At 43.3% G+C, this 72,089-nt stretch overlaps 1 protein-coding gene across 3 annotated transcripts; it reads left to right on the top strand.

The window, feature by feature from the left end:
* Positions 1-18,446: 18,446 nt before the first annotated feature.
* Positions 18,447-71,629, top strand: PELI1 (pellino E3 ubiquitin protein ligase 1). 3 transcript variants are annotated; one of them, XM_088667089.1, is made up of 8 exons: positions 18,490-18,931; positions 23,605-23,643; positions 51,216-51,360; positions 55,077-55,206; positions 64,910-65,011; positions 68,260-68,457; positions 68,576-68,764; positions 70,131-71,629. In XM_088667089.1, the coding sequence occupies exons 3-8, from the start codon at positions 51,290-51,292 to the stop codon at positions 70,695-70,697; spliced, it is 1,257 nt and encodes a 418-aa protein (XP_088523215.1). In that variant the 5' UTR covers positions 18,490-18,931; positions 23,605-23,643; positions 51,216-51,289; the 3' UTR covers positions 70,698-71,629. The 3 variants fall into 3 exon arrangements, with proteins under 3 accessions (XP_034958432.3, XP_088523215.1, XP_088523213.1); XM_035102541.3 differs by lacking the exon at positions 23,605-23,643 and having other exon boundaries at positions 18,447-18,931; XM_088667087.1 differs by lacking the exons at positions 18,490-18,931; positions 23,605-23,643 and adding an exon at positions 46,302-46,695.
* Positions 71,630-72,089: the final 460 nt, after the last annotated feature.

Genomic DNA, 72,089 nt, shown 5'->3' with positions numbered 1-72,089 from the left:
AAGAGCTGGGGGGAAACCAACCCTCAGAGCTCCTCCATTCCTGTCCTTTCAGTGGCAGGGAGGGGATGTGGGGGGAGGAGGGAGGGGGGAGGCCAAACCCAACTTATAATGGACCCCTTTGATTCTTAACACCCACGGGTACCACTGGTGGCAGAAGTGGACTGGTGGGTGGAGGGAAAATGAAGGGACAGTGTTATAATGTATGTTTTGTTTGTCTTGTTTGTATAAAACTAATAAAAATTATTATATAAAAAAGAAACAATTACAGTGTGAAAAACTTTATGGAATAATTCAAACATAAATACTCTAACATTGTCATAAAGCCTGCGGACAAAGGAGGTGGAATTGTCATTGAAAACAGACATCAATATGCAGCAGAAGCCATGAAACTGTTCATGGTTTTACAGTATATGAAAATTTCTAGAGTCCCCACAGACTCTATAGTTACAATTTTAAAGACAGTCCTACAGCAAGCTTATTGTATTGGTATTATTGATAAACACAGTTTTGAGTTCCTTTCACCTCCGTTTCCTCACATTCCAGTTTTTTATTGCCTTCCTAAGATCCACAATTAAAGTTCCTATCTGGAATCACTGTTCAGCAGAGCTCAGAGTTGGACATCAGAATTGGACACTACCAATCACAACGCTTCATAGCTTGTTCTCCGCCGGCTAAAGTCTGGCACCATGATTCATTCAGGACTTTCAGAGACTTTAGTTTGTTAATCTTTATGTTTTGAATTATTCCATAAAGTTTTTCACACTGTAATTGTTTCTGGCCATCGTGTTGTTGTTTTATATTGCTGAGTCATATTTCGCAATGCAGGGGTTTGTGTGTTCACTCGTCGTAGTGTTTTGGGACAGGAGCTTGGCAAAAGCTGAAGTTCCCTAACTCTTTTCAAAGACAGTCCCATGTACCTTTATCCAGCCTGGACCCAACCAATGTATATGTGTAGTGGAAAGATCTGCCTTCCCTGGGAGAGACTGCAGTTGGTGCACCATGTCCAAGCTGACATAGGCACTACCTGGCTATCTGGAAGCAAAGACAGTACCAGAAGCACTTCCCATATCAGCTTTCCTACTGAGTAAAAACACTTAGGACTTTCCTGTGTTTATCCAACCCATTGTTATTCTCTGGAACTGGTTCAGGACTTCCAGCGCCTCCCTGGAAACAGAGGGAAAGGAAAGAGAGAGGTGGGCAGTGACAAATAACCTCCCCCAGTGGTTTCATGTTAAACAACATAGGGATAAGAGGAATCTGTGTGGCATTCGTAACTCAAGAGTAGCCACTCAGAACCAGCTACCTTCCAGCAAGGACTGATATAGCTTGAACATCTACCCCACCCAGGACAAGTGACCCAGAAGGATTTAACAGTTTGTGGAATCAAAAGCCAGTGGACTGAAAGGGTCCACTGAACCAATATGAACATGCTCTCCCTTTTATAGTTCCTGGTGTACTGCCCACCAGAATGATGAAGAATGGCTCAGTCCTCAATCTGGGTTAGAAATCAGAGTGAAAAGGGTCTTGAATATCTGGAGTTCAGGCACTACCTTATGCCTTGCCACGCACCCACCCCATTACCTTATGATATTTTGATGCACCTGCCTCATACTGGCTTTCATTGCATCCAATATAAGCAAAATAGCAGGGAATGTTGCTAAACAGGTAACAGCAGAATATTCTGTACCGCTTTCTAAAATCATTGTTCGCTTTCTGCCACCGTAATGATCTTTTTGACTTCAGGCATCTACAAATATGGTTCCGAAGGTTAGTTCGTTAAAGTTTGTTAATTAGCATGTGGTAAATCTAACAGGTTCCAGAGGAAATAATTAAATCTACATTCAGATGGATTGCAATAATTTACACATCCACCTACTTGTATTTAGTATATGAATGCAGTGTTACTTGGAGGCAGTACAAAGTAAAGGGGTTGGGGAATAATTTTTAGTGGGGTTTTTAGTTGAATTGTTAATGGAACCAGTGAACCTCCTATGGGGTTTGGAATACATTGGCAGAGATAGGAAGTCTACCTAGTAATTACTATAATTAAAGGGCTTAGTCTTTGCTAATTGAAGCTAGTTATAACTTACATCAGCCACCACTTAGATTTTAAATATCAGCTGGTATGACAACAATGATTACACTTCCCTTAAAGTGTTTGCCTTTAACTTCTGGATTCATATTTTAATGTGGCTGGTCAGCATCCAATGATATCGTTGCATATCTTCAGTGCCAGCACCCAGGCAGTCTGTGATAAAACATAGCAGCAGTGGCAGGTGTTTGTAGATTATTATTTTAGTACCAGGTGTCAAATGCTTCATGGACAATTGACAGAAAAAGCAGTGGTCAAGCATTGGATTTATTAAAACAACTCTGGTACAAGCCTGGGTATAGACTGGGAAGTCTACCAGAATCTTTGACAGGTTCCTGTCCAAGTAAACAATGGGGAGAGACTGAGCAAACAAAAAAACTGTTCCAGATTCTGGCACACCTAAACAGGCCCGGCTCTAGGTAGACCCCCGGTGGCGCAGGGCACTATGGCGCGGCCCGCCAGAAAGGCGGCGTGAGCTGCGCCCGCCCGCTGGCCGGCCGGTCCGCCGCGCAGCTGCGCCTGTGGGAGCCGGGGCGGGAGGGCGCCAGAGAGATCACGCTGTGCCTGCCCGCCCACCCGCCGCTGCGCCCACCCGCCCACCGCGCTGGGAAACGGGGCGGGAGGGCGCCGGAGAGATCTGGCGCACCACAGCGGCAGGGGCGTTTAAGACGGCCCTGCACCTAAAACTACTACGAAGTTAGGACATCTGGAGTCAACTTCTAAACATGACAACAGGCATATTCTAGTGCTTATTTATTGGGGAACACAGGGCTTCATAAATATGATTCAATCTATATATATATAAATGTAAACTGGCCATGTCCGTTAGTATCCACTTTTCAACAAAACCGCTTGACCGATTGCGTTCAAATTTTGACACAATGCCGCATGCGAATATGAGAGTGACCCCATACCATTTTCAAAGACATATGTCACACCTATGCCAGGTAAAAACCCCAAAACACCGTGTTTCAAAACATACCACTCAGACAAAAATGCATGCTGGGAAAAGAACCAGGTTGCAAACCAGTGCCCTCTAGCAGCGGCTACGCTGGTACTGCACCTATAAAACCTTCCCTCTCAACAGCACCTCAGCTCCCGTTTACATACTAGGCCGAAGCCTTTACAGACTAGGCCGAATGGAGGTACTGAGTTACCTGGGTGGGGGGAGGAGGGGACCATGCAGAGTAGATCTGTGACCATGAACTGAAAAGGTATTGCCAAAATGCTATTCAATTTAAGGTATAAATCCTTGGTGAACAGGTAAGCATGCTGTACATTCTTTGGCGATCACTTGTAGCCGAGTAAGATTGTCTTCCATAAACACGGTTTTAACAATGGGTCCGTAAGTGGCTGTGGAGGTCAATTCTGGATCCACACGTCCTTCCACAGTGGGGACATTGGTTTCCAGGTGGGAGTTGATCACGGTGTGGATTTGCCAAGTGTGCCTTCCTCTTAGCATGTTTCTCCCTTGCGTCCTGAAATTGAGTTTCTTCAAAGCCCATGACACCTTTGATAAAGGCTGTTATCCAACTGGAGCGCTCGCAGGCCAGTGTTTCCCAGTTGTCAGTGTTTATACTACATTTTTTTTAGATTTGCATTGAGACAGTCTTTAAAACTCTTTTGTTGACCACCGGCATTACGCTTTCCATTTTTAAGTTCGGAATAGAGTAGTTGCTTTGGAAGACGATCATCAGGCATCCGCACAACATGACCAGACCAACAAAGTTGATGTTGAATAATAATTGCTTCAAAACTGGGGATCTTTGCTTGTTCCAGTACACTGATATTAGTTCGCTGTACATATATACCTAAACACATATCTGCATATTGTTCAAGGACATGGAATTAGCATGTGTCCATATAATGATGTCTGTAGCATCTCATTAAAAAGAAAGAAAGAAAGACATTTGCAACTCATGGCTGTTTTAATGGCTTCAGCAGTTTCAAAGATATGCTGGGAAATAATACATGTTTCCTCTAGAAAACAACACAGGCCACTACTTGTCATTTTATTCTGCATATATGACTCAGAAAATCTAGTTAGACACTGATGCCAGAACAGAATGTACCTGTCATGAAACAGAAATTGACTCTTGCTTAAATATCAAAGATGATTGCAGAACAGTGTTTCTCCAGTGTATCAGTTCTCTAAGTTCCCTTTAATGTCTCTTTAATGTGTATGTTTGTCTCGGGGCAGGGGGGGGACTTCTTAAACAAAATGTCATTGCAATCCTCCTGCTTTCTATCACATTTCTTATTTAGCTGTTTGCTTAAAGGTACAGTATAACCTTCTTAAGATTTAGAGCAGATAAAGGTAAAGGGACCCCTGACCACTAGGTCCAGTCGTGACCGACTCTGGGATTGTGATGCTCATCTCGCATTATTGGCTGAGGGAGCCGGAATACAGCTTCCAGGTCATGTGGCCAGCATGACAAAGCTGCTTCTGGCGAACAAAAGCAGCACACGGAAATGCCGTATACCTTCCCGCTTGGAGCGGTACCTATTTATGTACTTGCACTTTGAGGTGCTTTCAAACTTCTAGGTTGGCAGGAGCTGGGACCGAGCAACAGGAGCTCACCCCATCGCGGGAATTCGAACCGCCAACCTTCTGATCGGCAAGCCCTAGGCTCTGTGGTTTAACCCACAGTGACACCCGCATCCCTATTATTATGTCTTAGGGCAGATATCAACATATAAATGGCTCTGAACGCGTATTTTTTAGGGGTGTGCACAGAACACAAGATATTATGTTCAGAAGTCAGTTTGCCAGATGGGAAAACAGCCCATCTCTAATTCAAATCAGGGTCCACATCTGAACACACTTCAGAAAAAGAGGCTTCATTTGCCCCATCACTCACTATTGCGAAATTTAAAAACTACTTTAATTTGTTTTCTTTTTGGCAGAACATGAAAATTGTTGCCTCTCTAAGGCTGTGTACACACGTAGCCTTTGATATACACAGGCACTGTTTTCTCACGATTATTTTAGTACATGGCAGTTTGCAATTGTACACACCTTCAAGCGTTAACATAACCCAAAGAGATAGATACTATCAGTGTTGTCCATACACACAGGGTCTTTTCAAACAATCGTCTTCTCCAATGCCAGAACACACCATGAACCATGATAACACCCTGGTCCTCTTATAATGGCAATGTTGCCCACTGTTGGTATCTGAAGAAGTGTGCATGCACACGAAAGCTCATACCAAAATAAAAACTTAGTTGGTCTTTAAGGTGCTACTGAAGGAATTTTTTTATTTTACTTCGACCCAGACCAACACGGCTACCTACCTGTAACCAGAACAATGTTGCCCACCTGAGAGGTGCTGGAACTGAGTCTTCTCTACTCCCTTCCATTTGATGAGTATTTCCACTTCCTTTTTTTAAAATAAATAAATCATTCTGCAGTCTTTTGAAAGAAAGCAGCTTGTGTGTTGATTTGCAGATCCACTTGCAGTGTGCCCTACCCTCGTGGGCAAAGACATGAGGTATAACAGATGGAATAAGCAGACATGACAACTTTGTGGGATTAAGATTTTGCCTCAGCTTTATTGATTACAGATCTAGATAAGCTTTGGCCTAGACATTGGGTGTGCATCCCTTATCACCTTCCCAGAGGAAGGTTGAGGTTAGGACAGGGTCATGGCTGGGTTATGGGCCAGTCACCAGCGCGGGTGGCGCTGTGGTTTAAACCACAGAGCCTAGGGCTTGCCGATCTGAAGGTTGGCAGTTCTAATCCCCGCAACAGGGTGAGCTCCTGTTGTTCAGTCCCAGCTCCTGCCCACCTTGCAGTTCGAAAGTATGTCAAGTGCAAGTAGATAAATAGGTACCGCTCCGGTGGGAAGGTAAACGGCGTTTCTGTGCGCTGCTCTGGTTCACCAGAAGCAGCTTAGTCATGCTGGCCACATGACCTGGAAGCTGTCTGCGGACAAACGCCATCTCCCTCGGCCTATAGAGCAAGATGAGTGCTGCAACCCCAGAGTTGTCTGCGACTGGACCTAATGGTCAGGGGTCCCTTTACCTTTACCTCAAGATGCAGATCAACTTGGAGGGATATGTTTTAATGTTGAATGTGTGAATGTATGTCTAGGGACAATAGTTAAAACAAGCACCATTAACTGTACTGCTGAATAAGTGTTTAATGGTTACTACAGTATATGTATTTGTTTAAAAAAAACAACAAAAAGTGTTTGTTTGTTTTTTGTAAAAAGACACAGATCAACTAAGCTGACCCTCCCCATGCCGCAACTGGGAGTTCTATGGCCCTTCTGTTCCTTGCTTGGCTTCAAAACAGAAACTTCCATTCAAATCCCTTTACTGTGGTACCCTGGGAACCCACCTACATGAGGTTGAGGTGGTGCCCCAAATCACCCCAGACCCAGAATTGGACTCAGGATTTCACTCAATGCCTTATCTGCCAAAGGGTGTGGTGATTGCTAGGAGGAAGGCAAACAAAAAACAAAACAAAACAAAAAACAATGGGCACAACAACAACAACAACAACAACAACAACGTTTTAAATAATGTTTTATTTGTACCCTGCCCATCTGTCTGGGTTGATCCAGCCACTATGGGTGGCTTCCAACGTATACAAAAACTTAATGAAACATTAAACATTTTAAACGTTCCTATACAGGGTTCCCTTCATATGTTGTATAATTATTTAATAATCATCATTTTATTATTATTTGTTTGCATACAAATTACTTCTCAGCCCTAAATACAGCGACTATTTTTAAACCACAGCAAAGTCATTATACAAGTCAACTAAACAGCAACATGTGGGCTGGGCAGGCTGATTGCTCTTCTGCCGGCTGTGCTTACGGTCCCCAGCCACAACCAGCTTTTATTCTCCAGTGGCCAATAGGAGTGAAAAGCCTTGCTTCCTTAGGTCCACCACCCAAGCTCTGGTCCCCTCCAAGGCCTTCACTGGGCCAAAATTCAAATCACACTTTTGGCAGGCAATTCCAGGTGCCATCACGGCCAGCCACAGAGAAGCCCAATGGCCGACTGCAAGGAGATTTATTTGCCCCCACCCCCCAGGGTACAGGAGGGCGAGAGGCCTCAATCAGCACCCACCCAAACTGGGTAAGTGCCACATATATATGTATCTCAATACAAGTCCTGTTTTGCTTATTTTATTCATAGGCAAGGCAAGGCAAGGGGAGTGGCACAATCCTGCAGCACCAGCAAGTGTGTCCCAATAGGAAATGACCTGAGAAAGTGCTCTCTGTGCAGCAAGTGCTGGAGAAGGGCATTCGTGGCACAAAATGGGTTATAATTGTTCCCAGGGGCAGATCCCAGGGGCTAAACTTCAGGACCCCTAATCCTGGAAGCGCCCCAGAAGTGACTTTGTCCACATTAAAAAGTGCATCATGCATGTATATAACATTTGCCTAATTTCCCCTAATTTTCATCCCTCCGCAACTCAAAAACTAGTATAAGCTAAGGCATAGGAAATTTTTATTCACACCAGTGACTTTGACATGTGAGCGAATCTAGTACAGCAATTTCAATCAAAATCTGTTTTTTTTTTAAAAAATATTTTTATTAATTTTCCAATTAAAACCAATTATATCACATTCAATATTTCAAATTATACACATATATATATCAATCAAACCGAATGTTATGCCAAATCATCTAAATAATTTATTTTTGGGTTCCCATGCTTCAAGAAATTGGGAATTCCTCGCAACTGTCCACTGCCGTCTTATTTCTAAAGTTCAAATCGTCCTCCAAGCTCATAATATTCCAAATCTTCCCCTTACAGTCACCTAGATGTTTTCCACTTTCATCCGATTGTTCCAGCTGCTGAGATAAATGTCAAACGAAGTTTCACAGATGTTCTTTCTCCTGTGTGAGTTAATCAGTCCAGCCTCCCCATAAATCTTCTTAGTGGAGCTCCCTGTTGCGACGGAGTAGCAGCGCCATCTTAAAAGGCTCAAATCACTTTCATTTTCTCTCATAGCCATGAAGATTTACGATTTATTTATCTTTATAGAATTTACAGCTTTTTCAGGCAGGAGACCCAAACATCCAACCATGAACTCTTGGTAAATTAATGGATCTCCTTGCCCTATAGCTGAACTTAGCTTCAGGTCGCTGCTCCAATTTAAAGTGCGTCACAGCTCATAAATCCTCCGAACGCGTCCAGAACTCCTTCCGTCTGACTAGGGGGGGGCTTTTCTCAGCGGCAACTTCACATCTTTAAGAAATATGCTCAGTAACAACAGCTATAAAGTTCAACTCACACAGTCTTTTGCTTCTCTTTCACTCCAAACAAGCCAGGACATCGCGTCCGGGAAGATACGAGGCAACAATATGAAGAAAAAATAAAAACTTGCTTCCCTTATCGCTCCGTCCCCATCAATCCTTCTTCCAGATGCCGTACATTCTTTGACTCCTCTCGCTCAGCAGCATAAAATTCTCAGCAGTAAACAGCGCTTCTTCCCCTCCTTCTGAAGTATGTCCATAGATTTAAGCCTAATTATCTTCTTTAACCATGGAAATCCCCGCCATGCAGATTAGCGTCCGGGAGTCCTGGCCGTCGTAAGTGCTCAGCCCAAGCTCCCCCCACTCCAAAAACAGTCGGAGTGGGTCTGGGGGCATCGCGGGCCAGCGGCCCCTCTCCGTAACCCCCGGAGAGGGTAGGGGGTTGCCATTTACTCCCCTAGCAACCGCCAAATTCCTTACGAAGGTCAGAGAGATGGAAAACAGGTCCGCCATTCCTGCAGGCGGAAACCGGAACCTTATTTCAATCAAAATCTGAAGTGTAGTAGCTATTAAAAAAATAAAATAAAATAATGTGGTGTTTTTTTGTGGAACAATCTCATTGAAGAAGATAACAGTGGTTAGGTAAAGGTAAAGGGACCCCAACCATTAGGTCCAGTAGCGGACGACTCTAGAGTTGTGGTGCTCATCTTGCTTTACTGGCCGAGGGAGCTGGCGTAAAGCCAGCATGACTAAGCCGCTTCTGGCGAACCAGAGCAGCACACGGAAACTTAATTGCTGGTTGCGAAGAGGCTTCCATATCTGTTCAAGCTTCAGGGCTCCAAAAATGTAGGTCCACCACTGATTGTTTCAGCAGAACGTGCTTTGGATTGACAAACAGAGTAGGACAGGGATGATATGGGGTGAAGTTGTATGTACAGCATCCCAAAAATGGCACCTGCTTCCTGCATTGAATGCCAGTGTGTACTCACTCGAAGCTGCTTCTGTTTCTTGAGAATAGAAGCTCGACAGCGAAAGGAACTTCTTAGGCTGTGTGCCGTGCACACTCCCATTCATTCTGCATCCAGTGCGCTCCCACCACCCGTTTGGGAAGTGGCATACACACAACTTTAGTCACAATCCATATTAATCCTATATCCTTATGAAACTCTACATTTTGATGCTTTCCCCCTGTTCAGCAGCTGCTTCCTGAAATGAAGGCAGATGGTAAAGCAATCCCAGGCTACACTCTGCTGTTTTCTTCCACTACTGGCACAGCCAGCTTCCTCAGTGGGAGGGGGAGCAGGGAAGGTGTTTTGAGTTTGGTGGCAAAAGAGCTAAAATGGTCAGTGCTATGGCTACCTATACCATTGCTTCCAACTGTACCCCAGGGGGTCCCATACATTCCTTTGTACGTATTGTGGGTTTTTCTGCATTGTGACTTGCTGTTGTTTTTATTGATGATAGTTTAGTAATTATTTATTGTAATTGTTAAAAGTTAATTTCTGTCGTCGAGCTCCTGGCAGAAGTCAGGACAGACGTTGTTTCAGGGCACATTGTACTTGTCCTGCTTCACCTCAAACAAGTCCAGGATTCTTGGGACTTGGAGATAGTTTACAATCTGAAATGGCATAAGTCAGGGGTAAGCAAACTTTTTCAGCAGGGGGCCGGTCCACTGTCTCTCAGACCTTATGGGAGGCTGGACTATATTTTGGAAAAAAAGAGGAATGAATTCCTATGCCCCACAAATAGCCCAGAGATGCATTTTAAAGTAAAGAGCACATTCTACTCATGTAAAAACATGCTGATTCCTGGACCATACGCGGGCCGGATTTAGAAGGCGATTGGGACGCATCCGCACCCGGGCCGTAGCTTGGGGAGCCTGGCATAAGTAGTGCTGCTCTGGAAACCAGCTTGAAGTGAAATTAAATTCACAACTATTCCTGTCAAAAATGGAAGCACAGGTGCAAAGTGGACTATCACAGTCAAGGCAATAGCTTCTTACCGATGCAATATTAAAAGACTTAAAGAAAAAAATCTACCATGGCGAACCAAGGACAAATACAGAATCCAAAAACTCCTAACCTTTAGCTGAGATGTTGCCATTGCTTTCACTTTCGACCGAACTTCACTTGGATACCAGTAACTATCTGATTCCTCACTGACTTTTCAGCAGTTATGGAATGCAATGATAAATCAATTTAACAGATGCTTTGAGTGCAATGAATTAGGTAATGATGTACAATGGTATAAACATCCACTACATTATATAAATATATTAGCAATTTTCATTGGAAAGTTCTTCCTCAGAGGCACAGCAAGTCCCGCTAGTGCTGGGGCGGGTGCGCAGGGGCATGCCATGGGGGGGGGGGACCACCAGAGTGACTGCTTCCCTCCAGGGCACCCTCCACCTTGAATGTGGCTTGGGGGGGGGGTGCAGCAGCTCAGGCGCACTGCATGCCCAGCTCCATCCATGCTGCTTTTGCGAGCAGCGCGCTGGGCTCTCAGGGTACAGGCATGCCTCCCCCAAAGGTAAGTGCAGCTACTGTTCTTCCTGGTGTTTAGTCAGAATGTCCTTTCTTGTAACTTGAATCCATTGCTTTGGGTCCTACAATCCGGAGCAGAAGAAAACAAGCTTGCTTCAAACAAAGGCTGGACCTAGACACATCAAAGAAGTGTTTCTGTTAAACGCTTTGCAAACTTGTAAGAGAAATCGGGTTAGCAAAAATGGAACTCCACATACCATCTGGTGTCACAGTGTTAGAATGCATAAACAACACATATAAAGCGCTTTATATTTGTCAATGTAGCTGAGTCCTAAGATGTTTCTTTGTGTCGGTGGTGCAGTGGACCGAGATGAGCGCGCAACCCCAGAGTCGGTCACGACTGGACCTAATGGTCAGGGGTCCCTTTACCTTTACCTTTATGCATTTGCTCACCTTCATCCCTCCTCTCCTTCTGTTGGGTATCTATCTCACAGTCAAAGCAGAGACCTTGGGAGCAAGACCTTTTAATTCTTGTTTATATTATTCCATAAAGCACCCATATACATTAACGGTGCTGCCTAAACAGTAAATAATAACAACAAACTACAACATGGCTACTCTCTTGGATTTCATCTATGTGCAAACCCCCCACTCCTTCAATAACTCACAAACATCTTATTCACGTTTTGTTCACATGCCCTGACATGAGCAATGAGAAAGAAGTATTAGCAGGAACTTTGTCATGCAACAACCTTAAGACAGAATTTGTGACTCACAGGAAATGAAGAAACAGGCTGTTAAAAGGGCTTCTCACCATGTTTGAAAAAAGCCGAGACCAAACAAATACAGGATCACAAAAAATACAGAGCTATGCCAGCTGCATTCATCTCTCATTCCCACACCCAGACTGTATTTCCTAGTAGATTCAACTGTAAAACTGGAAGCTAAGAGTAACCAAAGTGATTAAGAAGCATCATGGATAATTTTTGGCCTTTCTGAAAGGCCATTCAAACATGCCTGTCTTGCATACAACCTTCGGGCAAAACAGTGTCTAAATACATTTTTAAGGGCAAATGCATTCTTAAGAAGACAAAATAAAGGGAAAAAAACATCTGAATGAGCACAATAAGTGGATGGACATCCTTTTGCACTCATCCAGAAAGTGTCCCCCTAATTAGAAATGCAAAATAACAATTTAAGTTCAGGTTGAAGGGCATAATGGGAGGGACGTGGCAGCTCGGGTGCCCTGCAGGTCCAACCAAGTCATACCCAGAAGAGGCCACTGGCATCAATGGGCAGGACATACTTGCCTTGCTCTTTCAAGACATGGTCCACACTTTAAAGCTCCAGGTGCAAGTGTCCCCCCTCTCCCTTTTTGCTCCAGAGCAAATGGCAATTCAGGTTTTCCACAGATTGCCATTTGCTCTGATTCAGCTTTCAAGAGCGGGTTTTCATGGGGAAGGCTCCAGAGCAGGAAAAATGGTGCTTGGATATGGAGCTTTAAAGGATGGACTGTGCCTGGAAAGTGCAGAGGAAAGGTAAGTGTGGAGAAGCCCTAGGTTAAGAACATTGATTTTAATGGGTCTGCTGACTTAAGTTGGATCTAACTCAGCATGTGCTACTCAGGTCTCTGTTTTGAAGTGTACAAAAATGAATAGCAACTTTGGACTGGCCATTTTTCTAATCGCAACCCAGGCAAAAGTCTTTGGCGAGAAGTAATTTATTTCTTAGAGCAACTACTTCAGCACAAGTTCTGTGTTTCCTGTATATTACAAGAGGCTGACTAGAAACCCCTGGGTAAATGTGTTGGCAGACCTGCCTGGGAAAGTTCCTCCTGCAAGTCTAAGGTTGGAGACATTTTTTCAGAAAATTGAAAGTATTTATGAGAGCTGGACCACTGATTGTGGTATGAGCTCTCTTTTGTATGATTGCAAACTGGAAAACCTGTTAGTCCAGAAGTGACGGTGGAACAACAACAAGAAAAAGCATACACTAGGCGGAAGTGACGCCTCTTTCACAACATTTTCAACTGTTTAAAAGTGTTATTGACAGACTATGTCCCTTGGTGCTAGGAAACCCCTTGACTTGACTAGAAACATGTCCTTTAATTTTTCAGGAAAAGCTATGGCTTAACATATTTTGACTGCTTCTGTATTTCCAGAATATAGCTGCAATCTGACAGCTGCTGCAAAGGAAAACACAGATCTCCTTTGAACACGTAGCTCTGTCAGCTCTGCCTGCATTGGTGATCAGATATTTTTCACATCGGCTAAATAATTTTATATTTTGCTGGTATTGCTGTTTGGAGATCCAGGGCAAAAAAGAATTTGCTTTGCTTCTCACAACATAAAGGAGCTAAATAAAGTTACCAAATTTCATCTCTATTGCCCACTTCTTCAAAACCAGTTGTGGACTTGATCCGATTGCGGAATTCATTCCTCATCATTCACAATTTGTGAGAGCTCACATCCAGCACTATTGACTTTACAGAAATCACCACCACCTCGCCTTTTCATCCTCAAATCATATGTCACCTCCTCATCTTTCTCTTGAAGAGATCTTCTACACTCAAGAGACATTGCTTGCTCTTGTAGTTTCTTCTTGCCTCTAAGCATGCAGAAGTTTTTTTAAAAATGTTTCTGCTACATTGTAAGTTGTCCTGTACTGAATGGCCTGTTTGCAAGATTGTTGGGTTTGTGTACTTGATGTGCATACAAAATAACAAGTCTTTATGCCAGGAAGCACCTGCCTTAGACTCATGATTTCGAAAGAATTTGCCATTTACATCCAAAACAACAGCATTGTAGATGTTATTTGTAAATAAGCCTTTCTGTATTGGGGAACCGTCCAGTGGTTCTGCTCTTACATGGTGATGGTGGAGTTAGATTTCAGAAAGTAATGCTGGGGGCGGGGATAGTTCTGCTCTTGGTGTTTGTGTGCAATATAATGTCTGCATTGCAGGTGGTCTCAGGTTCCAGGACAGGATCTGAAGGCATGTGACATTATAGTCACATTGCTGCAGTTAAGCAAATAAGGATACAGATCTGGTCAGTGCCTAGACGTCTCAGTTGGAAATAACTTGGCATTTTAATACAGGACTAAACAAATGCACCTCTTTATGCGCTCCTGAAGTTACCCGATTCTTCCATTCCATCAGAGTCCCTTCTTTGCTTAACATTTCTTCTTTATATTTATTGGCTTTTAAAAGTGTTCTCCCTCATTCTATTTAATTTCAGAACAAAATTAACTGATGTATTTGGTTAATTTCTTAAAAAAAAACTTTTAAAAAAAGTTTATTCCAGTTGTATGAGTTGGGTTCCATCCTCTCAGCTCTCTGAGAACAAATTAGTAGGCTTCAGCCACGCAGGTGTGCGTATTTATACAGCACACTAAAGTCAGAAAGGAGTTACTTTCACTTGCTTTTTAGAACAGTATCCCCAAGGAAATGTGACCCTGAACAGAAAATAGACTGCACAGCCCTGGTCTACATAAAACCACTGTTCAGACATTTTCTAGAGCTGATGCCCTAGAAGTGGCAATGCTTGCTTGCTTGTGACTAGCCAGGCCAGGCTGTCTGTCTGTCTGGTGCAATCACCTTTTCCCAAAGTGTCACAGGCACCACCTTTTTGAAAGGTACCTGGCTGACCAAGATGGCAGAGAAGTAGCCAAACTAGATCACACACTCTAGCAGGCATCATGTGTGTGTGCGTGTTACTCTGCACACATGACACATGGCATTTCCATTCCTGCATTGCGACATTTGTTTGTTCAAGCAGCAGACAGGGGCAAGGTAGTGCAGTGAACAAGTCAGGCCAAAGTTTTGGAAGACAGAGCTGTCCATGCCATACAGATTACCTTCATCTGGCCTGCTGTTTTCAAGTGGAGGATGTTGTTTCATTACCAGAGTTTAAGCAAGGTTATACCGCCGGTCCAGTTAACGTCCACACGTGAAATAACTGTCTTAGATCAGCCCTGGGCTCATACATATATGGCTATGGTCTTCCTGTTACTTGGTTGATATATGGCAGGAGTGGCCAACTCCCAAGAGACCGTGACCTACTCACAGAGCTAAAAACTGGCAGTGATCTACCCCCATTTTTGGGGTTCAGCTTGAGCTTTTTTAAGGAGGAGGAGAGCCCCATTTTTGGGGGTTCAGGTACAAGTTGAAAGTTGTTAAGCTTCTTTGGGGGAGCCAGTGATCTGCCCGTGATCTACCACAGACACCCAGTGATCTACTTGTAATAATAATAATAATAATAATAATAATAATATTTTTTTATTTAAACGCTCCCCTCCCCAGTCAAAACCGGGCTCAGGGCGGCTAACACCAATAAAATTACAATAAAACATAAAAAGCAATTAATTAAAATACAGATTAAAATACAATATTAAAATTTAAAACGCAGCCCTAGTAGAGGCCAATCTAGCCACCTTACGCCGTTTACCTTCCCGCTGTAGCGGTACCTATTTATCTACTTACACTTTGACGTGCTTTCGAACTGCTAAGTTGGCAGGAGCTGGGACCGAGCAATGGGAGCTCACCCTGTCGCGAGGATTTGAACCGCCTACCTTCTGATTGGCAAGCCCTAGGCTCTGTGGTTTAACCCACAGCGCCACCCGCCACTGACTGTAACCAATCAGTAACTTGTCATGCTGGCCACATGACCCGGAAGCTGTATGTCGGCTCCCTCGGCCAGTAAAGCAAGATGTGGACCACAACCCCAGAGTTGTCCATGACTGGACCTAAAGGTCAGGGGTCCCTTTACCTTTACACATTGAAAGAGAATTACATTAAAATGATTCATAGATGGTTTTTAACTCCGAGTATATTGGCTAGGATGTATAAAGTGAAATCGGATTTGTGTTGAAAATGTAAAGAAATGGAAGGACCTTTTTCAATATTTGGTGGGCATGCAAAAAAGTTATTAAAGAATATTGGGAAATGATATACCGTATAATGAGATGGGGAAATGTTTAAAACAACTTCCCCCCCAAAACCAGAGGCATTTCTGTTAGGAATTGTCCAGACAGAGATTCCTAGGTGTCAGAAAAACCTTTTTATTTTTTAAATATATTTTTATTAAGGGTTTTCTTGGTTTACAAAGATAAGTGCAATGTCTCTCTTAGCATTTTTACTAATCAGTTTCATTTGTTGAGACATTGGTGAGGAGAGGGGAAGGAAAGTAGATGGGGGAGGGTGGGGTGGGGTGACAATGTTTTTATTTTGCTTAATAGGTGTGGGGTTCTTTTTTGTCAGCGACGCTTGTGTAGGTTCTCTGTTGTTCGCTTGTTTTCCTTTTATGGTGAGAGATGTTGTGGTTGGCCTAGGATATGGTTGTTCCTTTGTGATTAGCTGTGGTGGTCTTTGTTTTGTGTGTGAGTGGGGTGGGCGACAGGAGAAAAACCTATTTATGTATGCAGCAACGGTAGTTTGGATTTTGTTAGCCCAAAAATAGGTGAGGGAGGTCCCTAGTAAGGAGGACTGGCAACTCAGGATGATAGAATATGCAGAGTTAGCTGGTCTAACAAGTAGAACAAGAAGAACAGGTATTTAAAGAGGAGTGGAAAATTTTCACTGAGTATGTAGAAAATAATTGTGCACAGTTGAAAACACTGGCAGTATTAAGGTAAATTCAGTTGTATAACATATTTAAAAGTGATGCAAGACAGGAGAACTGATGTAGATGGATATATTAAAATATGCAGGAATGGTAGATAATCTAAAAGAACCTTGGAAGGGGAGGGAGGGAAGTCATTGAATGTATGGTATGAAATATGTTTAATTTGAAATGTAAAATATGAAAATTATATCTATATATGATTATATATGTGTGTGGGTTTGTGTGTGTATGTATGTATGTATGTATGTGTATATACAGTGGAACCTCGGTTTATGAACACAATTGGTTCCGGAAGTCTGTTCATAAACTGAAGCGTTCATAAACTGAAGCGAACTTTCCCATTGAAAGTAATGGAAAGTGGACTAATCCATTACAGACGGGTCCGCGGAGTACTCAACCTGAAGCATACTTAACCCAAAGCATGGGTGTAATTGGTTCCGGAAGTCTGTTCATAAACCGAAGCATTCATAAACTGAAGCGAACTTTCCCATTGAAAGTAATGGAAAGTGAATTAATCCGTTCCAGATGGGTCCGTGGTGTTCGTAAACCGAAAATTCGTAAACCGAGGTGTTCATAAACCGAGGTTCCACTGTATGTATATACTGTATGTATGTATACACACACACACACACACACACACACACACACACACACACATATATATATATATATATATATATATATATATATATATATACATATATATATATATATATATGGGACCCAGGTGGCGCTGTGGTTAAACCACTGAGCCTAGGGCTTGCTGATCAGAAGGTCGGCGGTTCGAATCCCTGTGACGGGGTGAGCTCCCGTTGCTCGGTCCCAGCTCCTGCCAACCTAGCAGTTCGAAAGCACGTCAAAATGCAAGTAGATAAATAGGAACCGCTACAGCAGGAAGGTAAACGGCGTTTCCGTGTGCTGCTCTGGTTTGCCAGAAGCGGCTTTGTCATGCTGGCCACATGACCTGGAAGCTATACGCCGGCTCCCTCGGCCAATAATGCGAGATGAGCGCGCAACCCCAGAGTCGGTCACGACTGGATCTAATGGTCAGGGGTCCCTTTACCTTTATACACACACACACACACACACACACACACACAAATAATATTTGAATGCAGGGGGTTGGACTAAATGATGGAAGGGGGGTCCCTTCCAACTCTACAATTCTAAGATTCTATGAATGCCTATAGACAACAGATGAATTCTTTTTAAAATGCCTCAAATATGTGACAACCTAGTGGTTGGATGAACTTGTCTGACTATGATGCACGTGTGTGTGTGTGTGTGTGTGTGTGTGACTGAATTGGCATTAGCAGGTGTATATGGAAAGAGATGTTGGAAGCAAAGTTCTGTTTGGAAAAGAAACAGAATTTGTTGCCATCTCCATCTCTTTCTTTCTTTGGCTGAGTTTCTACATTTACCATTCTTTTGACAGGTGGAAATTCAGCAGGTGGGGGAGGATGTGAGTCATTGAAATGAATGTGCATTGCTAACCTTAGAGCCGTACATTTCATTGGGTCTACTCTAGGAGTATGGCCAGCATTTGAAGCAACACATTGTAATGGATTGCTTTGAAGTCATTTCATTCTGCACCAGGTCAAGTAATTAATAGCCGCCCAACCCCAACCCCCCGCCCATGTCCCTTATTTTGCCTGGCCGAAGGTGGAAACCCTCATTCCAGGGATCGCGCCCAGCCAAAGTCTTTTTCCCTAGACGCCCGCCCCCCTTTTAACTTTTTAAAAAGCCAAGTACGTAAAACTGAATGCACACAAGTTAAACGCGCGCAAGTTGCGGGCTTGTTGTTGGAAATCTGAGTTGTTGGAATGATTTAAAATCTTGTTTGTAATAAATAAGCAAACAAATTAAGGCGGTGCTTCAAAAAACAAAACAAAAACCTGCCCAATGACTCTTGGCGTCGTCCATGTTCGCAGAAGTCGGCTCGTTTCAGAAGCGCCGTAACTGAGGAGGGCCGCCTCCCGCCTCCCTCTCTGGAGGACTACAGTTCCCGTGATCCTCCAGTGGGCGGGTGCGTTTTGATGAGGTCACCGCTTCCCCGCCCGCTTCCCGTGCTATATGTGTGTGTGTGTTTCTGTGTGTCGGAGCGGCTGCTTCTGCTCCCGAGGGCTGCTGTTTGGATTCTTGCCCCTCCGCCCTTGCCGCCTTCCTCGCAGGCCTCAGAGTCGGTGGCGAGCGGCTTCTGGTCCCTCTCGTTCGCCCCCTCCGCGGGATTCATTCGGGCCCGGTGTGGTGGGGGCTGACTGGGAACTAAGCCCTCGAAGAGCCCTCCCCCTTCAGGCTCCCTCCGCGTTGGTGCCGGGGGTCCTGGATTCCCGCCCCTCGCCGCCCCCCGGCAGCTGGGAGGGGATTGGGATTGATTTGCAGCCGTCGCTGTCGCCGCCGCCGCCGCCGTCCTGTGTCTTTCCTGCCTGGCTGTGGCGTGTTGTTTTTTGGGGGGGCTCCCAGCAGAGAGGATAATTGTCAGAGGGAGGAAAACGCCGACGGTCCTGGACTGGGTGAGTAGCCGCGCTCTCCGTTCCGGACAGGGTTTCATTTCGAATAACCATTTGTCGGGTTTGGCTAGGACGCGAGTAAACTAAAAGGGGGGAAAGGCACATTTTTAAAATGAAGAATTAAACTGTAAAAGCAAGAAAATGGTTAAAGGGAGAAAAGAATAAATTCGTATTCCCCCCCCCCCAAAAAAAATGTGTGTTTGTATGTGTGTATGCACGTATGCATGTATTCCTGGGTTGTTTTCAGTCTCTTGTGTTGCTGTCTTCAGGTTTGCGTGCTGTTCTTTGTCCTCCTGGAAAGGGAAATTGCACAGGCGGCCGAGTTCAGCAGCCCCACGTCCTCTCTTCCTCTTCCTTTAGCAAAAACCTGATTATGGTTGTAATTTTATTTTGTGGCGGCGGGGGGAGGGAAGGGAAGGGATGCCTTTGTCATGGAGCTTTTGCTAGAGGAAATCTCTCCTTTTTAGGGGGAGCCAGAAGCGTTTCCTAAAGCTGGGCTTGTCCAGGACTAACTAAAGGCTAGTAGTCCTGGACGTTAGCTGAATAATAAAAAAGCAGAACAAAGTAGGTAGTATTCCTTTGTGCTAATGTGTAAAAGCTTTTTTCTCCTGTGTTCTTACTTATGCCCCACCAAAGGATTTACCACCAAAAGGAAACAAGGTTTTGGTGTGGTGTTTATCCTTTTAAAGTTTGCTTTTAAAAATTGGCCTTGTGTCCTCGGTCTGAATTAACCCTAGTGTGAGGTATTTGTAGCAAAGTTACTTTCCTTCTCCAGTTTCCTTTAAAGGGCTAAAATAGAGGAGGTATTGTTTAATTTCCTATTTGTTTTTATCAAAAGAGGAGTACAATGATTTGAGGTGGTGAGGGTTTCGATGTTGTCATCTTTGTGATTTAATTATGATTTAGTTCAATCTGTCAGTGTGTCATCTCTTAAAGAGAAATCTTTTACACCTGCTCTTACTAATTTGAAGTTCTGTGATATACTGTTTTGTTTAAAAACCTGCAGAACATAGTTCCATGAGTCTTGGCTTATGACTTTTCTGTGCAGTGTTTTGTTTATCACATTACCTTTTAAAAGGCTACATGTTTTATATTGGCTGGGAGTCAACGGACTTTTTCAGTGCAATCATTGTGATTCCTCTTCTTGGCTTGCTATCAGAATTCCAGTTTTATCTGTTCTGAATCTGAGCTGTCCAGCAATGGAGTTACTTTTTCTATGCTTAATTTGTAAGGGGGAAGGAAAGTGGAGTGGCCAGGAGTGAGAGTGAAGTTTCCTGTTTTCTATTTTGTATCTCACAAAGCTTATTACCGGTACTGTATAATGAAAGGTATAGTAGCATGCTGGGTGTTTATACTAGATGTGCTGCTAGGGTGTTTTTTTTCCTGTATGCTATACTTTGGGTTTAATCTCTCATGTAAATTGATACTTCCTGTAAACTGTCAGTATTACCTAAACATCTGGTCCACTGACTAGATATATTTTCATGCTGGTGTCCCCAGTTTGATATTCAGAGGACATATTTTAAGAGAACTCATACTGAAAAAGTGCTCCTGAGGTTGTGGCCCTTTTGAATAAATGTAGCATTGCTGTTGATCTTTGGAATTATTGACTAATGAATATGGAAAAACTATGAATACACCAAGGCCAACTGCTACTTACATCGACTTGGAAGTAGTTTCAAATGAATCCAAGTGCCTTGTTTCAAAATGTTATATTTGAGGCACAAGATTTTGAAGTCTGAGCTGTCAGCAGGTATTATTACCACCCATGCACTTCAATGGTGTCTTTTTAAAAGTTTTGTGTTACTCGTGGGCTTACGTGAGAGAATCTTGGAAAACTTGTTTAAATGGTTTAGAGAACTCAGTGTGGTGAGGGTTTTTTATTCTTAATAGTGTTTTTTAAAATCCAAACTGGCAAATAAGGGTAGAAAGAGGATCTACTCCTAATTTCAGCATGTGTAGCCTTGACTTGCCTCTCTCCCCTCCCAGGGTGGAGAATATATTGATTTTGCTTCATAGGTGGTCCTACTTGCTCCTTGTACATGCTTCAGCTTCAGATATAATCAATTATGACTGCTTTGAGCCTAATGCGGATATGCCTGGTCTGAATGGTGATCACTTTGTCTGACTGACTGGTCAGGAAAGGGATGTGGAGGCTGTAGTGGATAAGTCAATGAAAAATCATAATAAATAAAACCAAAACAGGTATTTATCGCAAAATGGGAAGAAGTCTTCAAAATTTATCTGAAAAATAATAATTGTGGTTTAAACTCTGTTGCAGCATTCGAATAATTTCAGTAGCAGTTTCAAGTATGTAAAATTTAAGTTAGACTAAAGATTACTAAATTTTTAATATAATTTGTTATGTTATGGCAGTGTATAAATGATGAGAAATTGAAGTAAGGAGTAGACAGGAAGTCGGGTCTATAGAAAAAGACCATTGTTAATTAAAAGTTTTGAGATTATTAATGTGTTAATGTTCTTTTTGTTTTGTGTTGATGGATATTTGTTTTTTCTTTTTGGTGTGTTAAAGTAAACAATTTAAAAAGTAAAAAGTAAAAGAAATGATGATTCAGTGTGGTCCTGTTGTGAAAAAGGCAATATATTAGAGATCGTTAGGAAAAGAATAAGCAAATCTATGAGTCCACACGTGGAATACTCTGTACAGTGTTGGTTGCCTTGAAAGGGATGTAGTAGAACTGCTGGCAAAGGTTACGAATAGGGCAAATAAAATGATCAGGAACTGGAACAACTTGCCTAAAGGACATGTGACACTGGCATTATTTAGCTTAGAAGTTAGGCAAGTAAAGTGGGGTTATGATAAAAGTGTATAAAGCCCTGTGTGGCATGCAGAAATTCCCTAGGGAGAAGTCCCCCCCCCCAAAAAAAATTCTAATACTAAAACCTTAGGTTCCCCAATGAATCCGAGTTTTGTGGAGTGCAAGACAGACAAGAAGTTTTCACAAAGCACATAGTTAAACTAAGGAAATTTGCTACCACTGAATGTTGTGATGGCTGCAAACTAGGATAGCTTTAGAAAATGTTTAGACAAATTTATGGAGGATAAGGCTGTCAATGGGTACTTGTCTACAGGATCAGAGGCAGTACGGTAGTCACTGCTGAGTTGCTTAGTTGCTGAGGAACAACAGCTATTATTGCCCTCACGTCCTAGTTGTGGGCTTCTCAGAGGCATCTGATTTGCCATTGTAGAAACAGGATGTTGGACTAGATAGGCCTTTGGTCTGATCTAGCAGGGCTCTCATGACCCCCCTCCTTGCTCCAATTTTGAAGGATTGCAGTTGCGTGTATTGGACCGGATGTGGGTGTGTAGTGCTACCTGACCTGCAAGAAGAAAAATCATAGGCCTAAGCAAAGGTTTGTTGTGGACAATACATGGATTCAACACAAATAGTCACCTTTGAATGGAGTTTTTGTTGTGATGCAAAAATTCCAAGGCTTAGTAGGTTAAAGCTGCCTCAATTCAACTGCTGTCGGGTTCCCATTTCACTCCCCCCCCCAGCAATAATTCTGGTTTCCCTGTACTAAATTCCAACAGCATAAATTGGGGAAAGTGTGAGTTTGCATGTCCAGAGCTAGTAACAATAGAGATTTTATGTCAGCCTTTAGATACAATGGCAAAACTGTATAGCTTGTGAAGGGAAAGTAGTACCTCCAAAATGACGGAATTTATTTCCATAAGCTTGATGCTACAAACCTAAATTCCTAAAGCTATTGGAAGTCTAATACAGCTTCATTCTCAGAAATAAGGTAAGGCTATGTTAAATTCATATATTATGCCACCAATTAATGCTGATGAAATTGAGCACAACCAGAGTTAAAGCACCTAAAAAAGCCATTGCTATATAAAAAGGATTGTGATAGTCAAACTACAGTAGTTTGCCACAGAGATGTTCAGCTATTTAGATTGGTAAGGTTTTAAATGGATATTGTGCTAGCTAGGGTGTAGAATTGGAGGTTTTCTCTCTTTGCAAGAAGTCGGATGAATCCACCTTCATATCTGTACTGTAATCAGGCAAACACTGAATCGCAGATTTGTAGAGTTGGAATGGACCCTGTGGATCATGTAGTCCTTCCCTCTGTAATGCAGGAATCTTAACGGAAGCATCCATGACAGATGGCTATCTGCTTAAAAACCTTGCATGATCAAGAGGTGGGAGTCTCTTAAGAAAGAGGTCAGAAAGTTCTTCCAGATGTTTAGTTGGAATCTCATTTCTTGTAATTTGAAGCCATTGGTTAATGGTTGAGGTTATGGCCTCCAGAGCGGGAGAAAACAAGCTTTCTCCATCTTCCATGTGACAGCCCTTGAAGATATTTGAAGATGTATTCTCTTCTACTCACCTGCTTTCTTTAAAATGGTAGATTGAAAGGTGACCAAAAAAGGAACTGTGTACCTTTGCATGATTCTCTGTTTGTTGAGTATAGTTTTGAGAATGAAAATATGCAAAGATCTACAGTACAGCACTCCCTTTAGCTTGTCCTAGCCACAGCTTTTGAGGCATTTCCTATTTTTGGAAGACATCAAAGGACAGACTCAGTAGGTTCCCATTGAGAGGCAGACCTCCAGCTACACAATTCTGGATTCTGTGTAATTAGGAAAGGGGGAAGGAAAATTTAAAAATCTGATTCCTTTTGTGCTTCTCTCAACCTGTGTTTAGGTCTGTACACCAAAACTGACTCCAGGGATCTAGTTACAGGTAGGTAGCCGTGTTGGTCTGAGTCGAAACAAAATAAAAAAATTCCTTCAGTAGCACCTTAAAGACCAACTAAGTTTTTATTTTGGTATGAGCTTTCGTGTGCATGCACACTTCTTCAGATACACTGAAACAGAAGTCACCAGACCCTTATATATAGTGAGAGGGTGGGGAGGGGCATTACTCAGAAGGGGGGGGAATGGGTGATTGGCTGATAGGAGTGGTAAACCTGTTGATGACTGTTAATGACTGCAATTGGTCTTTTTTTGGGGGGAAGCAAGGGCTGAGGTGCTAAGGAAAGCTGATCATGTATAATGAGATAAGAATCCTATGTCTCTGTTCATGCCAGCTGTCTCCATGGTTTTAAGCTTGCTAATGAGTTGCAATTCAGCAACTTCTCTTTCCAGTCTGTTTCTGAAAATTTTCTGTAATATGACAGCTACTTTGAGATCTTGTATAGAATGTCCTGGGAGATTGAAGTGTTCTCCTACTGGTTTCTCTGTCTTGTGATTCCTGATGTCAGATTTATGTCCATTTATCCTTTGGCATAGGGTTTGGCCTGTTTGTCCAATATAGAGAGCTGAAGGGCACTGTTGGCATTTGATGACATACACAATGTTAGAAGATGAGCAATTAAATAGTCCTGAGATGGTATGTTGGATGTTGTTGGGGCCAGTAATGGTGTTGTCCGGGTGTATGTGGCAGCAAAGTTGGCATCTGGGTTTATTGCAGGCTCTGGTACCAGTGTCCATGTTAAGTCTGGTGGTTGTATTATTGTGGGTGAGGAGTTGTTTAAGATTGGGTGGCTGTCTGTAGGCAATGAAAGGTCTTCCTCCCAGAGCTTGAGAAAGAGAGCTGTCATTGTCCAGGAGAGGTTGTAGATCTCTGATGATGCGTTGTACTGTTTTAACTTGGGAGCTGTATGTGATAACTAGTGGTGTTCTGTTATTTTCTTTTTTGGGTCTGTCTTGCAGCAGGTTCTCTCTAGGTATCAGTCTGGCTCTGTTGATCTGTTGTTTAACTTCATCAGGTGGATATTTTAGTTCTAAAAAGGTTTGCTGTAGATCTCTTAGGTGAGATTCTCTGTCTGTAGAGTTGGAACAGATGCAGTTGTAACGTAGGGCCTGGCTGTATACGATGGATTGTTTGGTATGTTTGGGATGGTAGCTAGAAGCATGTAGATATTTTGTCGGTCAGTTGGTTTTCAGTATAAGGTGGTGTCTATACGTCCATCCTGTATTTTTATAGTAGTGTTCAAAAAATGTATTTCTTGCATAGATTGGTTCATTGTTAGGTTGATGGTGGGGTGAAAGTCACCTAACAATGAACCAACTCCAGGGAGTTTGTTAAAAGGGAGATATTAAAAGCACAACTTCAGGCAATACCAATGAGACGGAAACATGGAAGGTGCCTAAAGAAGCCAGGGTGGCTATCTAAAGAACTTTTAACTGAGTTAAGATTTTAAAGAGATATATACAGAAAATGGAAAGGGGGGAAACCACCAGAGAGGAATTCAAACATATAGCCAGCACATGTAGAGTCAGAAAAGTCAGAAAAGCTAAAGCACAGAATGAACTCAGGCTTGCTAGAGAGGTTAAAAGCAACAAAAAGGGCTTTTATGGGTATGTCCGTAGCAAAAGGAAGAACAAGGAAACAGTGGGGTCACTTAGAGGAGAAGATGGTGAAATGCGAACAGGGGACAGAGAAAGGGCAGAACTCCTCAATGCCTTCTTTGCCTCAGTCTTCTCCAAAAAAGAAAACAATGCCCGACCTGAAGAATATGGAGCAGATGATTCAGCAGGGGAAACACAGCCCTGCACTAGCTGGCCCGGCCATGCATTGCCATGGCTGACTCCGGGTCCCCGTTTCCCAGTACAGGGGGGGAGGGGGCCCCCATGACCCCTCCATGTTCCTGCAGTGGAACCGTAAGTCCTCACCTTCGCCTCCCCCTCCTGCTTCACCGCCACCACCCATCCCCCACCCCCTACTCTCCGTACCTCGGTATGTAGGTTTCCCGCTGCGGTCTGGGTCGCGTGGAGGTGGCGGCAAATGTGGGTGGTGGGAGGGGAGGTCCGGTGAGGTCCAGCCTGTCTCCCGTGGCATTGTTGTTGTTGGCCTCCGTCTCCAGTTGGAGGCGGGGGTGAGGAGAGGTGCGGTCCAGCCTGTCAGGCCGGCTCCCAGGTACCTGACGGGTTACCCGACGGTGTCTAGCGGTGGAGGTGGCGCTGACTGTGGGGTCTGGGGAGGTCCGGCCTGTGTCACGGCTTACCTGGCAGCCTCCCTTCCTCCCCCCCCCCTGGGGGTAGGTGGGGGTGGAGTCGGCCGTGGTGGTGGTGGTAGGGCCCGGGCTGTCTGTCATGGTAGCCCCGTCCCGACTCTCCTGGCTTCTCTCCCACATCTCAGGCAGCAACAGTAAACTCAGATCAGTGTTCACAGGGGTAAAGTGTGTAATGGGTGATTCTGCATGCAGCTTGCAGATGCAGTTGTTCCTTATATGATATGCAGTCTCAAGCAATGGCTCACATTTGTAAGTGAGCTGTTACAGGTTAAACAACGGCAATCAAGCTTTCATATTGCCTGATGTTACCTAACTTTACAACAGTCTGTTCTAAAGTTCAGTTGTGCGTCAAATAATATGTCCCAGACCCTTGGTTTTTCTTAGATCCAGATTACCTTCAATGCCAAACCATTGCATTTAGGCTTGTGACTGTTTGAACTGTGAATGATAACAATTTGGTAGGTAAGGACAACATACAGTTGAAATAAAGGTAAAGGGACCCCTGACCATTAGGTCCAGTCACAGACGACTCTGGGGTTGCAGTGCTCATCTCGCTTTACTGGCTGAGGGAGCCAGCGTACAGCTTCCAGGTCATGTGGCCAGCATGACTAAGCCGCTTCTGGCGAACCAGAGCAGTGCATGGGAACGCAGTGAAACAGCATGGAGTATGGCTTGTATGTCATTAGCAAAAAAATCTGAAATACATTACATATGTAGCCTTTATATAATATAAATACTGTATATTCCTTTCAGAGAAAGTCATAGCTCATTCCACTTCTGTAATGTACCACTAGGGATATGTTGCAAATTCTAAAGAGATGTCAGTTCCTCAGTTTCCCACCATCTATTATAAACTTTGCTCCACCCTCTTTTTTTTGGCTGTTGTGTGCATGCAGGTTTTCCTCTGCAGAATGAGAGAAAACAAATGTAGTTAGTAGTTAGAGTTTCTGTAGTTAGTTGTTTGATTCCAGGAGATAAAAGGAAATGGCTTAAAGCTTGTCTAGTAAACTTGGGGAACAAGCATAAAATTAGGCATCATATGTATGCTGTTGACTTCTATTTATTAGTTTAGTTTTCCTGCAGTCCAAACCATTGCATTTTATTTTCCTATTCTCTTGAAGTGAAAATTACATTTGTCCATAGTTTTGTGACTTCTTCATCAACCAGATCCCCTTGAATCTGTATAGGAAGAAATGCATTCTTTCCCTAGCGTGTCAGATTGCCTAACCAAAGGCAAACTGCATTGTACCTGTATATCAGAAATTAAGATTGTAGCTACTTTATAGGGTGGCAGCATGGTTTGGTCATGTGCATTACAATGTTCACAAGGTGCTGTGTATAAACAAATGTAGATCATGAGAAGCATGTAAACAATTCAATGAGTCAGTTTGATGGGTTGTGCTTATTAAATCATTTAAAATGTTTTGGTGCTTGCAGTATTTCAGCTCACTGATCTCCGTAGCACAGTTCATGTGGCAACTGCCTCAGTAAGCCAGCTGAGTGGCATTGCATATTGTTTCTATGAGGCAACTTACATTTAGCAGCTATTCATAACCTGTGCTGCTATTTAAAATGGCAGGTATTGGTCCTCCGCCAATCCATGTGCAGCATTTAGTCATGCTTTGCCAGTTAACTCTAATATTTCCTTCAGAGATCACCTTGATGGGTATTTTAAAAGGGTGGGGGTGGGAGCTTCAAGTGGAAATGATAGCAAGTTCTGCTTTTGTTCTTCAAAGCCATAGCTGCTATATTCCTGGCTCTTGGCAGACTCTGCTTGCAAGTACTTCGTGTTCTGCAGGACTTGTGCCTGATTTAGAGTATTGCATGTACTGAAAGCACACAAACCAGATTTTGCTCAGTTTTGTACTCTGCATCTAGTTTTATTAAATTCCCTTTGATTCTTGCTTTTCATGGAGGATTTTAGGCTTCACCAGTCAATATTGGTGCACGGAAATAGAGTGGTACCTCTACTTACGAATTTAATGTGTTCCGAACGCACATCCGTAAGTCGAAAAAAATTGTAAGTCGAATCCCATAGGAATGCATTGGGAGAAAACATTCGTAAGTCGAAGCAACCCTATCTAAACAGCATCCAAGATGGCGGATGGAGCTCCATTCGTAAGTAGAAACATTTGTAAGTCGAGTCATTCGTAAGTAGAGGTACCACTGGCCGCCTTCATTCAAAGGAGTGTCTTTGGATTGAGCTACTTTATGGTGTAAATCACAGTTAAGAGGCTATGATTAAACTTGTCAGGTTTGTTTGTTATTAATATCTTAACATCATTATGCAATTATTCCCCAGGCGGTTTAAAAAGCTAAGACAATTTATTAGTTCTGTGGAACTTTTGGCTAGCCTATAGTTTTTATTTGTTTCAGGTAGCCGGTAAGGCTAGGTTTCCATGTAATGCTAAACTTAGGTTTCGTAAGCTCTACGGTGCACACAGCTCAAGCACATCTGCTCTGCACCTGCCTTCACACAAGTGGGTAAACTGTGAAGAGAAGAACTTAATATCATGTCTAGGGCTGTGCTATAAGTCAATATATCGTCTGATAGCAAATTTTAAATCATAACTTTTTTTAAAAAAAAATGACCCTGCAATATATTGCAAATTGTGTGTGTGGTATTCAAAAAGCACAATATTGGAGAAACTGGGAAGCTGATGCTTCTTCCTGTGTGTGCAGCCCTTGAACTCCGCAATAAAGGAGGGGGACCCCCTCTGTGTGTTGTGTGCACCTTTCTTAGGGGGCAGAAGCAGCCCATAGGTTTCTTAATTAACTTAGCATATGCAGCTGCCAGCCCCATGTTAACTCTGTAAGACTTCCATTCATTATGCCGCCCATTTTCTCCTCCAATCCCATTCCCTACCTTAGACCTCTTCTCAATTCTCCTCTTGCCCCTTTGATATCTCAGATTTGTAGCCTCTGTGTGATCCAACGTACCGAACGCCTGCATTTCTTGGAGGCTCCTGAGGCTGTCAGACAGGATGCCATAAAGAAGATGACAGGCTGCATGGAAGTCTGTGTGCCGCTTCTACAGAGCCAAATACTCACCATGCTCCACCACAAAAAAAGTTATGGATTTTTTTTTAAGTGGAGGACCTGGCACTAGCAGATGACGGATTGAAAGCAGAAAAAAGCTAAAAGATTATAGGTCTATGCCAACAGTGAACATTGATATGGTGGAATCCTTCCCAATGTTGAACGCGCTTGCAAATAAGTTTTGGACTATCTGAGGAACAAGTGTGCCATCTGAAAGTGTGTTCAGAATGGCTGGCAATGTTCTTCAAAGAAAAATGGTGTCTCTATTGTCAGAGAATGCGGAAATGCAATTTTTCCTTGCAAAATATATAAATTTCATTTAATTTTTTTTGTTCTGTAAAATCTTATCCATTCTTTCTGGTTTGGCCTGTATTATAAAAGAAATGATTTTTTCCCTGGCAATAAGAATATATTGTTTAACAATCTTCTGTTTAAATTTATCTAATCCATTCTTTATTTTGGTCTGGTTTAGAAAAGAAAATTAATAGTCAATCAGATAACTGAGGTTGTGAGATGTATAAGACTCAGTAGTGACTTACGTTTGAATATCTAAAATTGTGACACTAAATTGACTTTTTTTTTTGTTTAGTAACGCAATTAATTTTTTAGGGACCATTCTCTCTGCAGGCATGCAGGGTTAACTTGGAGAGCAGCTGGTGGGACCTGCCACTTCCCCTTCCTTCTGCCTCTTTGAGAGGATGCGTCAAGAGCAGCAGTGGCTTAACCTCTCCTCTGGTGCTTTGCAGCAGTAGCAGCACTTCATGCAGGATCTGGTAGCTGCCCCACCAGTGTGTCAGTCTGGCATGGTGCCTGCTTCTTGGTTCCCGGGCTGGGTTGCAGCTGGCTGCTTGAGAGCCCTGCCCCTGCCTGAACCCCCACCCCCTGGAGGCTGCCAGTAGCTGCTTCCATGAAGGTGGTGCTTGTGCTTCCACCAGGGCTGGGCACATGCAAAGTGCACAGCTGGCCTAGCCAAGGCATGGGAGCAGTGTTTGCTTTCCATGCAAGGCTTTCTCTGACTCATGCCGCAGCTGGAGAAGTAGCCCTTCATGGAGCCAGCAGCTGCTTACTCGGGTCAGGCGGGGAGGCAGAGGCGGCAGTTTTATTCAGTTGCCACACAGTGGCACCAAGACATTTTGAAGTGCTCGCAAGATTGCTAAATATAAAACTACTAATACACGTTTTTAAATGCATCTGAAGCAGGAACCTAGCCGTATTACTAGATTGTAAAGAGGTGGAGGAGATCGGTGACTGGAAAATATCTATTGTTAAACTTGGGTGTGGGTGGGCTTCAGGCTTACGTGATCTTTGTTTCTCTCATGCTCCGTAATCTAGTTTTCCAAGCTGGTCACCAACTGACACCCTCAAGTGGTGATGGCAGAGCCAGCCTGTACCCTATCAGCCACTGGGATGACCTAGCTATAAAGAACAAATTCTCATTTGAGTACCTGGCAGGTTAGGGATTCTGACATCAAACCCTAAACTTGCACCTGGGAGCTGGGCAAAGACCTTCTCACAGAGAATAGTACCATTTTGTAGATGAACTCTGAAGCTGAAAGAGGAGTGATTAGCCAAAGTTAGCCATTAAATCTGTGGTACACCCCTACCCACCACATTTTATGGTTGGGAAACATTGGGGCACAATCTTTATTTTGGAGGTCTATAAGGTAGTTACTAAGAATTACCTCACGACCCATTTTATTCTTCAGAATAATTGCAGGTGGTCTGAAATACCAGGGGTGGCATTTTGAGATGGAGAGCTTGGAGACAAGTTTCACAGCAAGGTTCAAAGGCAGTGTTTGAAAGTAGCCAGGTGCATGTTGCACCTCGGTATTGGCCACTTGTGGCCAAATGAAGATGCCTGGGTGCCAGGATGGCACCTGAGCAGGAGCAGTGAGCAATGTTATAGTTCATCATTGTAGCTTGTCTTCACTTACCCAACCCCAGTGCTTGACCCATGTCGCCATTAAGAAAAAGAGGTAGGAGTAGGCCAGTATATATGTGGACTGTCCCTGGAACAAGTGACTTTTCTTCTTTCAGTTCTCAAAGTTCTTAATGTAGCTCAAGGTTGTCAAATGTACTAGCCAGATGATTGACTGATAATCAATTACAGTCAGTCCATCATTTGAAAAATATGGTAAGCTTTTAGAGTCGTCTTGCCCAAATACGGCAACTAGACATTCTGTTTTAGCAACGGTAACATTGGCTTAAGGAGCCGTTTGACGCCTAGCTATATATCTGAGTTTTTCACACTGGTCAAAAGTCTGCTATTGAATATATTCAATATTAACGTGCAAAAAAAGCTGATTTAGTTTTCATAGGGTGGAATTGAACATTGTGCTATGATGAATGTCCCATCTGTGCAAGCATCTAACTTTGCCAGATGGAATTTCCCCCCTTCTCTTCCCCGTCCCACTGTTCTGGGCAATGTTCTGACCCTCAGCAAAGATCTCAAGCACTTTGGCCCCTGGACAAATATCATCTTGCTTGTTGATGCATCTGCCATACCTTGGCTGCTCAGAGGCCCACATTCAGCAGCAATTCCACCCGGCCATTATTGAGAGTTCCTTAGCTCAGCGTCACCTCCACAGGCTGAAAGCAATGTTGGCCGCTGGAGTGACTGGTTAAAGGGCTTGTCCACACTTCTTTTTTTTCTTTTTTTTATAAAAAAACCTTTATTTCATTCTTTAAAAAAGTTACATAAATCATAAGCTGATGAATAATCCAGAAAAATGGGTACATAAACAAACAAATAAACAAATAAGCAAATTATAAACAAATTATGAAAGTATATAAAAGTATAATCAAAAAGAAATTACTTCAAACAACCTATTCTATGTTAAACATATATAAATCATAAATTAACATTCATAATAATAAGGGGGGAAAAAAGGAGGAAGGGAAAAGAAAGTAAGGGGGTAAAGGGTGGGGAGACAGGGGAGACGGGGGGGGAAGGAGAGGGAAGGAGGGGGGGGAAAGAAAGGAATAAAGAAAAAGAAAAAGAAAAAAAACACCAATGCTAAAATCTAAGATACTTCCTGTTATTTTGGATACCGCTTTCCTTTGCATAATTTCTTTAGTCTCGCTTTACCTCAGCTGTTATTTACATATATATGAATATATTTATATATATTTTCCTATTATTTACATATATTTTCAAAATTTCCCCTTTATATCTTTCAATCTAAACAAATCACCAGATCTGCGTTTATTCCTTCTTTCCTAAAAAAAACCTCAACATACTTCCATTCTTTTTTGCAAATTTGTTTGGGAGTGTTTCGGATTGCTGCCGTCATTTTTGAGAGGTTCATAAACTCCACTAACTTCTCCTGCCATTCTAGAATAGTTGGCACCCTCTCCCCTTTCCAATGTTGAGCAATGAGAAGTCTTGCTGCCGCAACTGCGTAGAGGAGGATGTTTTTTCTGTCTTCTGGGATGTTCTCTGGTACCATACTTAATAAAAATAATTCTGGCTTTTTATCGGATGTTATTTTTAGCATCTTTTTTAATTTCTCATATACTAAATTCCAAAATTCCTTAACTTTCTTGCACTGCCACCAACAATGATAATAATTTCCTATTTTTTCTTTACATTTCCAGCATTTATTCGAACTTGTTTTGTAAATCTTGGCTATTTTTTCGGGGGTCAAATGCCATCTGTACATTAGTTTTAGCATATTTTCTTTTATTCTTGCACATGCTGTAAAACTCCATCCCTCTTTCCATAATTTCTCCCATTGGTTACTATATATGGGACTCCCGATATCTTGGGCCCATTTAATCATAGTTGTTTTTACTACCTCATCTTTCATCTCCCATTCCAATAAATAATTATATAATTTTGCCAATGGTTTTTCATTATTTTCTATCAAAATCTCTTGTAATTTAGATTTCCCATCTTTGAACCCAATCTTTCTATGTTTTTGAAATAGACTTTGCATTTGGCAATAGTGCATCCAACTTGTACAGTGTTCCTTCATTTGTTCATATGCTTTTAATTTTAATTGCCCATTCTCTTTTATTAACAGGTCTTGGTATGTTGCCCATTTTCCTTCTTTATTTCTACTAAATAGCGTTGTCATCTCTGGGGGCGAAACCCACCAGGGCGTTTTAGATTCTAATATGCCTCTATTCTCCCTCCATATCTTTAATAGGGACTTTTTGATAATGTGGTCAGTGAACTCTCTATATCCTCCTTCCTTCTCCTCCAGCAAATAAGCATGCCATCCTTGTTTATTTCTGAATCCCTCTAAATTTAATAGCTCTTTATTATCTAATTTCATCCATTCTTTAACCCAGCACATACCGGCAGCAGCGTGATACAACTTTAGGTCTGGCACTCCCCAGCCTCCTCTTTCTTTTATATCAGTCAATAATCTAAATTGTATTCTTGCCTTCCCCCCCCCCCCCCATATGAATTTACTCAGATCTTTTTTCCAATTATCAAATATCTCTCTCTTCCCTATGATTGGGGCCATTTGGAACAAAAATATCATCTTCGGTAGCACTGACATTTTAATCGCTGCTATCCTTGCTGTAAATGTTAATTTTAACTTACTCCATCTCTCTAAATCCTGTTTAATTTCTCTCCATTTCTTCCCGTAATTGTTCTCAAATAGGTTCATATTATTGGCTGTTATTTCTATACCTAAGTATTTTACTTTTTTCACAATTTCCCATCCTGTTTTCTTTCCTAATTCTTCCTCTTCTTTCCTCTTCATATTCTTTGTGATTATTTTCGTTTTCTTTACATTTATCTTAAAGCCAGATACTTCCCCATATTTTCGAAGGTACTCTTCTAAGTTCTGGATGTTTTCTATGGGATCCTCTAGCATAATAATCATGTCATCGGCAAATGCCATAATTTTATAGCTAATTTTTCCCACTTTCACCCCCTTAATTCCTTCCTCTTCTTTAATTCCTTTTATCAGATATTCGATCGATAGTATGAATAAAAGAGGTGAAAGTGGGCATCCTTGTCGCGTGCCCCTGGTTATTTCAATGTCCTCTATTACTTCCCCATTTATTATTAATTTACCTTTTTGTTTGCCATAGATCGCCTGTATACCTTTTAGAAAGTTCCCTTCGACTCCAATATTTTCTAAAGCCTTTATCATATATATCCAATTTACATTGTCGAAGGCTTTCTCGGCATCCAGGGAGATGAAGGCTACACTTTGTCCAGGGTTCCAATCTAGATATTCCATCAAATCCAATAATATCCTCACATTATTATTCATTTTTCTTTGGGGCAAAAATCCTTGTTGATTTCTTCCAATTATTCTGTTTAATATATCTTTGAACCTATTTGCCAGGACCCCTGCGAAGATTTTATAATCTGTGTTCAACAATGAAGGCACAGGTCTGCATGGTTTTCTACTTGCCCTGTGCTTTCTAGGCATTGGGTCTGAGCGGTCTTGCCTTTTCCCTGTTGCTTTTCCCCAGGAAACCCATTCTTTAGTGCTGAATCAGAACAAATGGCAATTTGCAGAAAACTTGATTGCAGTTTGTTCCGATTCACTGTTAAACTGTGGGTTTTCCTGGGGGAAAGTGGAAGGGCAAACGGTTGATATCATCACCATCATCATCATCATCATCATTATTTATTAATACCCTGCCCATCTGGCTGGGTTTCCCCAGCCACTCTGGGTGACATAAACATAGTAAAATGGCAAACATTAAATACCTGCTGATACAGGGCTGCCTTCAGATGCCTTCTAAAAGTTGTGTAGTTCTTTATCTCCTCGAAATCAAATGGGAGGGTGTTCCACAGGGAGGGTGCCACTACCAAGAAGGCCCTCCATCTGGTTCTCTGTAACTTCACTTCCTGCAGTGAGGGAACTGCCAGAAGACCCTTGGCAGGAGGACCTTAGTGTCTGGGCTGAGCGATGGGTGTGGAGATGCTCCTTCAGGTATACTGGAGCGAGGCCATTTAGGGCTTTAAAGGTCAGCACCAACAATTTGAATTATGCTCAGAAATATACTGGGAGCCAGTGAAGATCCTTTAGGACCAGTGTTATATGGTCTCGGCGGCTGCTCCCAGTCACTTGTCTAACTGCTGCATTCTGGATTAGTTGTAGCTTCCAAGTCACTTTCAAAGGTAGCCCCACGTAGAGCGCATTGCAGTAGTCTAAGCAGGAGATAACTAGAGCATGCACCACTCTGGTGAGACAGTCCGTGGGCAGGTAGGGTCTCAGCCTGCGTACCAGATGGAGCTGGTAGACAGCTGCCCTGGACACAGAATTGACCTGCGCCTCCATGGACAGCTGTGAGTCCAAAATGATTCCTAGGCTGCACACCTGGTCCTTCAGAGGCACAGTTACCCCACAGTTACTCAACCCTGACCATTGGCTATGTGGCTGGGAATGTGGATTGCAGTCCAAAATTCCTGAAGAGCACCAGGCTGTTTTAGATTTTAGCCTTAATTTTTTTCGTTACATACTAATTGGTAGTATAACATTGCTGCTAAAAGCTTTCGGGACCAAGGAGGCTGAAAATGAGTAAGGCCGCACCTGCCCTGCCCTGCCTTGCCTTCTCTGTGGTGAAACATCATTCAGAGCATCTGCTTGTCCTGAGTCATAGCAACATGACAAAATGAAATGGCTAGTTTTGCTTATTTCAATGTTTTATTGGAGACTATTGAAACCTTCCAAAGTCAATGACTATCCCTGCCACAACTTTGGAGGACAGTTTTTGTTCCAAGCATGAGTATATTTTATGTGTGTTTCTTTGCCCATTAAACGTCTGTGGGCTTTTTTCAGATCCTGGAGGAGTACATCTGTAAACATAGAAAAAATATAATGTTGTTGGTTACAACTGAAACCTGTGTATTTGGTTATTTGCCTCCTGGCAGCACAATGAGTCAGTTCAATTGTAAACATGCAACATGCTTACTCTCCTGAGCTATGGTTTGGAGAATCAGGAACATGCTGTGATTCTTATGTTTCGTCCTCTTTTTGCACCTTGAGGTATAACTAACTTCTGTTTGTTTGCTTTTTATTACATTTTAGGACAAAATTTCCCCTTCAAGGTGGTGGTTAAGATGTCCAAAAAATACAACTAAACCATGGTCTGGGAGATCTGAAATGAGTTGTACTTTTGCAGCCACCTCACACCCCTGCTGCTCTCATTGTGCACTTGGCTTAATAGAACACTTCCTGGTTTGTCCAGCCACAGTTCAGTGACTTCCAAACTGGCTTCTTGAGTGCTGTCCCTCAACTGCGACTGCATGTCAATTATTTTTCTTTAGGTTTTTGTTTTATCTGCATAGTGATTGGGAGACATTGGCTATGCTCCTGCCTCTTCCAACAGTCAGCAAAGAAATCACTTGAAAACACGTTGACTGATGGATGTGGTAGGACTAAGCTTGTTGCAGGTTGAGGTGGTAAAATGGGTTGTGTCGCTTCAGAATGCAGATGGAAGATTAGTCTTTTAATGTTACCATGCATTCAAATGGAAAGTGAAAAAAACTGGGAACCATAGAAGATGACTCATCCTCCCAGCTGAGGGAAGTGGTGTGACTACCGTAAGCTGGGTGTGCATGTCAAGGAACCACCCTGAGATCTTTTGGTGAAGGGTGGTATAGAAATTTAATAAATAAAATAAAATTTCCTTGCACATAAGAAATATAGCAGGGCAGGAGAAGAGCAGGCTCACCTCTTAACATGCCCGTTTTCTGCTTGCATGCTTTTTTATGGTATTCAAAATTGGGAGGCCCCATCTGTGGTGGTACAGTCTATTCTGCCACATCATTCTCATCTCATTCTGTGTAGATAAAGTCAGTCTTATGTCATCTCAGGACTGCCTTGTAATATTCTAATTACCAGTAATCTACTTCCAAAATCCGAAACTGTAAGGATTTTCATGGCTTTCATGGAAGTATGAACTCTGACAGAAAGCTGGATGTGGTTTTAGAGAATAAATTGTTTTGTAAGTACTGTATTTTGTCTTTTATTTTAAGCAAGATTTCCAGTAAAATGGTTCTGAGTATTTCAGCCCTTGGTATCTAAAATGTATGGCATTCTATGATGACTCTTCTCCCTGAAATGTGTGTTTAACAAATCTTGGCATTCATTCGAGACAGTAGTGCTAACATGGAACACATATTGGAATAAGTTTCTGTGCCCATTTCAGAACACTGTGTGTACTGTACTTTGTTTATCTTTCAGTATAATTTCAATAAAAGTTAGAAAAGGGGTTTGTATTAATAAAAGCTAATATTTTTATTTTTCAAAATCTGGGCTTGAGATGTAGAGAGCATTTGGGCAAACAGGCTGCATATCCCAGCCTAATTCAATGAAATCTGCTGTGTATTGGTTCTTGGCTGCTGGTTCTTTGGCTACTAGAACCTGGAAATCCTTAACTGCACAATGTGGTTTGCAATTAGGTGTATTGGACCTATGCTTTTATTTTCATTTTATGGTGGAGTTTATGTTGTTAGTTCCCCCTAAATAGTTTTCCTCATCAAAACGGAAGGTTTTAAAAACATTTTTAAAGGAGTCTTCTTGCTTGCCCTCCCTCTCTCTCTTTGATAAAAAGGAGTGATTGGTGGCATGAGGGCTTGGGGGGGGGGGATGGAGGGGAGAAGATTTAGCTGTCTGCCTTATGCTGAAATGGGAGGTTGGGTACTATGTGAGAATGATGGGAAGTGTGTTTTTTGGTAAGCAGCGCAAGCAAATGCATGTCTAGAAGTAAGCTTAGTTGAACTCAGTGGGACTTACACCTGCGGAGATTCCACTTAGAGGACCTTTGAATGTGGCAGTGGATGCAACTTGACTAGTAAATCACTTAAACTACTCTCAAATTAGCTGAAAATTTATTACATTATATGGAAATTTATATAATTTTTGATGAAACCTACTACTACCTTTCATTTTAAGGGCCTCCACCGCTGCGGGGAGCCTCAAGGCCCTTGGCTGCTGTGGGGAAGCGTGGTGCACCTTCTCCTGCCGTGGGGAGGTAAAGCGGGACCTCTGCCGCCCTAGGAAGGCCTGGCGAGACTGTCCACCGTTATTGATACACATATTGTGATATTTAGCTGGTGATACACCATGATGTTTGTGTCACTTCAGAATGCAGACTAAAAAAAAAGGTAAAGGACTCCTGACAGTTAAGTCCACTCGCAGGCGACTCTGGAGTTGTGACGTTCATCTCGCTTTACAGGCCGAGGGAGCTGGCGTTTGTCCTCAGACAGTTTTTTCGGGTCACAGACTAGAAATCCATTACTATGGCTGTTGTTAGGCTACCAGTACATGCATTATGAGGCTCCAATACTTTGGCCACCTCATGAGAAGAGAAGACTCCCTGGAAAATACCCTAATGCTGGGAAAGAGAAGGAGAAGGAGACTACAGAGGACGAGATGGTTGGACAGTGTTCTCAAAGCCACGAACATGAGTCTGACCAAACTGTGGGAGGCAGTGCAAGACACCAGTGCCTGGCGTGCTCTGGTCCATGGGGTCAGGAAGAGTCGGAAACGACTAAATAACAAACCTGCATGCAGCAAACTCTCTATTTTGTAACTGTAATGAGGCATGGAAGTCATATCTTGCTCTCAATTTCTCCTCTCTTCCAGTAGGCCTAATAGTCTTCAGTTATACAGAGGTTCAAATACCTTAAGCCATGGGTAGGCCCAGGGGCCGGATCTGGCCCAATAGCCTTCTAAAACCAGCCCACAGACGGTCCGGGAATCAGCGTGTTCTTACATGAGTAGAACGTGTCCTTTTATTTAAAATGCATCTCTGGGTTGTTTGTGGGGCATAGGAATTTGTTCATCCCCCCCAAAAAAATATAGTCTGCCCCCCCCAAGGTCTGAGGGACAGTGGACTGGCCCCCTGCTGAAAAAGTTTGCTGACCTCTGTTAACCTTATGCCTCCAATAAGAAATGCAGGAAAATGTACCTCAAAAATATACACACATTGATTTATTTGATTGATTTATATGATCACATTTGATTGATTGATATACACACATTTTCACCCTGTTCATGCCATTTTAGTCAGTCACTGTCCTAAATAGTGTGGAGAACCTCCATGGAGTAGAGGAGGATCCCTGTGTCGCATGTTAACTCTTGAAGTACAAGAGATCTGTGGAAAGTGAAGTGCCCGGGTGGGGAGCCTGGCTAGTACTTACCTTAGCTCTCCCAGTATAAAATCCTAGAGTTGGAAGAGACCACAAGGGCCATCCAGTCCAAACCCCTGCCAAGCAGGAAACACCATCAAATCATTCCTGAATGATGGCTGTCAAGCTTCTGCTTAAAGACCTCCAAAGAAGGAGACTCCACCACACTCCGTGGCAGCAAATTCCACTGTCGAACAGCTCTTACTGTCAGGATGTTCTTCCTAATGTTTACGTGGAATCTTCTTTCTTGTAGCTTGAATCCATTGCTCCGTGTCCGCTTCTCTGGAGCAGCAAAAAAACAACCTTTCTCCCTCTTCTATATGACATCCTTTTATATATTTGAACATGGCTTTTATATATGAACATCCTTTTATATATTTGAACTCTTGAGAGTCCCATGGACTGCAAGAAGATCAAACCTATCCATTCTTAAGGAAATCAGCCCTGAGTGCTCCCTGGAAGGACAGATCGTGAAGCTGAGGCTCCAATACTTTGGCCACCTCATGAGAAGAGAAGAATCCTTGGGAAAGACCCTGATGTTGGGAAAGATGGAGGGCACTAGGAGAAGGGGACGACAGAGGATGAGATGGCTGGACAGTGTTCTCGAAGCTACGAACATGAGTTTGACCAAACTGCGGGAGGCAGTGCAAGACAGGAGTGCCTGGCGTGCTATGGTCCATGGGGTCATGAAGAGTCTGAAACGACTAAACAACAACAAATCATATCACCCCTTAACCTTCTCTTCTCCAGGCTAAACACACCCAGCTCCCTAAGCAGTTCCTCATAAGGCATCGTTTCCAGGCCTTTGACCATTTTGGTTGCCCTCCTCTGGGTACGTTCCAGCTTGTCAGTATCCTTCTTGAACTGTGGTGCCCAAAACTGGACACAGTATTCCAGGTGAGGTCTGACAAGAGTGGTATACAGTGGTACTATTACTTCCCTTGATCTAGACGCTATACTCCTATTGATGCAGCCCAGAATTGCATTGGCTTTTTTAGCTGCTGCATCACACTGTTGACTCATGTCAAGTCTGTGGTCTATCAAGACTCCTAGATCCTTTTCACATGTACTGCTCTCAAGCCCAGGTATCTCCCATCCTGTATTTGTGCCTTTCATTTTTATTTTTTTTGCCCAAGTGTAGTACTTTACATTTCTCCCTGTTAAAATTCAGGTGTTTTGGTTTGTGAACTTTGCCTTGGAATAAGAACATGTTTCGCTTCCTGTTGAGTGTGTTCCATTTGTAAATTGAGTCCCCCGCTGCTATGGGAAAGCACGCCTTGGTTTAAGAATGCTTTGGTTTAAGAACAGACTTCCAGAACGGATTAAGTTCGTAAACCAAAGTACCACTGTAAATTGAATTATTAGTAATGAAATTAAATTGTTAATTGTTAATTTACATTCATAACCTGGACTACGTGCTTCGTTCAACCCTGATGTTTTAAAATGGTGGTCCTACTGGATCAAATTCCCAGAAGGTGAAATCCTAGAGAGCTAAACTAGCGCCATATCAGGGATTAATAGGAGCTCAAAAGGCAGATGCCTAGTTGCCTATGGCCTCCATTGGAATATAAGAGCTGGGATCAAAGTTGACATTCCATATTAGACAAATAGCACTATATTTCATTGCACAGCGAAGCTTGCTGAACTGGTACCTGAATATGTATTGCAAATCATATAATTTGTTTTCAAGTAATGCTGGTTAGGCTTGTTGAGCAGTGGGTCAGCATTGCAGAGGATGTTAGCAGAGAAGGCAAAATAGCAGCCTGTTTTTGTAGTTAGCTAGGTCATAGATGATAGGTTTGAGGAGGTTTTTAAGCTTCCTTGCTGAGAAGGTGAATGCTTCTCACCATGTAACATAACTTTCTAGCAAATGAAACAGATTTGCACTGAGTGTTTTAGAGGAGAATAAGAAAGAAGATAGCCAGTGCATGAAAGCTCCTCTTGTCAGACTACTGGATAGTTTGGCATTCTGAATGGATATATAAATTTTCACCTCTCGTTACAAAAAAATGCTTGAGGAATACTGTGGTGCCTTGGTTCTCAAACTTAATCCGTTTCAGAAGTCTGTTTCAAAACCAAGGTGTTCCAAAACCAAGGTGCGCTTTTCCATAGAAAGTAATGCAAAATGGATTAATCCATTTGAGACTTTTAAAAACAACCCTTAAAACAGCAATTGAACATGAATTTTACTATCTAACAAAAGCATTGATCCATAAGATGAAAGCAATAAACTGCGATCTACCCATTATCAAAAACTGGCAGTGATCTACCCATTGTTATTGGAGGGATGGGGAGCGCATGTGGTGTGTGTGTGTGTGTGTGGAAGGAGGTGGCTAACTGGACATGGGAGGGGGGAGAGTTTTAGGGGGGAGGAAAGGGAAGCAAAGGTTCTCCCCCCCCAAGCAGTTCTCCCCCCCCCAAGCCATCCCTTCTGGTTCCCCACCCACCCAGCACCCTTCTTCACCTTCTTCAGGGCTGGCATGAACAGCCCCTGCCACTTGGGTGCGTTCTCCTTGGTCAAAAACTCGCACTGCAGCAGTGGCGTCTGCATGCTGCCCGCGCCCTCCCACCCTGTGAGGGGAAGTGGCGGCAGTCACTTAGACCGAGCCACTCGTTATTGATCCGGGACCTGGAGCGGCAGCCGTGGGTGACACCCGGAACTGGAGGAGGGCAGAGGCAGCAGGAGCTGGCGGGGGTGGTTGCTGCTACAGTGGCAGAGGCACACAGCGCCGGGGGGAGACCGTGACATCCCTTGCCTGCATGCTTGCTGCCCGGCCCGGCCTTCTCTCACTCACCACTGGGGCTGGCCTGGGACACAGCACCGCCAGGCACCCTTCCCCTTGCCCTGACAGAACGCTGCAAGTGGGGCAGAGGGTGGCCGGAAGGGCGACGAGGGGAAGCTTTGAATTCTCGGGTGGTGCAAGCAGGGTGGGTGGGTGGGGGGCTGTTCTTCCCTTGCCCTGACGATTACAACCGCTGGCAAGTGGCACTAAAAACAGAAGTGTAGCACTCAAATAGGAGCATGTTCAGCTTCCAAAAAAAAGTTTGCAAACCGGAACACTTACTTCCGGGTTTGTGGCGTTTGGGTTCCAAAGCCATTCAAGAACCAAGGTACCACTGTAGAAAAGCTTTGGAAGAGAGTTAAAATAGTATTGGTTTGTTTTGAAGGATTTGTATATTCAAATGGATTTCATTTTTCTTTTGGAAGGCTGTCTTTCAGTTAACAATTCCAGGGTAAGGACATCACATATTAAAGCCTTGCCAATCCAGCTTGTTTCTCCCTCTGCAGCACTATGAGGGCAGACTGCGATGGCGGTTTCACTTAGCAGTATATTTCTGGTGCAGCTTCCACTGCTTCTGAGTCCCTCTGCCTCCAGTGCTGGCTGCACCTTGTTTTTCCCTCCGCGCACTGGGGCCTGGGAGCAGAGGGACTCAGGAGGCGGTGGTTTCACCAGCAGTATACCACTGATTTGAAGCAGTTATCACAGTCTGCCCCTAATACTGGTCCTGGGGGATATATGGATGTATCACCCAGGCCTACTCACTGCTGAGGAAGACCAAACCAGCAGCTACCACACTTATTAGCCTATTGGAATATTGCAGTACAAAAACATACCTACTAGATGTGCTCTTGCAGCTCCTCACTGTTTTACAAGGCAGCCATTGGTGCTGTTTATTTATTTGGCAAGCCTCAGTCATGTGTGGTGGTCTCTGGCAATTTTCTGGTGCCAGAACCAAGATTGTCCCTTTGAAAAACCTCACTGATTTAGCCTGACAGAGAACTAAATTGCTTTTGAAAGTGAGTTTCAAAAGACTATCACAGAAAACACACACATTGCATAATATGCCATTCACTACATGACGTTAACGTCTGCAGTAGGATAGTGCCATATGAAACCTTCCTCTATGGCTGTTGGGCTCCCAGCACCCATCAGCCCCTGCCAGCATGGTCAATCACAGGGGATGATGGAAGCTGTAGTCCAGGCATGTCCAAAGTCCATTTTGGGGGCCTAATCTGGCCCGTTGGTCGGTTTAATATCCGGCCCCTGTGGCAGTTTATTTCCTGGGGTAAAATCCTTTAAAAAAGCTCAAAAACGTTGGGGTAAAATCATAAAAAGGTCAACTACTTTGGTTGGCCATTACAGCCCTTCACTTCATCAAATCCAGCCCTCTTTGAAAAATGTTTGGACACCACTGTTGTAGTCCAGAGGGCTGCAAGCTACACATCCCTGGTTGGGGCAGTGTATTCAGTATGCACAAGTATATTAAACTTGGAAGTACAATATGGAATAGTGAGTGGCTGCAAAAACATTTTATATACTAGTGAGCCAGAACCCAGAAACGAGCCAAATGCCCAAATTTTGTCACATCAAATTGCTGTTTATAACAAACTTTATAAATCATGCAAATTTGCTTTGTAATCAGACAAATTTTATTTCTCAGGCACAGGTGGTAGTCTGCATCAGCAGAATCATAAACTTCATTTTGGCGGCTGATTGCTATCTTACTTGCAAGATGGCGCAATATTAGAATCATGGAACAGACCACGAGGGCCATCCAGTCCAACCCCCTGCCAAGCAGGAAACGCCATCAAAGCATTCCTGACATATGGCCATCAAGCCTCTGCTTAAAGACCTCCAAAGAAGGAGACTCCACCACTCTCCGTGGCAGCAAATTCCACTGTCGAACAGCTCTTACTGTCAGGAAGTTCTTCCTAATGTTTAGGTGGAATCTTCTTTCTTGTAGTTTGAATCCATTGCTCCGTGTCCACTTCTCTGGAGCAGCAGAAAACAACCTTTCTCCCTCCTTAGAGCAAATAGAGAAATTGGACTTTATGGATTAGCAGCAAGGATATATGAAGACTAATAAAATATATTTTAGGCTTACCTAAAACCTGTTGTCCTCAACTTTTAAGACTTAATTCTGCAAGCTGCCCCCTCCCCCCCAAAAATGTCTCATATGGAGACAGTCACACCCGGACACCCAAGTCTAGCATTCAGGATATAATGAATGTGGTATTTCCAATAGAACGAGAAACTTACTACAGTCAATGTCCATTTCTTTTGGGGTTCTGTTCCTGACCCCTGCACGCATCAGTGGAGCCCCACCCAGTTAGGGCTCCTTTTTTAGTGATTCTTTTGGGTGACTTGGGTTCAGCGCTGCATGCATGCAGAATTGTATGTCATTCAGAGGCACGTTAATTGGTCACTGCCTGTAGTCTTTTGGAATGTATTTGATTCGGAATTTCAAGCAAAAATAACTGATGTGGGTTTTGGACTAATTTTACTTACAGGAACAGCTTTTAAAGTTTACCCTGCTCCAAGCATGTCTAGTGGATTGATGCAAGACCATTCAAGGTGGTGTCAGATTTGGCTGCATTTCTTTGTTCTATCAAACACATGAAAATTAAATGCTGATAAGATGGAACAAGCCAAGAACGATGTGGTGAAGTCCTATGGAGAGCAGGGTTGCATGCTTATTTAAAGTTGTGGGTAACTTTCCTTTTGTGAATATGAGTCATTGTTGTAAAGTTGGTGAAGTTGGTGGAAATGGCAACTCGCTCTCGCTGAGGTTCCCCGGCCGGGTCCCACCGTGCCGTGCCTCACACGGCCGCCGCCGCTGTCCTTCCCCACCCACCTGCTTGACGCGCCTGCGCAGCAGGAGCTAAAAGGCCGTTGGCGGCGGTTGGGTTACCTCAGCAGTCAGTGGGTCGTTTGGTCGGGCAGGAGCTGGGAGGGTGCGACGCTGCTTCCTCCCCGGGCTTGCTGGTGGGGCCGCCGGCGCTGTGGCGCTCTCTGTTGTTGCCAGCAGCCGCGTTCCTGGGCACCTGCCCTCGCCCTCCCTCCATTGGATGATTGCCCCGCAGTCGCCAGGTGCGCCGCTGACGCGCTCCTTGGGAGCTCGGCTGCTTCCGCCCTGGGCTTCCTGGCGGGGCCGCCGGCGCTGCGGCGCTCTCTGATGTTGCCAGCGGCCGCGCTCCATCGTATGTTTGTCCCGCGGCCACTTAGCGCTCGCTGGCACCCACGCTGGCACCCACGGAAGAGGAGGCCCCAAGCCTGACGCCCCGGCGGCGGGAGAAGGGAGAGCGGCCTGCAATCTGCCTCTGCCGCCTTAGCGCTCACTCCGGGCCGCCTCTTTCGGCGGAGAAGGCCACTCGCCGCCCCCAGGACAGCTTCCTCCCCTCCCCTCCCATGCCTTGCCCCCCCCCGGCTAGCGCCCGTTTACTGAACGGGCTGAATGACCACTAGTCCTATATAATAATGTGCAAGTGCCTCTGCGTCCAGTCCCTGTGTCTGCGCTACTGCGCATGTGCCCCACGGACACAGGGATTTGATGCAGAGACTGGACGCATGCACACACACACGCTCTGCCAACCGCCGCTCCTGGCCAGACAAGCGCCTCACTGCGCGAGGAGGAGGCTGCTTCCTCTCCCTCCCCCCCACGCTCCCCCCGCGACTAGCAGCAAGCAGGTGTCACACACACACGTGCGTGCGCTCTCCCCCCCACCCCTCTGCCTACCGTTTCCCTCACGGTCCTCAGAAGAATCGTGGCCTTCTCCCGGGCGACCACTGCCCAGCTGGTCTCAGCGGAGCACCCCGATGAAGCGGCGGCCCACGGGAGGGGCCAATTAGCCCCCCCCATGCGTCGCCGCCGCCGAAACAGGTCGAATGTTCTAGCGCCCGTTTATTTAACGGGCTGAATGACACTAGTAAGAACATAAAAGCATAAGGAGAGTCAGCTGGATCAGGTCAATGGCCCATCTAATTCAGTATCTTGTTCTCATATTGGCCACCCAGATGCCCATGGGAAAACCTGCATAGCACTTGCAACTGGTTTCCAGCAACTGGTATTCAGAAACATTACCTTTAGGGATGGCACCCTAAAGTCAAGTGTTTCTCTCTAAAAGTGGGTGGCCACAGCTGCCATCTCTTGCAGGTGTGTGCCCGATTGCTGGAAGTCGTGTTGTAGTTCTGTTTCAAAACTGCCTGTGCTAGAGGCGCTTCTAACTGCTGCTGTTCTAATACCTCCTGCATGAGAAAGTCACCGATGATGTGGGAGGTGAAGACAGCTAGTTGGTCTAGTAAATGCTATTTAAAAAACCCAACAAAAAACCCATAGTGTACCATATATTGGTACAGTTATGTAACACAGGCTGACAAGGAAATAGAACAGGCTCTCTCTGTCTCTGGCTCCCTCCCTCTAAACCTGACAAGCTGTTGGGAATTCAGTATGTCTTTTCGGGGTGGAGAAGAGTGTATTCCACACCCTCCCTCCACTTCCTTTTCTTCCTTTTGGAGTTTCTAGATTCATTTTGGGAAAGTAAGCAAGATGCTAGCTCTGACTCCAGCCAATAGGATTGGGCTTCTGCCAAGTGCTTTTGCGTAACTTGGGCCCAGCCTTCCTTACTCCAGTGACCAACGTAAAAGAACAGTTAGAGAGAGGCGCACTCTAGCTTGGGAGTCAGCCGTCTAACCCATACCTATAGATTGTGTGGAATTCACACTTCTCTTCCTTTTTCCTCTTTAATTTGAAGAGGTTGGCTTTCTCTCTCTTGTTTCTGCTGGTATATTGTGAATGTCTCTCTGTGTGGAGGAGGTTAGGCAAAGAACAGCGAGGCATGCTGGTAAGTGTTTCAGTCCAAGTGTCTTTCTTGTAATATCTTGTTTCTGTCTCCAGAAGATTTTTTTTGAATGTGCAAAGAATAGCTTAAACATATATTGTAAGATTAGCTAAAAGGTGATCTGACAACAGATACCTGTTTAATGTGTGCATCTCTCTCTCTCTCTCTCTCTCCCCCTCTCCCCTCCTCTGTCTTTACCAGAACAAAATGTTTTGTATGGGGTAGGCTACAAAATCCTGGCATGTTCTGAAAGTAAATCCCATCAAAATCAATAAAATTGGGCCATGGATTCTAAGTGGATTTAGGTTTCGTGATTTCTATCTCATTTCTCATGTATGAGTGAGATTTCTAGCAGGGGAAAGCAATTTCCTAATGAAATGATTGCAAACTGTAAGCTTCTTAGTATTCAGTAGCTTTGGGGGGAAAGCATGTTTTAAAAATTGATTACTTAGAAAAGGGTGCTCTTAATATGTTTGTAAGAGAATCTGTTGTTATTGGTGAATTGGGAAGCTCTTTGTCTAGGCTGGTTATTTCAAAGGGATTTAAAAATGAATAAACATTGATCACAGGGAAACAAGCAAAATTCAGATACTACACCAGGTTCTTTTCTCTCTTTTTGAAGTTTACATTCCAGATAAAGCCTTGTACTCAGCATTTGAAGCACCCACCTTTTTATCACAGAATGAATGTCTGTCTAAATAGAATCGTAGAATTGTAGAATTGGAAGGGACCACAAACGTCATCTAGTCCAACCCCATGCAAGGCAAGGCAGGAATCTTTTACCCAACATGGGGCTCAAAACCACAAACTTGAGATTAAGAGTCTCATATTCTATCCCAGCTTCTGGTAACTTCCATTTCTTGACAGAATTGTAGTTACAGGTAGGTAGATCTGACGTCGAAACAACGAAAAAAATTCCTTCCAGCAGCACCTTAGAGACCAACTAAGTTTGTCATTGGTATGAGCTTTCGTGTGCATTAGGGTGGGTCATTAAAAAAAATTGCGTAGTCAATGAAGCAGAAGTAGACGTTTTTCTGGAACTCTCTAGCTTTCTCCATAATCCAGTGCATGATTGTGATAATGGACGCGTTTTTAAAAAGTGTTTATTATCACACTGAAACAGAGGAAAGCGGCTGCCTTCATGCCCTGATGGCAGGCTGGCCTCCAAGGAGCCAGGGTGTTTCGAAATCAGGTTTTCCAACTGCAAAATTCCCTGTGAGACGCCCCCCCCCAAGTCAAATGAACACAACACATGTTTTGCTTCCTGGTTACGCTCTGTGTCAGCGGTGGTTTTTCCCTAGGAACCAGTAGTTCTTATCTACAATACTGTAACTAACAGGACAATCCAACGACTTTGCAATGGTGTAAATCTTAATGACACAATGGTGAAAGGTCCATTGGATCATCCCATTCTGCTGCCTGATGAAAATTGTGTGGTCAAAATTGGTACCTCTCAAGCACTGGGCTTCTCCAGTTTTCACCAAGTTTACCTGTTGAGCTCAACTTGGCTGGTTGCTTAAGATGCTTCGTTTTATACTGCAGTCAATAGCGCTTGTAGTACAGACTTTTAGTACTGACTACTGTTAGCTCAAAGTGCAAGTAGATAAATAGGTACCGCTACAGCGGGAAGGTAAACGGCGTTTCCATGCACAGCTCTGGTTCGCCAGAAGCGGCATTGTCATGCTGGCCACATGACCTGGAAGCTGTATGCTGGCTCCCTCGGTCAATAACACGAGATGAGCGCCGCAACCCCAGAGTTGGTCACAACTGGACCTAATGGTCAGGGGTCCCTTTACCTTTACCTTTCCTGTTAGCTCACAGAGGAAGGAGAACATCTCCTGATGCCATGTGGTAACTATTTTTGTTTGTTTGTTTGTTTGTTTGTTTGTTTGGTTGGTTGGTTGTCGTTTCAGGGCCTTTAAAAAGAAGGAATAGAAAACAGGATAACTACCTTCCTCCTGATTGAAAACTTCCCTGTGCTGTACCAAACACAGACTCTGACTTGTGCTTGTCCTAGCCAGCAATGAATCTCCAATTCACTATCCTTAAGTGTCCTCTTGCTCTATCTGCATCCCTGGTTTTGCTAAATTCTTACACTGAGATTCACTGTTAGTTCTCTCTATTTAGGAAAATCCCACAAGACAGGCCCAATCCTCATTGCCTGCAAGGTCTTCTCTTCTCAAACCTTTCTCTCAATTTATAGCAGCTGGAGCACAATCTGCAAGGGTTGTGCTCAAAAGTAAAAGCAGGGCCCAATTGCCTGTGGAAACAGATACAGTACTTTGCATCCATTGTACTGTAATATCTTAGCATGGGTGACAAAGCATTACCTGCCTGAAGCAGATGCGGCCCTAGCCCTAAGAAAGGTGTGTTAATATAGTTTGGGCAGTTTAAGTATGTAAACTGAGCACATTCAGCCTTTGTGTAATTTGTGTACATACTGTCCCTGACATTGCCTGTCATTTAAGTGCTTTTTAACAGATACACCTGATGTGTCTCATTCTCCCCCACCCCAGTTGATCCACCTGCACTTCCTTCCCACCCAACTGCAAATTTGTGCCCAACTGCACCCCCACCCCACTAGGTAGGAACTAGGTAGGTAGAAGTGCCACAGAGGCACACTCTCAGTTAAAGGTATATGGTAATAGCACATTGCTGACTTTAAAATAGCCACCTTGTGCAAAAAAGATACATGTAATTCTGTGACATTGTGCGTGGGAAGCTGAGAACATCACAGATAATACGTAGGATGGTGTTGTGATTTCCTCAGAGTAGGATCATCTGTTGCTTTTGCATAACAGCAAAATGTTCCCGGGTTAATATACTTGATATAGGTTTTGTGTTTGGCCTCAACCTCTAAAGCAGGGGTAGGTAATAGGACCTGGTCAACCCTCCACAGGCCACTTTGACAGGAGAGTGGGACTTCCCACCTGTCAGTCATGGGGCATCTTTTAATGTCGGGAGATTCAAGTTGCAAACTGTGTCTGCAAAGGAAGAATCCGTAGCACTCGCTCACGTGTGTGCCCCATTCTTCCTTTCCTCCTTCGCAACCCCAGCTTGAATGGCAAAAGACAATTCAATGTCAAACCAGGATGGACAAGTTAAGATAGGATTCCATCTTGCTTCTGGGCCCCTTTATGTCACTTAGGTGGGATTAAGCAGATCAAGAAGGCCACTGTGATAAAGTAACCACTTGGATCAGTTAGCATGGATGTTGCAGATTTCTCTCAGGTCCATGAATTTCCCAAAACAGGTTGAAGAGATTTAGCAGGAACAATTCTTAATGTAATGAACTGGCTATGGCAGCCCTTATAGGTTTTGGGGAGAGGGCAGTTCCCCAGCAAGAGGAGCACCTGTTTCCATTGCAGTGCGAAACCTCAGTCCCAGCGCACTGCTTGTTGCTTCAGGAGCTGGGCCAAGTGGTGTAGGCTCACAATTGTAATGAAGAACAAACACACTTGCAAAGTAGCTGCCAAGTCTTACAGGCTGTCCTGTCTTGTTGCTATGCTAGGGCTTTGCATTCTTTTCTTGCCCCCTCATATGTGTGTGCTCAGAGTCTGCCAGATTCTGAATTAAGCAGCAGAATTGTACTGAATTATCAACTTTTAAAAAACAACAGCATGGAAACTCAGTGTTGTCCATTAGGAATTAGGAATTCCTTTAAATAGATATGTGATTGAATTTCCCCTTGGCATATTGTTGTTGGCTGACAAAAGTGGGCCATGGGAGACTTTTTAGGTTCTAAAGATTTCAAATTAGTATGCTTCCAAAGGGAAGAGAGGGTGAATTTGTGCTACTGGTGTCAAAATGATACTTTCACTTCCACCTACTGCTGCTATCTTTTTAAACCTTGCCTACACTGGGTGAACTGAGGATGTTTCAACCTGAGCTGTACAAGATGAATGTAACTTTAAAGCTATGCCATACAAAGGTCTCTGAGGTGAGAGCATGCAGGATGTTTCTAAACAAAAGGAGTGTGTGTGTGTGTGTGTGTGTGTGTGTGTGAGAGAGAGAGAGAGAGAGAGAGAGAGAGAGAGAGAGAGAGAGAGAGGAGAGGAAGTTTAAAAGAGAAGGACTTTCCAGGGCAGTATTATGTGAACCAGATAATCAGAGAAGTAGAAATGCTTGGTGCAACTTTTTGAAAGTTAAAACTTTCAAGAAATGGAATTAATAGTGTCCAGTGTTGTGTAGTTCCATAAGCCAACCTCTCTTATCAAAGTGAAACCCTTGCATGTTGCATGCTTAGTTCTTATGCAGTCAAATAGAATTATGTGAGTGAAGCATAGCTGCCAAGTTTCCCTTTTCTCGCGAGGAAGCCTATTCAGCATAAGGGAATTTCCCTTTAAAAAAGGGAGAACTTGGCAGCTATGGAGCTTTTTTAAGGAGGCAAAGCACCAGTAAACAAGACAACCAATTCACTACACAATACCCTAGGCTCTGTGGTTTAACCCACAGCGCCACCCGCATCCCTAATTTATCCTAAGCCACTCCAATTTATGTCTTAACTTCTCCACCCTCCCCAGGAAATAATGAAAAAAGTTTGCCAAGGTTCTTGATCAGAGAAGTGGACTTTGAGATAAAGGAACTAACTAGGCTCATGTTTTCGCCTGATCAAGAAAACCATCCGTCAAAAGCACCAGTGAAATATGGTGAACTGATTGTGTTGGGGTAAGTATTTCTTATTAAAATGAGAACCAGTGGAAATGCATTTAACTCTGTGAAGAAAAGCAGTTTTACTTGTCACTATATGCAATGCAATTTGGACCTGTGAAGATTATTTCCACTGTCATTTTCTTCTTGCACCCTGACTTCAAGCTAAAGCCATCATACTAATGTTGGATGGCATTGTTAGTTAGAATATGCCCTCATGCTCTTACTGTTGTTCATGACTTTGGACATGATCCAACCACCACTAAACCTTTCCAAGCTCCATCTGTTCCAGCAGGAGAAATTTAACATGTATGTAAGCTTCTCACTGAAATCAATAAGGCTTAATGTTGGCTGTATTGTGTCATTTAAAGGTAAAGGTAAAGGGACCCCTGACCATTAGGTCCAGTCGTGACCGACTCTGGGGTTGCAGGCCTCATCTCGCGTTACTGGCCGAGCGAGCCGGCGTACAGCTTCCAGGTCATGTGGCCAGCATGACAAAGCCGCTTCTGGCGAACCAGAGCAGCACACAGAAACGCCGTTTACCTTCCCGCTGTAGCGATACCTGTTTATCTACTTGGACTTTGACATGCTTTCAAACTGCTAGGTTGGCAGGAGTTGGGACCAAGCAATGGGAGCTCACCCCGTAGCGGGGATTCGAACCGCCGACCTTCTGATCAGCAAACCCTAGGCTCTGTGGTTTAACCCACAGCGCCACCTGCATCCCAATGACCCGCATTGTGTCATTTATTTTGAAGGTGTTTGGTTTATGGTACATTAGGCTGGGACCAAGGTGGCGCTGTGGGTTAAACCACAGAGTCTAGGGCTTGCTGATCAGAAGGTCGGCAGTTCGAATCCCTGCAACGGGGTGAGCTCCCGTTGCTCGGTTCCAGCTCCTCGAAAGCACGTCAAAGTGCAAGTAGATAAATAGGGACCGCTCCGGCGGGAAAGTAAACGGCATTTCCGTGCACTGCTCTGATTCGCCAGAAGCAGCTTTGTCATGCTGGCCACATGACCCGGAAGCTGCCTGCGGACAAACGCCGGCTCCCTCGGCCTATAGAGCGAGATGAGCACCGCAACCCCAGAGTCGGACACGACTGGACCTGATGGTCAGGGGCCCCTTTACCCTTTACCTTACATTAGGCTATAAGTAACAGACTTGTCAGCAAGAGAGAGCATAGGCACTCAGCCTACCATTCAGTGCATTTCACATAAATTTTACATTTCTGCAATGATTTTTAGAAGGACCTCAGTGGATGTGTAGTACTATATCATCTCCCAATCAGTCTTCATGGGTGTTTTATATGTATATATTTAAATCATTTCCACCCCTATCATTCAAATGCACAAGTATTCTAAGAAAAAAATTAACAATTTAAAAATCAGTTACAAAATAATTAAAACACTAAAGCAGCAGTAGGTAAATAGCACTAAACAGCCAAATATCAGTAATACAGCAGCAGTAAAAGTTATTCCAAATATCCAAATACTTTTATTTTGGGTTGAGCATAAGACTCTTAAGCTCATGGTTGTGGGTTCGAGCCCCATGTTGGGCAAAGGATTCCTGCATTGCAGGGGGTTGGACTAGATGACCTCGTGGTTCATTCCAACTCTACAATTCTATGATTTTAAGAAGCCAGGATATCTCCACCTGCTCTGCATCCACTGCCCATTCATTTGGCAAACAATCAGTTGCAAACCAAATGCCTTCTTAAAAATGAAGATTTTTACTAGCTTTCAGAATGCCATTAAAGAGACGATAAGGTGTTCCTTTCTTGGGAGGGAATGTCAGCCATGGGGGGGGGAGCCCCTCTTTTTGTCCTAACCAGGTATACTGCAAGGGATTCTGGGTCACACAGAACGTTAGACAGGAGAGAAGGCATTCCTTCAGATATCCCAGTCTTTAAAATCTTTAATGGTTTAAGACGGGGATATCTGAAGGACTGCCTTCTCTCCTTTCTAACGTGATCACCATCAAGGGGAACCGGCACTTTGAATTGTTCCTGGAAATTGTTCCTACTGCAGCTGTTTAGGTTTGAAAAGCACATGCTTGATTTTAACAACTTGGCCATGGCATTCTTGGACTCTTCAAAGGCAGCTCCATGTATACAACATTACAGTAATCCAGATGTAATGGAGCTAGGGCCATGGCTAGCTCTGCATCTCCAAGAATGTGCACAGTTGGTGCCCAAGTCTCAGCTGGGCAAAGGCACTTCTGGTCTTGGCAGACACCTGGGCACCCACGGTCAAGGCCACATACAGAAAAATCCCCGTACTGCACACCTGCATTTTCAAGGAGAGTATAGCCCCATCCAACACAGGTTAAACCCCAATTACTGAATAAAAAAATTCCTTCAGTAGCACCTTAAAGACCAACTAAGTTTATATTTTAGTATGAGCTTTCGTGTGCATGCACACTTCTTCAGATACACTAGAAACAGAAGTGTCAGACCCTATATATATACAGAGGGTGGTGGGGGTGGGTGGGAATGGGAGATGGGCTGATGGGAGTGGTAAACCTGTAGATGGGTGTTAATGGCTGCTGATGGCTGCAATTAGTCCTGGGCTGAGGTGCTAAAGAAAGCTTGATCATGCATAATGAGATAAGAATCCGATATGAAAGGAAGACCTTTCATTGCCTACAGACAGCCACCCAATCTTAAACAACTCCTCACCCACAATAATACAACCACCAGACTTAACATGGACACTGGTACCAGAGCCTGCAATAAACCCAGATGCCAACTTTGCTGCCACATACACCCGGACAACATCATTACTGGCCCCAACAACATCCAACATACCATCTCAGGACTATTTAATTGCTCATCTTCTAACATTGTGTATGCCATCAAATGCCAACGGTGCCCTTCAGCTCTCTATATTGGACAAACAGGCCAAACCCTACGCCAAAGGATAAATGGACATAAATCTGACATCAGGAACCATAAGACTGAAAAACCAGTAGGAGAACACTTCAATCTCCCAGGACATTCTATACAAGATCTCAAAGCAGCTGTTTTATTACAGAGAAATTTCAGGAACAGACTGGAAAGGGAAGTTGCTGAATTGGAAATCATTACCAAGCTTAAAACCATGGAAGCACCTGGGATGAATAGAGATATCGGATTCTTATCTCATTATGTATGATCAAGCTTTCTTTAGCACCTCAGCCCAGGACTAATTGCAGCCATCAGCAGCCATTAACACCCATCTACAGGTTTACCACTCCCATCAGCCCATCTCCCATTCCCACCCACCCCCACCACCCTCTGTATATATATAGGGTCTGACACTTCTGTTTCTAGTGTATCTGAAGAAGTGTGCATGCACACGAAAGCTCATACCAAAATATAAACTTAGTTGGTCTTTAAGGTGCTACTGAAGGAATTTTTTTATTTTGCTTCGACTCAGACCAACACGGCTACCTACCTGTAACCCCAATTACTGAGTCAGTTCTACTGACTGTGACCAGGATTAAGCTTCTGTTGTTGTTGTTGTTTGTTTGTTTGTTTGTTTGCACACATCAATTCCTTTCAGCCATAAAGGCATAGATCACCACCACACTCAGTGTATCTACTTGGGTGATGCACAACTTTTTAAAAAAAACAACAGCACTACACTTTCTTTTTAAGATCTTTAATTCCACAGGTTTATGGTAATATGTCCAGATTAATTCAGAGGCAACCCATCCACAAATACCCTCTGTAATGTCTTCATTCACCCTTTTCCCGCAGGTACAATGGCTCTCTGCCAAATGGAGATCGAGGAAGAAGAAAAAGCAGATTTGCTTTATTTAAAAGAGCCAAAGCAAATGGGGTGAAACCTAGCACTGTGCACATTGCCTGTACGCCTCAGGCAGCAAAGGTAAGCTTGACTAATGAGCTATCGTCACCAAAGGCCAGCCTTTGTTTTGTTATATGGCATCGGCACTTGCAGCAAACTCTGATAATTAAGTTCACTGAAGTAATCCAATGCAAAGCCAGTTCTTTTGAAAAAGCTAATCTTGCTCATGGAAATGAAGACATTTTCAATAATATTATTTACACTTGCATCCTGCCCTTCTCCACTGAAGTCATGGAAGTGTACATGTATGTGAATACTGGACTTGGTCCTTGCAGCCACCCTGCCAAAGTAGGTTGGGCTGAGAACAGGAATGTCCTCAGATCCGCCTAGTGAGCTTCAGTGGTAGAGCATCTGCTTTGCATGTAGAGGTCCCTGGTTCAATGCTTAGCAAGCGCTGGGAAAACGCTCCTGTCTGAAACTCCTGGAGAGATTTGAATCTGAAGCTGACCAAAGTCCAAAGCTTTAACCACTGCAACCCACTGGCTCTTGAAAACGTTCACTCCTAAGAGTAAACATTTTCTCAAGCAGCACTGCTCAGTATTTCCCACATTCACGTAACATTTGTGGTGGGTTCTGTATGGGAAATGCAACAATGCATCTCATATTTTGAAGGGGTTCTGTCAGTGTTGGAGGGTCAGAGCTCATTTAAACTAGTACTGAGGTTAGGATAAGGCAATATTAGCAGGTAGTTTCTTTCCTTGGTCAATCTGTGGCCTTTGGCACTTGAGATGTGTGTTTTTCAGGACCCACCCTGTTTCTGTGACTGTAGTTTATTTTAACCGTTTTTAATTTCTGAATTTTGAATTGTTGTAACCAATCCTGGAACTCTTCCCCTCCCTCTTCTGGGCCACTTGTAGTTCCCCTTCCCTGGCTGCTCATGCTTTCCTAGGCCCTCCTATCTGGGCAGCCCCCACCCCACCCCCACCCCGTTTGTCTGTGGTGCTAAAGCAGCTCAGCCAACCACCACAAAATAAATGTTGTAATAGATATGACTTTTTATAATCAGCCAGTGGAAAATATGATTTATTTATTTATTGAGTGAAAGATGAACTGCAAAGAGTCAGTCCTTGAAGGAGGAAGGGTATTTCATGCTCCCTAGTTTGAAGCTCTCACAGTGGTCTGTGTCTGATCAGTTATAGACAACCAGGCGGCATCTTGCAAAACAAGTTACCATCATATTTACCAATTCCAGGCTGTCAATAGCACGCTTAATGTGCTTTGCTAATTTATTCCAACATGCACTGAATAAATTTCTATTTCCTTTTGTTTTCTAGCGTCTCCCATTTTGTCCAACTGACTTCCTGATCACCACAGGGTATTTAAGTAAAAAGGCCTGTTTGATAAAACTCCACTTTTCTTCCCCATGTCCCCAGTGGTAATAGCTGGAAGGATGGGGGAGGAAGCTCTGTCAGCCATCACCATCAGTGTCTCATCCTTTGTGACACTTAATCATCCTTAGGATCTTAATCACTCAGGGTGTCTAGGCCAGCATATGGCTAACAGTAGGCATGACTAATATGCTCATTCCATAGCAACATGTGATCTGTTGTGAAGCACTAAGTGGGACCAGTTGGGTCTGTTTTGTTGTATAGATCAGCCATGCAGTTTAAAAAAGGAGGGTTTGTAATTCATAGTTGTGAAGTGACACACCTGCACCTAATTAGCATCTCTTGAGTTCAGGCTTTCAGTGAACTCAACAGGAGGCTGCTAATGCTGGCTTCTAAATGTCTGCTTTATAGCTGGTACAAATTTATGCTTTATAGCTGGTATGTGCTGGTAGCGATGGAAGTCTCTCCATAGCATCTCCAGAAAGAGCTGGAACTTCTAGCAAAGGCAATATGTGTAGAGCACTCTTATGAATCTGTTTTCTCTGTTCTTCGTGTTCCAAAGCTGTGCTAGAGGAAGTGGGCGGGTTTTGTGCAGGGAGTATTTCATTCCATAGTTGCTCAAAATGGACTTACCTTGTAGCACTTCATCAGCACTCATTAAAACAGGGAATGAAGAACCTGCCACTCTTTTTTGGGGTGGAGGGACTAGGTTACAACTCCCAGCATCCCTATTGACCATGTTGCCTGTGACTGCTGGAAGGGGGGCTCCAACAACATCAGGGGGTAGCAGGTTATGAAACTATCAAGAACAAGGTCTTCAGGATGGTTAGATTTCACGAATTTAGATACTCTCCTTCTTCTTCTATCATTCGTAACCAAGTGAGATTGTCTTCCATGAACACGGTCTTAATAGCGAGTCTGTAAGTGACTGTAGAGGCCAATTCTGGATCCACACATCCTTCCACAGTGGGGAGATAGGTTTCCGTGCAGGAGTTGATCACGGTGAGGGTTTGCCAAGTGTGCCTTCCTCTCTTTCATCCTGAGTTTGAGCGTCTTCAAAGTCCATGACACCTTTGGTAAAGGCTGTTCTCCAATTGGAGCACTTGCAGGCCAGTGTTTCCCAGTTGTCTGTGTTTATACTACATTTTTTTAGATTTATCTTGAGAGAGTCTTTAACAAACTTCTTTTGTTGACCACCAGCATTACCCTTTCCATTTTTTAAGTTTGGAATTGAGTAGTTGCTTTGGAAGAAAATAATCAGGCATCCGAGCAACATGACCAGTCCAATGAATGAAGTTGATGTTGCTTCTTTCAGTACACTGGCATTAGTCTGCCTTTCTTCCCAAGTAATGTGTAAAATTTGAAGATTTCGGCAGGTATCCCATCAGGTCCGCTGACTTTGTTGTTTCTCATTTGCTTAATAGCTGTACAAAACTCTCCCAGATTTCGAGATACTGTAAGCTCATCTTGGTTTGTGTTGTTGTTGTTGTTTTTGCAGAATTTGTGAGAGGACCTCAGCAGCTACGGGGGAGTTGCGGTTAAGGAGATGCTGGTAATGTTCTTTCTAGAGCAGTGCAATAGCTTCTTTATCCTTTGGAAGTGTGATGCCATCTGTTGAGTGTAGAGGGCATATGCCATGATTTGTCGCCCATAGATGGTCTTTGTGGCTTTAAAGAAACTCCGTGCATCATGAGTGTCAGCTAAGTGCTGGATCTCTTGAACTTTTTTTTATCCACTAGGCGTTTTTTACTTCTCTGGTTCTTCTTTGTGCCACTAAGAAAAAAACCTTTGCCAGATCTGAAAGGCCTTCCTTTTCTTGTGAATAATGCGTTGAATCTCATGGTCATTCTCATCAAACCAGTCCTGGTGTTTCTTGGTTTGGTATCCAATGGTTTGTTCACAGGCTGCAGTAATGGATGTTTTTTGCTTGGTCCATTGTTCTTCAATGTTATCAGGGTCCTTAAGAGTCATTTGGTAGCAGTCCCGCTTAATGGGATCTTGAAGGGCTTGAGTGTTCATTTTGCGCCTTGGTTTCCTTCCTTGAAGCCTGCATTGAGGTATAATATGTGATGTTGAGTACGTCTGAACTCTCATCTCTCTGTCATCTTCAGTTAACTTAGGGTTGTGCTCATTGCTGTTTTAAGAAAGTAACCAAGAAATGTGCTTAACATACTCAGAGTGGTGACTTTAAAGCACTGCATTGTTTGAACTGTGCACAGGCATGTCTATTTGTACCCTTTCTTTGAACGGTTAGTTTTAAAAGATTACAAGAAAACCGAAGTAAAGGTTAAGCCTGGTACAAAGCAGAGCACATGTGGACTTTCTCCCCCAATAGCCCTTGCCTTCATTCATTTATTTAAACTATTTATTTACCTGTTGGCTTTTTCACTAAAAAGAGAAAGTGCAAAGCAGCTCACTAAAACCCATGTGATAATATTAACAGGTAAATTGCATCCAAGTATTTTTAAAAATACAGTGCCAAAAAATAATCAGGAGACTGAAGGCTGCTGCCACAATGATCAGTATAACAGCAATTGGTAAAAATAATGATTTAACTGCCATTGAAGCAGATGAATTCTCTGAGGTTAGCAGAGTGTTTCCACCGCTTATAAAAGCAAACCTTCTGGTTGTTTTGCTTGGCTGTGCTGGAGCAGAATGCAACCATGCACAGCAATTTAACATAGCATGAGCCCAGCCCACTTCTCTGATACACAGTGCATGGGCGTAAACAGGGGGGCAGAGGGGGCAGCTGCCCCCCGAAGCAGTGGGGAAGCTGTGCAGCCTTCCCTTTCCCTCAGCTGCTGGCGTGTTTTATTCAGGGGCGGAGCAAGCATGGGGTGGCGGTAAGCCCTGGGCACCGCCCTGGGCACCGCCCTGAAGAGGGTGTCTGTCGGGGCTGCAGCCCCACCCCGCGCCTCTGCATCTCCAGCTACAAACTCCAGGTAAGAAGCTTGCTCAGCGCGGGCTTTATACCTGGAGTTTGAAACTGGGGTGGGGGGGCGCTGAGCGCTGCGGTCTCCTTCTGAGCTAAAAATCACACTCCCCTTTTAAACCATCCCTTTCCCCTTCCAGGACCCTTGTAGCAGCCTCAGCGGCGATCTCCCTCTCAGCTAAAATCACTCCCCCCCCTGTTTAATATCCTTTCCCCCTTCCAGGACCCTTCAGCAACGATCTCCTTGAGCTGAAATCACTCTCCCCCTGTTTAACGGCACTTCCGGTTCGTCGCGGCGGTGAGAAGGATGCAGGGACTTCGCGTGCTGAGGTCCCTGGCTTCTCGGAGGGGGGGGAAGTCCGCAGAGCGAGCGGACTCCCCGTAAAAGCATCGGATAGAGAGTTCCGATGACTTAGGCGTCCAGCGGCTGCTCCGTTTGGCGGATCCCCCGCCGCCCGAGAGCTCAATAGAGCGATCGTGAGCCGGCGGGGTTGAACCGCGGGAGCCATTTTGGGCCACATCTTACCTCCGGGAGGCGAAGCTCCGAGTCCTGACCCGGCAAGCGGCGGATTCTTCCGATTTAAATTAAAGATTGCCAAAGAAGTAAGTGGAACTTTGATCTGGATTCTAAATTTGCCGATTGGAAAAATAGGAGAGACTTTAAAGTAACGGAAGTCGGTCTCTTCCTAATGGGAAACTGGGAGGCGATTTAAAAAAAAAAAAACCTAAGCCGAACAACGAAAGAATTTGGAGTTGTGGACCCGAGAGGGAAAAAAAGACTTTTTTGGAACCATCTCAGCCCCCGAGTCCGGCACCCCTTGAGGCACAGCGGCATTAAGGGGAAGAGTGTTTTGACAGCTGTCAAAAGCTGCCAAACTGTCAAAAGACCGGGTGGATTGATTGCATTGTTGAACAGCTAAAAATTGTTTGAAAACGTGATAGAACTATTTAAATTGGAAGTAAGAACGGATTTGGGATTGAGTTATGAACTAAGGAAAAGAACAGCCAAAATGGAGTCGATCGTCTGAGAAAGGAATTTTCCAGTACCCATTGTTCCCTACCCCCTGTTTATCTGCGGTTACAAGAAGTATGAAAACAAAGCTTTCTCGAGCCTTCCAGGAGACTGTGTTGAACTATTTGCTGTCATGGGAAGACTTTTACAAGGAACGGCAACATCTCAACTTATCACCAGTCGAGACTGAAGTCCAAATCCAGGACTTAGAGGATAATTTAGATTTGGAGATTGCTGAATCTGAGACTGTGTGTGAGGAGAAACAATTGGATGAAAGGATTGAAGAGGACTTGGACTATGACAAATTTGTTTGGGATGAAGCAAAATATGATTTCCAAAAGGAAGAAAAACAAGCAGAAGAAGAAGATGAGAGGCAAAGGAACTTTAAAGACTAATGGAATTAAAGATCCTGGAGGGGTTAAAATGTGGAGTGGTGTTTTTGAGGGATGGGAAGGATAGGGACAGGGGGGGGCAAAGGTCTGGAGATGGATTTGGGAAAGAATGGGTGTGGGGTAAAAACTTTAGTTAAAAGGTATTGTTTTGGTTTTTGAAAGACGGTTTTCGAAATCTTGGCATGATAATGGAAACGCTGAACCAATTGGGGGAAAAAGACTTAGGGAGAGGAGATGGAATGTAAAAAAGAAAGGGAAAAAAGTTATGTTTTCTTAAGGGAGCATAAGAATGGTTTGGGAAAGAATTTTTAAGTTATTGTAAATTTTTGTAAGTTAAGTGAGGTGTTTAGGCAAGAAAGCTGCCTACCCCCCTCTCCTTATTCTGAGGCACTCAGTGGCAGGGGGTGCCCAGATGGGTGAGGAGGAAATGGAACCTTGGAAGTGCTGTGCCCTGCGGGTTCCTCTTGTGGCAGGAGGGGACCTGTGGGAGGGCAGCATGAAAAAGGAGGAGGATTGAGTTAATATTATAAGATTAAGATTTGAAACTGAGTTGGAAAATTCGCCACAAGTAATCAGAATTTGTTAGGAAAACCATGAGGAAGACTATCGAGGGAGTCGCAATTAAAATGTTAAAATAACAAGAACTGGGAAGTTTCAACTTTTCCCAATTTTCTTTTTCTTTTTTTTTCTTTTTTGTTTGTGGTGTTGTGTGATTATGAAAGAGTTGGGGGATGCAAATCCCCATAACTCCTTCCTCCCTGTTCTCTCAGTGGCAGGGGGGGGATAGGGGGGGAGGAGGGAGGGGGGAAGCTGAACTCAACTCACAATTGGACCCCTTTGATTCTTAAAGCACACGGGTTCCACTGGTGGCAGAAGTGGACCGGTGGGTGGAGGGAAAATGAAGGGACAGTGCTATATTGTATGTTTTGTTTGTGTCTGTCTTTTTTGAAAATCAATAAAAATCTTTTTTTTTAAAAAAAAGAAATCACTCTCCCCCTGTTTAACATCCTTTTCCCCTTCCGGGACCCTTTAGCAGCGATCCCCTGATGAGAGCCGAGGTAAAGGCTTTAAAATATTCCTTTTTGCAAGTCCCGTCCTGATAAGATCGCCCTGTCGGGATAGGCTGAAATTGCAATCTTATCTCGAGCTTGACTCACCCCCATCTCCTCTTGCATTAGGAAGCTTCATCTTGAGGGACTTTTGCAAATATTGGTGGTGGGTGTTTTTTTATTTTTAAAGGGGAGGGGGCTTGGGAGAGGGTCTTCCTTAGGAAATTTCTTGGAGGGGGGGAGTTGAGGGGCTCTGACCATGGTTAGGTTATAACTATCTGTTCCTGGGAGATTTGGTGCCTTAAAAATACCTGCCTCTGAGTGTCTGCAGAGTGGATTCTGGTACTCATCATTTATATCCTGATGAGCTGTTGTCCCCGGAGGAGGAATAACAGAAAAAGGAAGTGAGAAGATTATATCTTTTGAACTAAGTGGGTGTAGACTTGTGAGTTTCACAGCACTCTTCATCAAGGAAAATGCTTTCGCATGTGCATTGTTGAGGCATTGAGATTTGTATTTGTGGCCTTTGGAGGTGTGGACAGTTGAAGTGCATGCTGTGGATGTGATGCTCATTGAATGAGGATCCTCTGCATTTGATAGTGTCCGATACAGAGAATTGTGTTGCTGGAAATCACTGGAAGTGAGGCCCCTGTGAAAATGTATCCACATGCAAGGTGCAGGAGTAAGCTCACTGCTGATAATGGGTTCCCAACCAGGTGAAGACTTATGTGAAAGTTGGAAGCTTGCATGGGCCATGCTTGGACCAATCATGGACGTTTTCCCTATTTTACGTCTCCTACTTGGTCATTTCTTAGTAACTATTCCTGCATCTGGAAAAAAGGAAATAGTTTCTGTTTCGCTTGACTATTTTTTAAAAAAATAGTTTTTTTTAAGGTACATGTTACAAAATACCAACTCTCCCCCACTTTTGTTTTCTCTTTTTGCAGTTGTTTAATAAAACTGTATTTTTTAAAAGGTGCATTTTAATACTCTGCTGCTAGGTATTAATACTCTGCGTGGTCCATGGGGTCACGAAGAGTTGGACACGACTAAACTACTAAACAACATATAGAGATATAGAGGGCTAGAAGGGACCCCTCAAAGGTCATCTGGTCCAACCAGTCTCAAGGTGCTTAACATTTAAATTAATTGCAATGTCATTAAAAAGGCATTTCTAAGGCAGGCACACACATAGTCCTAAATCGGAAACTAATACTGAAAGTTGGGGTCCTGTCATTTAATCTTTGCTGGAGAAGAACACCCCCTTCACTTCTTAAGTTCCTCTGCTTTGGTTCCATTTGTTTGTTTGTTTTCTCTACCATACTGATAAATTTGCCCAAGTTCTGTATTTCCCCCAACATGCTAAGTTTCATCCTTTTCTTCTTGTATGACAAAAATGGTTCATTTTAAAACCTTTAAATAATATTTTATTATTATTATTGTTGTTGTTATAGTAACATTTTCTCTCTGGTCTTCCTCTTTCATTGTCTGAAATTATCGCTTCCTACCAGAGTTCTTTTGCTTCCTTTATTTAAGAGGTCATTTCGTTTTATTGTTCTGTTGCATTTCATATCATAAGAACACAACAGAACCCTACTCAGAACAGAGCCCATTGGGTCTGAAAACCAAGCCTTACGTTGGGGGCATCATATGCCTGTTTAGCTGGGAGAAGAGTAGACTGTGCAGTGATATGATAGCCATCTTCAAATATCTGAAGGGCTGTCACATGGAGGATAGAGCAAGCTTGTTTTCTGCTGTTCCAGAACCAAAACCAATGGCTTCAAGTTAGAAGAAAGGCAGTGGATTCTCCTTCTTTAACAGGTTTTTACACAGAGGTTGGGTGGCCATCTGTCTTTAGCTGTGATTCCAACATTGCAGGGGGTCAGACTAGATGACGCTTTTGGGGACCCTCCCAACTATTATTTTAGTCCAGCATCCTGTTACCCATAGTGGGTCATGGTAGATGCTTCTAGAAAGCCGACAACAGAGCATTAAGCCCCTCCCCTTCCGCCCCTTGGCCCCGCCCCTGAACAACCATGGCTTTCACACACACACCCCACTAATTTTGATCCTGGCTACGCCCCTGACACAGTGTAAGGAGAGGGGTGTATCATAGTCTTCCTGGATGGTAGCAGCAATGACAAAAAGTTTGGGTAGCGATGAAAGTACGGCTTGCATTAGAGGTGGGAAATTTGGGCTCCAGCTCTTGCTGGGCTACAACTCCTGTAGTTCCTGACCTTTGGCTGTGCTGGCTGGAGCTGATAGGAATGGGAATCCCACAACACCTGCGGGGCCTCTGGTTCTCCAGCCCTGGTTCAAATGAATCTTCCCATGGTTGCTCCAAAATATCAGCTGCCTTCATTACAGACAAAAGGAAGAAGAGGCATTGTCATGCTGAGACATATCATTGGCCAGGTGATATTGCAGAATCACTGCCCTGGCAGGCTGCATGTGTGTGAGTAAGCGAGACAAAATGCTGGTAATAAGCATGAAATTAAAAGAGAAGTATGCAGTTAGCATGTATTAAGAAAGTCGTGACATTACTAATTATTATTATGTCAGAGCTCTTGGCCAAATACTGAGAACTTGAGATATCAGAAGGTTTTAGCAGTAATAGTGGAAGTTATGGTTATGGTCATATTGGTTATGCTGAAATCATATACTGAAGTATTTCTCTCCTAACCTAGGTCATTCGAAAGTTGAGATAGAGTACTGCAGTTTCATTGTGACCTGTAAAACATTTATTTGAAATAGTGAGACTTGGAAATCATAACTGTGTGTGTGTTTTGAACCTTTCTTTGATTGCCCTATCAACAAAGTCCTCTCTGTAGTTCACATAGTATTAAAACAATAGACATTTAAAACATTAACAATTAATCATTCAAAATTCTGCTTAAAACCAGCTTTATTCTTGCAGGAGTGTGCTCTGTTAGGATGAAGAATTGCTCTTGCTAATCTATTTTATCTGTCTGGTTTATCATAATCAAAAATACACTTTTTCTTTTCCACAGGCAATAAGCAACAAGGACCAGCATAGTATATCCTACACCTTATCTCGAGTTCAAACAGTGGTGGTTGAATATACACATGACAGCAACACAGACATGTTTCAGGTATATAAAGTATGCTTGAGTTACAGATCACCCCGGGATTAACACTGCTGTCACCATCGGAACTTGTTCTCATGTTGAAAGAAGCAACTCTAGTTGCAGTAACATGAAAAAATAAGGTTTTTATTTTGCTTGCCCAGGCCATTAACGCTAATAGCACCAGCAACTCAACAACCCTGAGAAAAGTAAAACTAGAAAAGACCTTTGGGGGTTTATTGGCTAATGGAGATGGGAAGGAAGTCCCTATAAAAGAGACTCAGGGTTTTGTTCTCCTCTTTTCCACAGGCAGCCAGAGTAAACATTTTTTTAAGGGCCAAGTAATTTGATCTTTCTCTTCCTTTCTTGCGTATCACCCTCCACCACCACCCCCTACTATAAAGGAATTTCTAGTAGTAAAGAAATGTTTGTCTCAGCTGAAAACAATCACTACATGTTAATGAAAAGCTGTATTGCGGGTACAGTGAACTATTTCTAGAGAGAATGCTCTTCAAACTTGAGTTTTGTTCAAATTTCTGATCTGGATTAAATTTAATGATTTTTGCTCAAAGCTCTATTAATATTCTATTACTATAGTGGCATCCAAAATATACTACTCTTCTGTCTTACCTTCCTAGGACTTTTACATTGCAGTTTTTGTAAGTTATAATGTGGACCACAGGCACTTTTAAATTCAGATCCAAGAAAAATAGCTGCAGCAGGGAGAGGGCAAAAAGTACAGTGTCAGTTCAAACTGTCCTATTGTGGCATGAATCTTCATATCCAGTGTGCCTGCTTTCCCCAAGCTGGTGCCCTCCAGATGTTGTGTTGCCCCACTGGCCCCAGCCAGCATAGCCAATAACCTGGGATGATGAAAGCCGTAGTCCAAAACATCTGAAAGACACCAGGTTGAGGAAAGCTGAGCTGTGAGCTGTCGGGAAAAGGCCCTGGCCTGTCACAGGAGCACAAAATTAAGCAGCTGCTGTAAATGGATTCTCTTGAACACAGTGTTTCTGTTCATGGAATACACTGGCAAGCCACATACTGTACCTGATCCTGATGAGACTGTTTTTTTGTCAGGCAGGGAACACAAAAGAAACACCATAAACAATCTGAAGAATCAAAGTGGTAAAGCTTTTTCCCTGAAATTTACCAGTTCAGCCTGCATGTGGCAGTTGCATGCCTCAAATGATCCCCTACAAGAAAATCAGGTGGAAAATGAGCACACCAAGGAATTCTAGTCCAGCCTTCACCCCAACATAATCCATTTTTATCTGTAGGAACTTTAATCTTCCAACATATCATAGCCTGAAACAAAGCAACCTTGTAAAAAGCATTGCTGCTTGAAGCACTTCATCTCAGTGGCTTGCAGAAGGTCTCAAGTTTGTCTGAAACTGGAGAGTTGCTGCCACCCAATGTAGACAGTACTGAGCTAAGTGGACCAATGATTTTTCTCAGTCTAAGGCAGTTCTTTTGTCCCTATGTTGATACTTTTGATAGTATCAATTGGCCCAGGAACACAGTCCAGGTGAGTGGCCAAAGGTTATCACAGTAGCAGGAGAGGTCAGCTGCAGTTGCTGTTTGACATGATGGGCTGAGGGTGTGTTGGGATTCTAGACAGGACAGAGTGAAACACTCCTGAGGGCGTTCTTATTCTCTGGGTGACTGCCCATATTATCCAGGCATTTTCTCCTTTGTTCTCAGTCTGTTCTGTCTCAAGTCTGTCTGAGTATATAGGAGTCTGAGTCTGAGAGAGAGTTAGTTTTGGTTCTGTAAGAGAGATAAGAGCTAGCTTCAGTTGGTTTTTCTGTTGCTTTATGCTTCTAAATAAAGACTTATTAGAATAGAAGCATTGGTGTCAGTTGTTATTTGAGACACCACAACTGAGACACAGACAATTGCCATCGTCCTTGCTGTGCTGGAACTCTGCTACGTTTGAAGAGAATTGAAGTGTGCCTGAGCGCATTTGGAAGAGTGCTGGGCAGCCATAAACATCAGACAAGGTTGTAAATCGAGCTGATTATCCTGCCGGCGTGGGTCAAAAGGTTTTTATGACCCACAACCTTAAAATACCACAACAGGGTGTAAAAACACTTTGCCTGTGTTCCTTCGGGTGTGGACCGATGTGTAGAACCCTTGGCTCTTGATCACTTCAAAACAGGGCAAATAAAAGTGCCATCTTTGGTGCTTTGGAAATGGGGGTGGGTTTGACAGAAATGAGGCTGTCACTTTGACCGAGGGCGATAAAAAACAACGTTTAAGATGTGCTGGTTCCAATAGCTGCTTAAACAATTTATTTTTATTTATTTATTAAACCTGTTCATTCCCCAAGGCAACCTAAAGTGACTTACAAACAAGCAAACCAACAAACAAAACAATAAAGCCCACATAGATACATTAAAACCCATTTGGACCCATTTCAGTAACTACTCAACAGCTATGCTGTGTGAGAGTCTGCTGTGCTACATCCTTTTAATACCCCCCCCCTTTTTAAGGGGCATTAATGTTTTGGTTTCGCAGAAGCTCTTGATAAAACCTGAAAAGTGTTGCTTGCTTTACCTAATAGGGGATTCTTGGGTTGCAGCCAAGAGCCGCCAGCAACCCATTGTTTTCAGCCATTAAAAAAGGTGTGAGGCTATCTGTGTTTATGTTGGAACTGAGTAGCTTATCTGTGTTCTGACCATATGCGTGTGGAAAGAACATTAATAATTTCAGGCTAACATTTTCCCAACAATGTGGTGGGGATGTGTCCAGGGTCTCAGAGTGAACAATACATGTGCTCTCTGATTCATCACAGCAAGGGCATTAATTGAAGAACTGCTGCTGGAATGTAACTTTGGATTCACAACCCAGTGCAAAAAAACCACACATTGAACTTGACAATACATACTACTGTTCTATAACTTTGATGCAAGATATCAGCGTCTTAGGTCTGTGCTTCTGCTGTAGAGTATTGTGCTGAAGTAGAACTCTCTTCAGGGGGCATCTCCCCTCCCCTACATTTTTTGGCAGTAGTTCTCAGCCATATTAGAATGCCTGCATTGGGAATTTCTGCATGCTTTCTTCAATGAATAGATGGATAGTATTGTTTCCCATTGCTCCAAAGATCTCGAGGGGCTGTTCTTTGAGTCTGGCTTACAGTACTAAAGCATTAAAAGTCAAATGATTAAGATAGGGTAGCATGCTTGAGGCTTAGGGCAGGGGTGAAATATTAATTGTTGACTTTCGCTAGAGTACTTTGTATCTAAATCTATTCTCCATTTTGTTTTTGTCAGATTGGACGATCAACAGAGAGCCCCATAGACTTCGTAGTGACAGATACTGTTCCTGGAAGCCAGAGCAATTCAGAGACTCAGTCTGTTCAGAGCACTATCTCAAGGTTTGCTTGCAGAATCATATGTGAACGAAATCCTCCTTTTACAGCAAGAATATATGCTGCTGGCTTTGACTCCTCCAAAAACATCTTTCTAGGGGTAAGGGGGCTGCTGCCTTCTGCTGCTCAGTGCAGGTTTAAACATATTAGCTTGCTTTTCAACTGATCTGCAAAGAACCAATGGATAAAAGCTGTTTTGTTGATGTTTCCCCCTATAGGAGAAAGCTGCCAAGTGGAAGACTTTGGATGGGCAAATGGATGGATTAACCACAAATGGGGTTCTTGTTATGCATCCTCGCAATGGATTCACCGAAGACTCCAAGCCAGGAGTATGGAGGGAGATATCTGTATGTGGGAATGTGTTCAGTCTCCGTGAAACAAGATCTGCTCAGCAGAGGGGGAAAATGGTAAGTCTGAGAAAATAGCAAGTTTGCCAGACAGCTGTAAACAGTGTGTGTGAAGATGTCATGCTACATTTTGAGTCCATTACCCTATTTCCAAGAGGATCTAATCCACTACTAGATATTTGCAGAATGAGGATCTATGTTAGTATGAGCACCTTGCATTTAGTCCCAAGAGCTGTTAAGTTAATATTGATGCTTTTCTGTGTGAAACGAAAGGTGAGGTACAAAAGATATTCTTTGCAAACACTCCTGCAACTACTGTCTTGTTTTCCAAGTGTCGGCCTCCTCCCATCCTTCCTGCCATCTTTCAAATTTAGAATATAGTTCCTTTTTCAGTATCTGCTACCTGGAACTTTATACAATCCTATATAATGCAAGCAGAAACCTAGATTGGTACCTATTATCTTACATAAGAAATATATTGCCAATGGTCATGCATTTTAAATTTCCAGTAATGCCACAGAAAAATGCTTCATGCCATGCTGGAAGCACTGTGGGAAATTATAAATTGTGACTAGACTCTGTTGCCTGAAACATTGTAGAATTCCAGGCCGGGGTGGGGTGGGGTGTAAAGCTTGGGGCATTTTTGGTGAGGCCAGAGATTCCCCCAGTGGAAATGTTGACAGAACGGAGCATGCTGGCCAGTTTTAGCCATCAAGATACAGTTTTAAAATCCATAAAATCAAGAAAATCCATAAAATCAGTTTTCAAAAAGTTTTAAAACAAAACAGTTGTGGGCTATTCTGCAATGGGTTTTTTAAAAAAAAGCTATTGAAACCAAGACTTTCTTTCGTTATGAAGTTGCTTCAAGTAGCCAGTTATAGAACAAACTCCATTTTCCTAACCCCAGTCTTTTATTTCTGTGCTTAGTTAAAGCCAGTGTTTATACTGTGTGTTTCAAGAGTTTCAAAAGTTTTAAAGCTCTTCTTGTGCATCATTTTGGCAAAAGGAACTTTAATCTAGAATAGGGGCCAGCCATGTGACTTTTTATTTCAGGCTCAGATACTAAACAATTGTTAATAGTTGGTAATTTGAGTTGGCCATCATTGGCAAAGTGATGGTTATAAAGCCCATTCAGAGGAACAGTGTTGCTAGTATCAGATGTGGCTACAGTGTTCTGGTCTCCTTACCATTTTTATTTTTTAAATCAAGCATAGGCAAACACTGCCCTCCAGATGTTTTGGGACTACAACTCCCATCATCCCTGACCACTGGTCCTGTTAGCTAGGGATGATGGGAGTGGTAGTCCCAAAACATCTGGAGGGCCGAGTTTGCCTATGCCTGTTTTAAATGAAGTGCCTCAGCCTTAAATATTAAGTAAGTCATTAAGTATTAAGTCATCGTTTGTGAAATTTGTATTTGTTTCCAGGTTGAAAACGAAACAAACCAACTTCAGGATGGTTCGTTGATTGACCTCTGTGGAGCAACATTACTGTGGCGCACTGCAGAAGGCCTTTCGCGCACTCCCACCGTGAAGCACTTGGAAGCTCTAAGACAGGAAATAAATGCTGCTAGACCTCAGTGCCCTGTGGGCTTTAACACACTAGCCTTTCCTAGTATGAAGAGGAAAGATGTTGTAGATGAAAAGCAACCCTGGGTTTACCTGAACTGTGGCCACGTCCATGGCTACCACAACTGGGGTAACAAAGAAGAGAGAGATGGGAAGGACCGGGAATGCCCCATGTGCCGATCTGTTGGCCCTTATGTGCCGCTCTGGCTTGGATGTGAAGCTGGATTTTATGTGGATGCTGGCCCTCCAACTCACGCATTCAGCCCATGTGGACATGTGTGCTCAGAAAAGACAACTGCCTATTGGTCCCAAATACCTCTTCCTCATGGTACCCACACTTTTCATGCAGCCTGTCCATTCTGCGCACATCAGCTTTCTGGTGAACAAGGCTACATCAGACTTATTTTCCAAGGACCGCTTGACTAACTCGTGTTATCTGAGAGCTGCATTTAAATAACATAAGCTAAAAGATTCTAATTTCAAATGAACTGCTGTCTTAAATTCAACTCTATTTCGTTCTCTGGGCTTTTACAGTTTACTTTGAGATGAAGAATACTTATTATTTAAGTGGTGAATTCCTCTAGATAATGGATGAAGCTGGTTATGTAGAAAAGATTGGTGGTGGATAGCTGGAGCAGACTGAAGATAGTTCCTAGCCCATCATTTTTGAGATGGAAAAGATAATGTTCTTTGCCTTCAATGTAAATGATTTGAATAACATGCCTTTAATATCTAAAATTTGTCTTTTTAAAAAGTATATAATTGAGGGGGTGAAAGTGATCAGTTCAAAAGGATATGAGTTTACAGCTTGGATACAAACATGTAAGATAGAGCAACATGTATAGTAACTCCTTTTTCTTTTTATCTTACTATGAAACATTATCCTAGGTGACTTGGATAGAGTAGCATGGTAGTTGTGTGTTGCATCCATTGACTGGATGTGTAGATTAGTTCTGGATCAGGAAAGGGTAGGAGATGGGAATATGATAGATGAGCTTGCTTTATTTTGTAAAAGACTAAATCAATATTGAGTTGGTAGAAAAGCAGCAGGTTTTAAAACATAACTAAAGCAAATTAAATTGATGTGCTTTTTGAAGTGCTTAACTACATGTTGGGTTACTTGATAAAAACCCTTGTTTTTTCTTTCTCTTTCTCTGTCTGGTAGAACTGTAACAAAATGAACTGGTCACATAACATTTACCTGATACTTGGAATATGCAATTTGCCCTCAATGAAGTTCTTTTCTCCCTCCATGTTATATATTATGTATTTGGTTTGTTTTTTTCTTGCCTTGTTTTTTGCATTTGCAGCACTGAAGGGTTTATGCTTATTTAAATAAAAAAGAAAACACCAAGGTATACAAGGAGTTCCGTTTTCTTCCTCCATTGGGAGAAACAAAAGAGAGCCAGGAAGTGCGTTAGACAGGTTCTGTACATTAGATTAGGAACTGATACTGGAGCACATTAGGATACCATGGAGATGTACGGTATTTGTGTACATGTTCATACATACTGTACCATTGCAAAAGGCCATAGTCAATTCATTTTCCCTCCCTAAAATGGAAATTAATTGAGGTGATGTATTCCGGCATTTTATGGGAAGAAAAATATAACCCAGGATGATTATTCCCATGTTGCAATATGAATACATCTCTGCACATATATGCATGCATGTATTTAAATATTTATAAACCATACATTCACAAAAATATAGCAAGGTAGTATACATCATACACAATTACAATATCAGCAAATACTGGTTGGTAAAACAAATTCGCATAGCGAAGGCCTATCTGAATAACACATAAGATTTCTGCAT

The sequence above is a fragment of the Zootoca vivipara genome, chromosome 3, assembly GCF_965207765.1.
Source record: "Zootoca vivipara chromosome 3, rZooViv2.hap1.1, whole genome shotgun sequence".
NCBI lineage: Eukaryota > Metazoa > Chordata > Lepidosauria > Squamata > Lacertidae > Zootoca > Zootoca vivipara.
The sequence above is the reverse complement of the archived record's forward strand: the minus strand, read 5'-3'. Positions and strand labels throughout refer to the sequence as shown.

Excerpts from the sequence above, each read along its gene's own strand:
- PELI1 (XM_088667087.1), top strand. The coding sequence starts at position 46,647 with ATGTCTCTCTGTGTGGAGGAGGTTAGGCAAAGAACAGCGAGGCATGCT. Across the intron at positions 65,012-68,259 it reads GCAACACAGACATGTTTCAG|ATTGGACGATCAACAGAGAG; the intron begins GTATATAAAGTA and ends TGTTTTTGTCAG. Across the intron at positions 68,458-68,575 it reads CCAAAAACATCTTTCTAGGG|GAGAAAGCTGCCAAGTGGAA; the intron begins GTAAGGGGGCTG and ends TTCCCCCTATAG.